This window comes from Triticum urartu, chromosome 7A (assembly GCF_056163025.1).
Source record: "Triticum urartu cultivar PI428250 chromosome 7A, HENAU_Tu73, whole genome shotgun sequence".
NCBI lineage: Eukaryota > Viridiplantae > Streptophyta > Magnoliopsida > Poales > Poaceae > Triticum > Triticum urartu.
Genome location: NC_141879.1, coordinates 616980717 through 617052805, shown reverse-complemented (window position 1 = coordinate 617052805; position 72089 = coordinate 616980717). Strand labels below are relative to the sequence as shown.

At 43.7% G+C, this 72089-nt stretch overlaps 2 protein-coding genes and 1 long non-coding RNA gene across 9 annotated transcripts; all 3 read left to right on the top strand.

Moving 5' to 3' along the window:
* The first annotated feature begins 39452 nt into the window (after positions 1–39452).
* LOC125518772 (uncharacterized) lies at positions 39453–47214 on the top strand. Of its 6 annotated transcripts, XR_007288096.2 has the most exons (11): positions 39459–39874; positions 40008–40147; positions 40772–40855; positions 41203–41320; positions 41785–41990; positions 42708–42797; positions 43179–43345; positions 43517–43878; positions 44620–44877; positions 46145–46332; positions 46421–47214. It is a non-coding gene; the product is annotated as an uncharacterized LOC125518772 (long non-coding RNA). The 6 variants fall into 6 exon arrangements; XR_007288099.2 differs by having other exon boundaries at positions 39453–39874; positions 44651–46332; XR_015612419.1 differs by having other exon boundaries at positions 39453–39874; positions 41782–41990; positions 44620–46332.
* Positions 47215–49965: 2751 nt separating this feature from the next.
* On the top strand, positions 49966–56575 carry LOC125520331 (subtilisin-like protease SBT2.6). 2 transcript variants are annotated; one of them, XM_048685225.2, is made up of 11 exons: positions 49966–50247; positions 51078–51278; positions 51528–51672; positions 51768–52162; positions 52456–52551; positions 52878–52950; positions 53587–53872; positions 54354–54679; positions 54989–55256; positions 55511–55792; positions 55954–56575. In XM_048685225.2, the coding sequence occupies exons 2-11, from the start codon at positions 51103–51105 to the stop codon at positions 56361–56363; spliced, it is 2457 nt and encodes an 818-aa protein (XP_048541182.1). In that variant the 5' UTR covers positions 49966–50247; positions 51078–51102; the 3' UTR covers positions 56364–56575. The 2 variants fall into 2 exon arrangements, with proteins under 2 accessions (XP_048541182.1, XP_048541181.1); XM_048685224.2 differs by having other exon boundaries at positions 51069–51278.
* A 327-nt stretch (positions 56576–56902) lies between these two features.
* LOC147960717 (uncharacterized) lies at positions 56903–57595 on the top strand. Its single transcript, XM_087533511.1, has one exon. The coding sequence runs from the start codon at positions 56903–56905 to the stop codon at positions 57593–57595; it is 693 nt and encodes a 230-aa protein (XP_087389637.1).
* The last annotated feature ends 14494 nt before the right edge of the window (positions 57596–72089 follow it).

The following is a 72089-nucleotide window of genomic DNA, read 5'->3' as shown; positions in this document are numbered from 1 at the left end:
AGACAGCTTTTACCACCAGGTATGGGCTGTATGAGTATACCGTTATGTCATTTGGTCTGACTAACGCACCTGCCTATTTTATGAACATGATGAACAAAGTGTTTATGGAGTTTTTGGATAAGTTCGTCGTAGTGTTCATTGATGATATTCTGGTTTATTCGAAGAATCAAGAGGAACATAAGGAGCATTTGCGTTTGGTACTTGGAAAGCTCAGAGAACATCAATTATATGCCAAGTTCAGCAAATGTGAGTTTTGGTTGAAGGAAGTAGGATTCCTCGGACACGTTATATCTGGAGAAGGTATAGCAGTTGATCCCACTAAAGTTGAAACCGCGACCAAGTGGGAAACCCCAACAACAGTTGGAGAGATCCGGAGTTTTCTTGGACTCGCAGGATACTACCGGAGATTTATTGAGAATTTCTCAAAGATTGTGAAGCCTATGACGGAGTTGTTAAAGAAGGATACCAAGTTCATATGGACAGAGGAATGTGAGGCTAGTTTCCAAGAGTTGAAGAAACGTTTGGTTACCTCACCAGTGTTGATTTTGCCAGACCAGACCAAAGATTATGAGGTGTATTGCGACGCTTCACGTCGAGGACTTGGAGCAGTGCTTATGCAGGAAGGGAGAGTTGTTTCATATGCCTCAAGACAATTGAAGCCCCATGAGTTGTATTATGCCACGCATGATTTGGAGTTAGCAGCCGTAGTGCATGCTTTGAAAACATGGAGACATTTTCTCATCGGTAATCATTGTGAGGTGTACACGGATCATAAGAGTTTGAAGTACATTTTCACACAGAAGGAGTTAAATCTCAGACAAAGGAGATGGTTGGAGCTTATCAAGGATTATGATATGAAATTGCATTATCACCCCAGAAAGGCTAATGTAGTAGCTGACGCATTAAGCCGTAAGAGCCATGTCAATACGTTAATGACGGGAGAAATACCAAGGGAGTTAGCCGAAAATCTTCGTGAACTGTGTTTGGAAATAGTTCCGAGAGGCTATGTAGCAGCATTGGAGATTCAGTCAACCTTGATGGATAAAATCAGGGAAGCTCAGAAGACTGACAAAGAGATTGCCGCTATAAAGGAGAAACTGAGCAAAGGAAAAGCTAAAGGATTTCATGAGGATGAGCACGGCACCCTATGGTTTGAAGACCGTGTTTACGTGCCCAATGACTCGGAGATCAGGAAGTTGATTTTGCAAGAGGCACACGACTCACCGTATTCAATTCACCCAAGAAATACCAAGATGTATTTGGATTTGAAGGATATTTTCTGGTGGACTGGAATGAAGAAGGATATTGCGGAGTATGTAGCAGTTTGTGATGTATGTCAGAGAGTAAAGGCAGAGCATCAGAAGCCAGCAGGATTGTTACAACCATTGCCGATACCCGAATGGAAGTGGGATAAGCTAGGCATGGATTTTATCACGGGATTGCCCAGGACTCGTTCAGGCTATGACTCGATTTGGGTTGTAGTTGATCGATTGACAAAAGTAGCTCATTTCATCCCAGTAAAGACCACTTACACCAGTGCTAAGTTGGCAAAGATATACATGACCAGGATCGTATGTTTGCATGGAGTTCCAAGGAGTATCGTATCAGATAGAGGAACCCAGTTTACCTCAAAGTTCTGGAAACAGTTGCACGAAACTTTGGGTACCAGGCTAGAATTCAGTACCGCTTTTCATCCATAGACAGATGGACAGACCAAGAGAGTAAATCAGATTTTGGAGGATATGCTGAGAGCTTGTGCGCTAGATTATGGATCTAGTTGGGACGATAATTTGCCATATGCAGAGTTCTCTTACAACAACAGTTACCAAACCAGTTTAAAGATGGTCCCTTTCGAAGCCTTGTACAGAAGGAGGTGCAGGACACCGTTATCGTGGGACGAAGTTGGAGACCGCCAGTTGTTTGGACCTGACTTGATTAAAGAGTCTGAACAGAAGGTGAAGTTGATTCGCGATAGGCTCAGGATAGCCCAGTCCAGACAGACAAATTATGCAGATTCTAAACGCAAGGAGACAGTTTACGTAGTCGGAGATAGAGCTTATCTTCGAGGAACAAAGCGTTTTGGAGTTAAAGGGAAGTTAGCGCCGCGATTTGTAGGACCATATCGAGTTTTGGAACATATGGGAGAAGTGGCCTACAAGTTGGAATTGCCCGAAGGATTGTCAGGAGTTCATGATGTGTTCCACGTTTCTCAGTTAAAGAAGTGCCACGCGGAGATGGCTGGCATACCGTTGAGAGACACAGTGCCTTTGGAAACTATTCAGTTGGATAACGATTTGACCTACGAGGAGAAACCAATTAAGATCCTCGAATTTGCCAGCTGAGTTACCCGCAGCAAGGTTATCAAGTTTTGCAAAGTTCAGTGGAGCCACCACACAGAGGATGAAGCCACCTGGGAGCGAGAGGAAGATTTACTCAAGGACCACCCTCACCTATTTTCTAGCCAACCCGAATCTCGAGGGCGAGATTCATCTTAAGGGGGGTAGGTTTGTAACATCCCAAATTTTCAATTTGGAATGTTATACATTAGATCATCATTGCATATCATATTTTATTTTGCTTTTTGGTTGATCCTAGAAATTCTACGCAACTCAATGACCCACGGAGAGAGTTGGGATTTCGTTATTATCATATTTGAGTTTTCTCAAATTTTGAGAATAGGATCATTTGATTTTATTTATTTTATCATCAATTATCTCTATTACAAAAATATGAGAGAGGGAATAAAATGACTTTCCCAAAATAAAGAAATATTGAGGATTTAATAATAAAATCAAATAAGTTTTTATTTCGGAGTTTTTCGGTGTTTTATTTGAATTTAGGAAAAATGTGCGTTTTTCAAAATTGCATTTAGGTCCCAAATAAATGTTCACCTTGTGCGGCTTGATTTTAGAAGCCCGCGAAAATTTATTTCGGAATTTTTGGAGTCCGTTTAGTATTTCTTTTTATGTTTCTTCCGAGCGGAATAATTTTAAAAAAAACGAACCGACCTACGGGCCGTGTCCGACTAGGACTCCGGCCCGAGGGGGCCTTTATAAGCCGAGGCCCAGCCCCGAGGAACCCTAGCCGCCCCAGCCCCCAACCCTAGCCGCCACCCGGTCCCGCCGCCGCCGCCACCGAGGTTCGATGCCGCCTCGACTTCCGTGCCAACGGTTTTCTTTTAGAAAAAAAGATCGGTTTTCGTCGGTTTTTTTTAGATTCAGTTTTTTTAAAATAGATCGGTTTTTTCGTTTTATTTAAATAGCAAGCGTTCGTCCGTTTGTTCGTTCTAGCGAGCGTTCATCGTTTTTCTTTTTCTCGGATTAAATCCGCGATTTTTCTGATCGCGATTCCTGATCCGATTTTCGTTTTAGTATAACTTTTCGCTCGTTTATCGGAATCAGGCGATTCAAGCGCCTAGAGTTTCGTCTCGAAACCCTCTATCCGTTTAACCAACTTAAACAAGATTTTGCTACTATAAAATTTGCCTTAGATCCATATTACTAGAACGAAGTTGTTTTCTTTAGCCGTTTGACTTTCGTTGCTTCGTTCGATTTGATTCTTTTTGCCAACCGGGGTTCTTAAGTTGAACCTTCTGGTTAGATCTCTTATTTGAGTTTTACCTGTGCATTATATGAGTACTTATTGTATGCTTGTTTGTTTGTCTGCGATAGAATACCCGGAGTGCGCCGCTTGTTACTTCGAATCTCTAGGTTTCGCGGATCATCAGCAAGGCAAGTAACACTTTGATCATACCTTTTCTACTACCCAGTTTTATTGCATTAGATCAATTCTCATACATTGCATGATTAGGAACTAAATTAATTGTGGGATGGGAAGTAGATGAGGTAGTACCTATTACCTGTTTATCATCAAACCTTTGGGAGTTACTTCTACGTTTGCTTGGTATGCCATGCTATGCTAGTAGACGTGGATTGGGTGAGTGATATCCATGACAGATGTGAGATTGTTAGTTAATGGTTTGTCTAAGGTGGCAACTTAAACACACATCTGGGTGGATTGAGGCACCTGGGTATTCCAGGACTTGCCTGTTTTCTTTTGGACCGCCACCCAGGCTCAAAGGGATCATGAGACTATTCATAATAGAAACTTCCATGTGCAGCCACAAGCTATTATGGGCTCTAGCATAGTTGACTAAGTTGTGCGAACTCTTACAGTGGTAGACTAGCAGATGTAGGGGATGTAGGTGGTACGGTCTACCCGATCGTAAGGTGCTAGCGCTTCTGAAAGACTATGTCTCGGTCATCCGTCTTCTCAAACACCTTGTAGTGCGAGAAACCAAACGGAGGCGATCGAGTCTTGTGGGGAAAAGTGCGCAAACCTCTGCAGAGTGTAATAAACTAATCATGGTTAGCCGTGTCCCCGGTTATGGACATCTTGAGTATCTAGTACCTGGATTATCATGTGAATCTCAACATGTTACTCTAAACTAATATTGTTGGGTTTTAATGTTGATGCTTAATTGGGATTGAGAATGCTGTCAACCATTCTCAATGTTTAACAACTACCATGTTAGTAATTAAATTTATTCCTTTGAAGTAGGGAAAAATTGGCTTTACATAAAACTGTAACCATAGAGCTTCCCACCAGCCAAATATGCATATAGTATAGCTGTTTCATTCCATTACCTTCTATGTGTTACATTGCCAGCATATTCCATGTGCTGACCCGTTTTCGGGCTGCAACGTTAATGTTGCAGACTTTTCAGACGACGATTAAGGAGTTTTAGGTCGTGGTTCTATACTCAGTGATGCCGTTGGAGTTGATGGACTCACTTATCTTCCAAGCCTTCCGCTATTATCGTTATTAGATGGCCTTAAGCCATATTTATTGTAATAAGTTCTCTTTTGAGACACTCGATGTAATAAGTGTGTGATTGCTACTCTGCTATAAATCCTCCGAGTACTGTGTGGTGTCAGCATTACTGATCCAGGGATGACACCGGAGCACAGAGATCAGACTGTTTGAGGTCTGGTCGCTACAGAACGAGTAAAGAGACTTTCCGGTAACGAGATTGAACTAGGTATTGAGATGCCGACGATCGAATCTCGGGCAAGTAACATACCGATGATAAAGGGAACAACGTATGTTGTTATGTGGTCTGACCGATAAAGATCTTCGTAGAATATGTAGGAGCCAATATGAGCATCCAGGTTCCGCTATTGGTTATTGACCGGAGACGTGTCTCGTTCATGTCTACATAGTTCTCGAACCCGTAGGGTCCGCACGCTTAACGCTACGATAACAGTTATATTATGAGTTTATATGTTTTGATGTCCCGAAGGAGTTCGGAGTCCCGGGTGAGATCGGGGACATGACGAGGAGTCTCGAAATGGTCGAGATGTAAAGATCGATATATTGGACGACTATATTCGGACTTCGGAAAGGTTCCGCGTGATTCGGGTATTTTTCGGAGTACCGGAGAGTTACGGGAATTCGCCGGGGAGTATATGGGCATTATTGGGCCATACGGGAATAGAGGAGATAGGCCAAAAGGAAGGAGGCCTGCGCCCCCCCTCTGGTCCGAATTGGACAAGGGGTGCAGCCCCCTTTTCCTTCTCCGTCTCCTCCTCTTTCCTTCACTCCTACTCCAACAAGGAAAGGAGGAGTCCTACTCCCGGTGGGAGAAGGACTCCCCCATTGGCGCGCCCTCCTCCTAGGTCGGCCGCCTCCCCCCTTGCTCCTTTATATACAGGGGCAGGGGGGCACCTCTAGACACACAAGTTGATCAAGTTGATTGTCTCTTAGCCGTGTGCGGTGCCCCCCTCCACCATAGTCCACCTCGATAATACTATAGCGGTGCTTAGGCGAAGCCCTGCATCGGTAGAACATCAACATCGTCACCACGCCGTCGCGCTGATGAAACTCTCCCTCAACACTCGGCTGGATCGGAGTTCAAGGGACGTCATCGGTCTGAACGTGTGCTGAACTTGGAGGTGCCGTACTTTCGGTACTTGATCGGTCGGATCGTGAAGACGTACGACTACATCAACCGCGTTGTGCTAACGCTTCCGCTTACGGTCTACGAGGGTACGTGGAAAACACTCTCCCCTCTCGTTGCTATGCATAACCATGATCTTGCGTGTGCATAGGAATTTTTTTGAAATTACTACGTTCCCCAATAGTGACATCCGAGCCTGGTTTTATGCGTTGATGTTATATGCACGAGTAGAACACAAGTGAGTTGTGGGCGATATAAGTCGTACTGCTTACCAGCATGTCATACTTTGGTTCGGCGGTATTGTTGGATGAAGTGGCCCGGACCGACATTACGTGTACGCTTACGCGAGACTGGTTCTACCGACGTGCTTTGCACACAGGTGGCTGGCGGGTGTCAGTTTCTCCAACTTTAGTTGAACTGAGTGTGGCTACGCCCGGTCCTTGCGAAGGTTAAAACAGCACCAACTTTACAAACTATCGTTGTGGTTTTGATGCGTAGGTAAGAACGGTTCTTGCTAAGCCCATTAGCAGCCACGTAAAACTTGCAACAACAAAGTAGAGGACGTCTAACTTGTTTTTGCAGGGCATGTTGTGATGTGATATGGTCAAGACATGATGCTAAATTTTATTGTATGAGATGATCATGCTTTGTAACCGAGTTATCGGCAACTGGCAGGAGCCATATGGTTGTCGCTTTATTGTATGCAATGCAATCGCCCTGTAATGCTTTACTTTATCACTAAGCGGTAGCGATAGTCGTGGAAGCACAAGATTGGCGAGATGACAACGATGCTACGATGAAGATCAAGGTGTCGCGGGGGTGACGATGGTGATCATGACGGTGCTTTGGAGATGGAGATCACAAGCACAAGATGATGATGGCCATATCATATCACTTATATTGATTGCATGTGATGTTTATCTTTTATGCATCTTATCTTGCTTTGATTGACGGTAGCATTATAAGATGATCTCTCACTAAATTTCAAGAAAAAGTGTTCTCCCTGAGTATGCACCGTTGCCAAAGTTCGTCGTGCCCAGACACCACGTGATGATCGGGTGTGATAAGCTCTACGTCCATCTACAACGGGTGCAAGCCAGTTTTTGCACACGCAGAATACTCAGGTTAAACTTGACGAGCCTAGCATATGCAGATATGGCCTCGGAACACTGAGACCGAAAGGTCGAGCGTGAATCATATAGTAGATATGATCAACATAGTGATGTTCACCATTGAAAGCTACTCCATTTCACGTGATGATCGGTTATGGTTTAGTTGATTTGGATCACGTGATCACTTAGATGATTAGAGGGATGTCTATCTAAGTGGGAGTTCTTAAGTAATATGATTAATTGAACTTTAATTTATCATGAACTTAGTCCTGGTAGTATTAGCATATCTATGTTGTAGATCAATAGCTCGCGATGTTGCTCCCCGTTTAATTTTTATATGTTCCTAGAGTAAACTAAGTTGAAAGATGTTAGTAGCAATGATGCGGATTGGATCCGTGATTTGAGGTTTATCCTCATTGCTGCACAGAAGAATTATGTCCTTGATGCACCACTAGGTGACAGAACTATTGCAGGAGCAGATACAGACGTTATGAACGTTTGGCTAGCTCAATATGATGACTACTTGATAGTTTAGTGCACCATGCTTAAACAGCTTAGAATCTGGACTTCAAAGACGTTTTGAACATCATGGACCATATGAGATGTTCCAGGAGTTGAGGTTAATATTTCAAGTAAATACCCGAGTTGAGAGATATGAAGTCTCCAACAAGTTCTATAGCTAAAAGATGGAGGAGAATAGCTCAAGCAGTGAGCATGTACTCAGATTGTCTGGGTACTACAATCACTTGAATCAAGTGGGAGTTAATCTTCCAGATAAAATAGTGATTGACAGAATTCTCTAGTCACCATCACCAAGTTAGTAGAACTTCATGATGAACTATAATATGCAAGGGATAATGGAAACGATTCCCAAGCTCTTCGTGATGCAAAAATCGGCGAAGGTAGAAATCAAGAAAAACATCAAGCGTTGATGGTTGACAAGACCACTAGTTTCAAGAGAAAGGGCAAAGGGAAGAAGGGGAACTTCAAGAAGAACAGCAAACAAGTTGCTGCTCAAGTGAAGAAACCCAAGTCTGGACCTAAGCCTGAGACTAAGTGCTTCTACTGCAAAGGGACTGGTCACTAGAAGCGGAACTACCACAAGTATTTGGTGGATAAGAAGGATGGCAAAGTGAACAAAGCTATATTTGATATACATGTTATTGATCTGTACTTTACTAGTGTTTATAGCAACCCCTCGGTATTTGATACTGGTTCAGTTGCTAAGAGTAGTAACTCGAAATGGGAGTTGCAAAATAAACAGAGACTACTTAAGGGTGAAGTGACGATGTGTGTTGGAAGTGGTTCCAAGATTGATATGGTCATCATCGCACACTCCCTATACTTTCGGGATTAGTGTTGAACCTAAATAAATGTTATTTGGTGTTTGCGTTGAGCATAAATATGATTGGATCATGTTTATTGCAATACAGTTATTCATGTAAGTTAGAGAATAATTGTTGTTCTGTTTACATGAATAAAACCTTCTATGGTCATACACCTAATGAAAATGGTTTGTTGGATCTCGATCATGGTGATACACATTTTCATAATATTGAAGCCAAAAGATGCAAAGTTAATAATGATAGTGCAACTTATTTGTGGCACTGCCGTTTAGGTCATATTGGTGTAAAGCGCATGAAGAAAATCCATGCTGATGGGCTTTTGGAATCACTTGATTATGAATCGGTTGATGCTTGTGAACCATGCCTCATGGGCAAGATGATTAAGACTCCGTTCTCCGGAACAATGGAGCGAGCAACAGATTTGTTGGAAATCATACATACTGATGTATGTTGTCTGATGAATATTGAGGCTCGCGGCAGGTATCATTATTTTCTGATCTTCACAGATGATTTGAGCAAATATGAGTATATCTACTTGATGAAACACAAGTCTGAAATATTTGAAAAGTTCAAAGAATTTCAGAGTGAAGTGGGGAATCATCGTAACAAAAAAAAAGTTTCTACGATATGATCGCAGAAGTAAAATATTTGAGTTACGAGTTTGGCCTTCAGTTAAAACAATGTGAAATAGTTTCACTACTCACGCCACTTGGAACACCACAGTGTAATGGTGTGTCCGAACGTCATAACCATACTTTATTAGATATAGTGCGATCTATGATGTCTCTTACCGATCTACCACTATCGTTTTGGGTTTATGCATTAGAGACAGCTACGTTCATGTTAAATAGGGCACCATCTAAATCCGTGGAGATGACACCGTATGAACTGTGGTTTGGCGAGAAACCTAAGCTGTCGTTTCTTAAAGTTTGGGACTGCGATGCTTATGTGAAAAAGTTTCAACATAATAAGCTCGAACCCAAATCGGAGAAATAAATCTTCATAGGATACCCAAAAGAAACTGTTGGGTACACCTTCTATCACAGATCCGAAGGTAAGATATTCGTTGCTGAGAATGGATCCTTTATAGAGAAGGAGTTTCTCTCGAAAGAAGTGAGTGGGAGGAAAGTAGAACTTGATGAGGTAACTGTACCTGCTCCCTTATTGGAAAGTAGTTCATCACAGAAATATGTTCCTGTGACTACTACACCAATTAGTGAGGAAGCTAATGATGATGATCATGTAACTTCAGATCAAGTTGCTACCGAACCTCATAGGTAAACCAGAGTGAGATCCGCACCAGAGTGGTACGGTAATCCTGTTCTGGAGGTCATGTTACTTGACCATGACGAGCCTACGAACTATGAGGAAGCGATGATGAGCCTAGATTCCGCGAAATGGCTTGAGGCCATGAAATCTGAGATGAGATCCATGTATGAGAACAAAGTATGGACTTTGATTGACTTGCCCATTGATCGGCGAGCCATTGAGATTAAATGGATCTTCAAGAGAAAGACGGACGCTGATAGTAGTGTTACTATCTACAAAGCTAGAATTGTCGCAAAAAGGTTTTCGACAAGTTCAAGGTGTTGACTATGATGAGAGTTTCTCACTCGTATCTATGCTTAAGTCTGTCCGAATCATGTTAGCAATTGCCGCATTTTATGAAATCTGGCAAATGGATAAACAAAACTGCATTCCTTAATGGATTTATTAAAGAAGAGTTATATATGATGCAACCAGAAGGTTTTGTCAATCCTAAAGGTACTAACAAAATATGCAAGCTCCAACGATCCATCTATGGACTGGTGCAAGCATCTCGGAGATGGAATATACGCTTTGATAAGTTGATCAAAGCATATAGTTTTATACATACTTGCGGTGAAGTCTGTATTTACAAGAAAGTGAGTGGGAGCACTACAGCATTTCTGATAAGTATATGTGAATGACATATTGTTGATCGGAGATAATGTAGAATTATTCTGCAAAGCATAAAGGAATGTTTGAAAGGATTTTTTCAAAGAAAGACCTCGGTGAAGCTGCTTACATATTGAGCATCAAGATCTATAGAGATAGATCAAGATGCTTGATAAGTTTTTCAATGAGTACATACCTTGACAAGATTTTGAAGTAGCTCAAAATGGAACAGTCAAAAAGGAGTTCTTGCCTATGTTACAAGGTGTGAAGTTGAGTAAGACTCAAAAACCCGACCACGGCAGAAGATAGAGAGAGAATGAAAGTCATTCCCTATGCCTCAGCCATAGGTTCTATAAAGTATGCCATGCTGTGTACCAGACCTATTGTGTACCCTGCCCTGAGATTGGCAAGGGAGTACAATAGTGATCTAGGAGTAGATCACTGGACATTGGTCAAAATTATCCTTAGTGGAATAAGGATATGTTTCTCGATTATGGAGGTGACAAAAGGTTCGTCGTAAAGGGTTACGTCGATGCAAGTTTTGACACTAATCCAGATGACTCTAAGTCTCAATCTGGATACATATTGAAAGTGGGAGCAATTAGCTAGATTAGCTCCGTGCAGAGCATTGTTGACATAGAAATTTGCAAAATACGTATGGATCTGAATGTGGCAGACCCGTTGACTAAACTTCCCTCATAAGCAAAACATTAGCACACCTTAGTACTCTTTGGGTATTAATCACATAGCGATGTGAACTAGATTATTGACTTTAGTAAACCCTTTGGGTGTTGGTCACATGACGATGTGAACTATGGGTGTTAATCACATGGTGATGTGAACTATTGATGTTAAATCACATGGCGATATGAACTAGATTATTGACTCTAGTGCAAGTGGGAGACTGAAGGAAATATGCCCTAGAGGCAATAATAAAGTTATTATTTATTTCCTTATATAATGATAATTGTTTATTATTCATGCTAGAATTGTATTAACCGGAAACATAATACATGTGTGAATACATAGACAAACAGAGTGTCACTAGTATGCCTCTACTTGACTAGCTCGTTGATCAAAGATGGTTATGTTTCCTAACCATAGACATGAGTTGTCGTTTGATTAACGAGATTACATTATTAGGAGAATGATGTGATTGACTTGACCCATTCCGTTAGCTTAGCACTTGATCATTTAGTTTGTTGTTATTGCTTTCTTCATGACTTATACATGTTCCTATGACTATGAGATTATGCAACTCCCGTTTACCGGAGGAACACTTTGTGTGCTACCAAACATCACAACGTAACTGGGTGATTATAAAGGTGCTCTACAGGTGTCTCCGAAGGTACTTGTTGGGTTGGCGTATTTCGAGATTAGGATTTGTCACTCCGATTGTCGGAGAGGTATCTCTGGGCCCTCTCGGTAATGCACATCACCTAAACCTTGCAAGCATTGCAACTAATGAGTTAGTTGCGGGATGATGTATTACGGAACGAGTAAAGAGACTTGCCGGTAACGAGATTGAACTAGGTATTGAGATGCCGACGATCGAATCTCGGGCAAGTAACATACCGATGACAAAGGGAACAACGTATGTTGTTATGCGGTCTGGACGATAAAGATCTTCGTAGAATATGTAGGAGCCAATATGAGCATCCAGGTTCCGCTATTGGTTATAGACCAGAGACGTGTCTCGGTCATGTCTACATAGTTCTCGAACCCGTAGGGTCCGCATGCTTAACGCTATGATGACAGTTATATTATGAGTTTATATGTTTTGATGTACCGAAGGAGTTCGGAGTCCCGGATGAGATCGGGGACATGACGAGGAGTCTCGAAATGGTCGAGAAGTAAAGATCGATATATTGGACGACTATATTCGGACTTCGGAAAGGTTCCGAGTGATTCGGGTATTTTTCGGAGTACCAGAGAGTTACGGGAATTCGCCGGGGAGTATATGGGCCTTATTGGGCCATACGGGAATAGATGAGATAGGCCAAAAGGAAGGAGGCCTGCGCCCCCCCCCCCTCTGGTCTGAATTGGACAAGGGGTGCATCCCCCTTTTCATTCTCCCTCTCCTCCTCTTTCCTTCACTCCTACTCCAACAAGGAAAGGAGGAGTCATACTCCCGGTGGGAGTAGGACTCCCCCCTTGGCGCGCCCTCCTCCTAGGCCGGCCGCCTCCCCCCTTGCTCCTTTATATACAGGGGCAGGGGGCACCTCTAGACACACAAGTTGATCAAGTTGATCATCTCTTAACCGTGTGCGGTGCCCCCCTCCACCATAGTCCACCTCGATAATACTGTAGCGGTGCTTAGGCGAAGCCCTGCGTCGGTAGAATATCAACATCGTCACCACGCCATCGTGCTGACGAAACTCTCCCTCAACACTCGGCTGGATCGGAGTTCGAGGGACGTCATCGGGCTGAACATGTGTTGAACTGAACTCGGAGGAGCCGTACGTTCGGTAATTGATCGGTCGGATCGTGAAGACGTACGACTACATCAACTGCGTTGTGCTAACGCTTCCGCTTACGGTCTACGAGGGTACGTGGACAACACTCTCCCCTCTCGTTGCTATGCATCACCATGATCTTGCGTGTGCGTAGGAATTTTTTTTGAAATTACTACGTTCCCCAACAACAACATAATCACTAGCATCACACATAATTTCAAATGGTAAATTCGAATCAGGAGGTTGAAGAATAGGTGCAGAAACCAAAGCTTTCTTAAGTATTTCAAATGCTTCTACACAATCATCATCGAAGACAAAAGGGACATCTTTTTGTAAGAGATTAGTCAGAGGCCGATAAATTTTAGAGAAGTCCTTAATGAACCTCTGATACGTCTCCGTCATATCTACTTTTCCAAACACTTTTGCCCTTGTTTTGGACTCTAACTTGTATGATTTGAATGGAACTAGCCTGGACTAACACTGTTTTCAGCAGAATTGCCATGATGTTGTTTTATGTGCAGAAAACAAAAGTTCTTGGAATGACCTGAAACTCCACGGAATATCTTACAATAAATAATAAAAAATCATCGCCAAAGATGAAGACCATGGGGCCCACACCCTTGCCACAAGGGTGGGGGCGTCCCCCCCTAGGGCGCTCCCCCTACCTCGTGGGCCCCCTGGAGACCCCCCGACTCCAACTCCAACTCTATATAACTACTTTCGGGGAGAAAAAATAGGAGAGAAGAAATCATCACGTTTTACGATACGGAGCCACCGCCAAGCCCTAAAACCTCTTGGGAGGGCTGACCTGGAGTCCGTTCAAGACTCCGAAGAGGGGGATTCATCGCCGTCGTCATCATCAACCATCCTCCATTACCAATTTCATGATGCTCACCGCCGTGCGTGAGTAATTCCATCGTAGGCTTGCTGGACGGTGATGGGTTGGATGAGATTTATCATGTAATCCAGTTAGTTTTGTTAGGGTTTGATCCCTAGTATCCACTATGTTCTGAGATTAATGTTGATATGACTTTGTTATGCTTAATGCTTGTCACTAGGGCCCGAGTGCCATGATTTCAAATCTGAACCTATTATGTTTTCATCAATATATGAGAGTTCTTGATCCTATCTTGCAAGTCTATAGTCACCTATTATGTGTTATGATCCGTTAACCCCGAAGTGACAATAATCGGGATACTTACCGGTGATGACCGTAGTTTGAGGAGTTCATGTATTCACTATGTGCTAATGCTTTGTTCTGGTTCTCTATTAAAAGGAGGCCTTAATATCCCTTAGTTTCCATTAGGACCCCACTGCCACGGGAGGGTAGGACAAAAGATGTCATGCAAGTTCTTTTCCATAAGCACGTATGACTATATTCGGAATACATGCCTACATTACATTGATGAATTGGAGCTAGTTCTGTGTCACCCTATGTTATGATTGTTACATGATGAACCACATCCGGCATAATTATCCATCATTGATCCGATGCCTACGAGCTTTCCATATACTAGTTTACGCTTATTTACTTTCCCGTTGCTATTGTTACAATCACTACAAAATACCAAAAACATTACTTTGCTTTCGTTACTCTTTTGTTACCATTACCATCACTATCATATTACTTTGCTACTAAACACTTTGCTGCAGATACTAAGTTTCCAGGTGGTTGAATTGACAACTCAGCTGCTAATACTTGAGAATATTCTTTGGCTCCCCTTGTGTCGAATCAATAAATTAGGGTTGAATACTCTACCCTCGAAAGCTGTTGCGATCCCCTATACTTGTGGGTCATCAAGACTAATTTCTGGCGCCGTTGCCGGGGAGCATAGCTCTATTCTTTGAGTCACTTGGGATTTATATCTGCTTATCATTATGAAGAACTTGAGAGATCCAAAAACCAAGATCTATCCCACAACTACGAGGGGAGGTAAGGAACTGCCATCTAGCTCTGCACTTGATTCACCTTCTGATATGAGTAAGCTTGCGACACCTAAACCCGCTTCTGCTATTCGTTCTGATATGTCGCATGTTATTGATGATGCTACTTCTGCTATACATGATACTTATGATGAAACTACTTCTATGCTTGATACTACTGTGCCACTTGGGTGATTTTCTCGAGGAACGACTTGCTAGGGCTAGAGAGATTGAAAATATTGAATCTGATTATGAAGATGAAAGTGATGATGAAGAATCACTTGTTATTCCTGAGGGTTATTTATTTGATCAAGAAGCTTCTTTAGCTATTTTAGCTTGCAAAGATAGATATGAACTCAAAAGGTTATTAGCTAAATGGAAGAAGCAATCTCTAAATGCTAGGATGAGACCTGGCCCTGCTTTTGCTACTTCACCTATCTGTGTTACTAATAAGGATTATGAATTCTCTCTTGATCCTGATATAATTACTTTAGTTGAATCTAATCCTTTTCATGGCTATGAATCTGAAACTGTTGTGGCACATCTTACTAAATTAAATGATATAGCTACCCTGTTCACTAATGATGAGAGATCTCGCTACTTTTATATCCTTAAAATATTTTCGTTCTCATTAAAGGGTGATGCTAAGATATGGTTTAATTCTCTTGATCCTGGTTGTGTGCGTAGTCCCCAGGATATGATTTACTACTTCTCTGCTAAATATTTCCCTGCTCATAAGAAACAAGCTGCTTTAAAGGAAATATACAACTTTGTGCAAATTAAAGAAGAGAGTCTCCCACAAGCTTGGGGGAGGCTTCTCAAGTTACTTAATGCTTTGCCTGATCATCCTCTTAAGAAAATGAAATACTTGATATCTTTTATAATGGACTAACCGATGCTTCCAGAGATTACCTAGATAGTTGTGCTAGTTCTCTTTTCAGGGAAAGAACACTGGATGAAGCTGAAATCTTATTGAATAATATGTTGACAAATGAAAATAATTTGGCACCTCCTGAGCCAGCTCCTGCTCCAATTAATGATCCTATTCTTAAACCAACTCCGAAGAAGAGAGGTGTTCTATTTCTCAGTCCCAAAGATATGGAAGAGGCAAAGAAATCTATGAAAGAAAAAGGTATTAAAGCTGAAGATGTTAAGAATTTACCCCCTATTAAAGAAATACATGGTCTTAATTTACCGCCTGTCGAAGAAACATATGATCTTGATCCTTTATTTATTGAAGAACCTCCAGACCCCGATAACCCGACATAGGTAGTAAAGGTAAATTATCTCTATAGATATGATAAAGCTGAAATCCCTCCTGCTAAAATTGCTAGTCAATGCTTGGATGAGCTTGATAATTTTATGTTTAAGCAAGAAGACTTCAATGCTTATTTTGGTAGACAATTAAAACAAGATGCTGATATGATTAAATACTTGGGTGATTATATGGCTAATATTAGAGGTGAACTTAAACTTGTTAGCAAACATGCTTCTATGGTTACCACTCAAGTAGAACAAGTACTTAAAGCTCAAAAAGAATTGCTCGATGAGATGAATAGTAAGAAAAATGATTATGTTGTTAAAGTGGCTACTAGAACTGGTAGAATGACTCAGGAACCTTTGTATCCTGAAGGCCACCCTAAGAGAATTGAACAAGATTCTCAGAGAAATAATATTGATGCACCTAGTTCTCCTAAAAAGAAGAAAAATAAAAATGATAGAACTATGCAAACTTCTAGTGAACCTATTGCTGAACCACCTGATAATCCAAATGATATCTCTATGTCTGATGTTGAAACACGATCTGGCAATGAACATGAACCTAATGAAAATGTTAATGATGATGTTCATAATAATGCTCAACCAAGTAATGATAATGATGTAGAAATTGAACATGTTGTTGATCTTGATAACCCACAATCAAAGAATCAACGTTATGATAAGAAAGACTTTGTTGCTAGGAAACATGTAAAGACAGAGAGCCTTGGGTTCAGAAACCCATGCCTTTTCCTCCCAAACCATCCAAGAAAAAGGATATGAGGATTTTGAGCGCTTTGCTGAAACGATTAGACCTATCTTTTTGTGTATGCGATTGACTGATATGATCAAAATGAATTCTTATGCTAAGTACATGAAAGATATTGTTACAAATAAAAGAAAGATACCAGAAGCTGAAATTTCCACCATGCTTGCTAATTATACTTTTAAGGGTGGAATACCAAAGAAACTTGGAGATCCAGGAGTACCTACTATACCATGCTCCATTAAAAGAAACTATGTTAAAACTGCTTTATGTGATCTTAGAGACGGTGTTAGTGTTATGCCCCTCTCTTTATATCATAGACTTGACTTAAATAAGTTGACACCTACTGAAATATCTTTGCAAATGGCTGATAAATCAACTGCTATACCTGTCGGTATTTGTGAGGATGTGCCTATTGTAGTTGCAAATGTTACTATTTTAACGGACTTTGTTATTCTTGATATTCCAGAGGACGATAGTATGTCTATTATTCTTGGAAGACATTTTCTTAATACTGCAGGGGATGTTATTGATTGCAACAAAGGCAATGTCACTTTTCATGTTACTGGTAATGAGCATACGGTACACTTTCCGAGGAAACAACCTCAAGTTCATAGTATCAATTCTATCGAAAAAATCCATCGATTATATTTGGAGGTTTTGAATTTCCTCTTCCTACTGTCAAGAAGAAATATGATATACTTATTATTGGGGATGTGCATATCCTCGTTGAGGTAACTTAGTGTTATTCGAAATTTCTCCGGTTTCATGTTAATCGGAATGAGTTTGTTAACAAGACTTGATCAACCTTGTTAGTGGATTCCTTTTGATGAGCATGAGATGGATGAAACTAGAAGCACAACCTTCTGTACCCTCTCTATACTTTCTGTTATTTAGTTGAAATAAAGTAAATATAAATAATTTTCTGTCTGTTATCTGATTATCCGTTCAATATAAAAATACCTCGAAAATAAAAGTTCTCCAAATGCCCTGAAAATTAAATATGATTTTTTATAGAATATTTGAGGATTTATGGAACAAAGAACACACCAGGGGGGCCAACCACCTTGCCACGAGGGTGGAGGGCGCGCCACCCCCCTAGGGCGTGCCCCCTGCCTCGTGAGCCCACGGTGGCCCTCCTCCACTTATTCCTGCACCCATCCTCTTCTTCTTCCTCCCACAAACACGAAAAACCAACTCAAGCACGAGTTCCAGCCCTCTTTGCTGCCATTTTCGATCTCCTTGCTCAAAGCACCTCTCACAAAACTGCTTGGGGAGATTGTTCCTTGGTATGTAACTCCTCCATTGGTCCAATTAGTTTTTGTTCTAGTGCTTTATTCATTGCAATTTTTTGCTGCTTATGTGACCCTGTTCTTGAGCTTGCATGTCAAATTTATATGGTCAAAAGTAGTTTTGATGCATGATATAGGCCCTAGGCACTTGTAGGAGTAGTTGCTATCAATATTATTGAGTTTGGTTTACTTTTATTTTGAAGTTACTAAAAAATTTCAAAAAATTTCAGAGGAAGAAATATGCTTAGGAAAATGTTCCAAGGCGGTTCTTCAAGGAAGCAAGGACCCAGGCTTGCAATGTGTGATGCTGACGAACAGCCACCAAGAGACGCTCCAGTGCGTCCTTGTGAGTGGCCTTCTGAAAATTTTATGGATCGAGCGGGAATTAAAGAAGAATTTAACGCATATTTGTGTAATGCCGGTCTTGAGGACTTTGAGGCAGACAAATGCCCCCAGTATCATGATCTCACAAGCTCTTTTGTGAAGAGGTTTGAGTATTCATCTTCACGTAATTCTCCTTCAGTCATGTTTGATCTTTATGACAAATCTTATACCATGGACTTAGAGGATTTCACTTTTGCTTGCAAACTTCCACAATGGGGTAGTGTTAGGGATCCCCCTAAATCTGAATTTAGAAACTTTCTTGCTAGTATAACTGTAGGGGAATCTAGAGATATAACGCAAGCTACCATAGGGAGCATTCACTTTCCTGCTATACATTATTTTGCTCTCTTCATAGGTAGGTGCATAAATGCTAAGGATGAAGCATTTCACATGTGTGTCCCTGACCTTAGCATTCTCAGGAGTGCTGTGTCAGGAGACCAATCTTATCATATGGGAGCCATTGTAGCTCGTAGGTTGCATCATAATAGATATAATGGAGATTTCTTTGGAGGAATTTATGCAACCCGCTTAGCTAAATTTCTTGAGATAGACGTTCGTGAAGGAGACATGGAGTTGCCTCCTACTTATTTAGATTTTGATTCTATGGTTTTTCACCATTTTGTCGAGAGGAATGGATCGCCTCTCCAGTACCGACTAATCTTTGACAGACGTCGTGCTGTCCGTATTACTCTCCCTGCTCCTTCTTTCTTTGATTATCACGCAAGAGGATGATATACTATTACCAGAGAGGAGGCAGATGAGTATGAGAGGAGAGCGGAGGCCGCTCGTCGCCACACTGCAGCTCAGGAGGCGATAGCCACTGCATCGCAGTACGACCCCAACTATTATTATGGATATCAGCCAGGCCAGCCGTGGCCATAGACCAACTTAGGCCAAAATCCTAAGCTTGGGGGAGTACGTATTTCTCACCGACATTACATTTATGTTCACACACACTCATTGCTAAATGTCGGTGCTCATACTTTTTCATTGTATCATCCATGCTAGTTTATTTCCTTTTATGCTTTCTTCTTGTGTGTTCAATAAACCTTAAGAAAAAACCAAAAAAATTAGTTGTAATTTTAATTAATTTACTTTCCATGCTTGTAGTAGTAATTAAAAAGAAAACCCAAAAAGATTTCTTGTTCTTCTTTTACTTGTTGGGAGCTTTCCCGTGTAAATAGTTTTATTTCTTTTCTTTGGGGGTCAGTAGGAGAAGACCATGATTAAATTATTGAAGTGGCTCTTATATGCTTTATTGTTGATTTAACCAAGATCCCATATTGCTTTGTCTTCTCCTGTTTATTGAATGCTCGCAGATTCCAGCTTAGTCCAATGCACGTGCACTCTTATTATTATTCACATCGTTCGGTCGTGCAAGTGAAAGGCAATTATGATGATATATGATGGACTGACTGAGATGAAAAAAGCTGGTATGAACTCGACCTCTTTTGTTTTTGTAAATATGATGAGTTCATCACTCTTGATTCGGCTTGTTATGAATAAACATGTTTGCAATGACAATTAGAGATCATAGTTTCTTGTGTCATGCTTGATTAGCTGTGAGTTATAATGGTTTATCTTGCGTGCCAACATGCTATTAAAATGGTTATGATGTGGTATGATAGGGTGGTATCCTCCTCTGAATGATTTAAGTGACTTGACTTGGCACATGTTCACGCATGTAGTTGAAACAAATCAACATAGCCTTCACGATATTTATGTGCATGGTGGATTATATCCTACTCATGCTTGCATACAATGTTTATTAATTTTAATGCATGTACATGGCTGTTGTCGCTCTCTAGTTGGTCGCTTCCCAGTCTTTTGCTAGCCTTCACCTGTACTAAGCGGGAATACTGCTTGTGCATCCAAACTCCTTAAACCCCAAAGTTATTCCACATGAGTCCACTATACCTTCCTATATGCGGTATCTACTTGCCGTTTCAAGTAAATTTGTATGTGCCAAACTCTAAACCTTCAAATAATCATCCTGTTTTGTATGCTCGAATAGCTCATGTATCAACTAGGGCTGCCTATATCTTCCATGCTAGGCGGGTTATTCTCAAGAGGAGTGGCTCCGCTCCTCACTCACGAGAAAATGGCTGGTCACCGGGATGCCCAATCACATGCTTTATGCAAACTAAATCAAAATAATTGCAAACATATCTCCCCCTGGGACCTGATATATGTTGGAGGCACTCGTTGTTTCGAGCAAGCCATGGATTGATGTTTGTTGGTGGAGGGGGAGTATAAAGTTTACCATTCTGTTTGGGAACCGCCTATAATGTGTGTAGCATGGAAGATATCGCCATCTCTTGGTTGTTATGTTGACAATGAAAGTATACCGCTCAAAATATTATTCACCTCTATTTCAAAACCCAGCTCTGTCACCTCTACAAATCCTTGCTTCCCTTTGCGAAGGGCCTATCTATTTACTTTTATGTTGAGTCATCACCCTCTTATTAAAAGCACTAGCTGGAGAGCGCAGCTGTCATTTGCATTCATTATTGTTAGTTTACATTGGGTGTGACTATGATTGGATCTCTTTTACCATGAATTACAATGTCTAGTCAGTCCTTGGTCCTTAAAGGTGCTCTGCATTTATGTTTTGCGGTCCCAGAAAGGGCTAGCGAGATACCATCTTGTTATATCATATTATGATTGTTTTGAGAAAGTGTTGTCATCCGAGATTTATTATTATGGCTTGCTAGTTGATTATGCTATTGATATGGGTAATCATGAGACCTGAGAATTATTGCAAATATGGTTAGTTATAATCTTTGCTGAAAACTTGAATGCTAGCTTGACATGTTTATAACAACAAGAGCAAACAGAATTTGTAAAAGTTTTTCTTTATTTCTTTCAGTTTGTCAACTAAATTGCTTGAGGACAAGCAAGGGTTTAAGCTTGGGGGAGTTGATACGTCTCCGTCATATCTACTTTTCCAAACACTTTTGCCCTTGTTTTGGACTCTAACTTGTATGATTTGAATGGAACTAACCCGGATTGACGCTGTTTTCAGCAGAATTGCCATGATGTTGTTTTATGTGCAGAAAACAAAAGTTCTCAGAATGACCTGAAACTCCACGGAATATCTCACAATAAATAATAAAAAATCCTCGCCAAAGATGAAGATCAGGGGGACCACACCCTTGCCACGAGGGTGGGGGGCGTCCCCCCCCTAGGGCGCGCCCCCCTACCTCGTGGGCCCCCTGGAGACCTCCCCGACTCCAACTCCAACTCTATATAACTGCTTTCGGGGAGAAAAAAAGAAGATAAGAAATCATCGCGTTTTACGATATGGAGCCGCCGCCAAGCCCTAAAACCTCTCGGGAGGGCTGATCTGGAGTCCGTTCGGGGCTCCAGAGAGGGCGATTCATCGCCGTCGTCATCATCAACCATCCTCCATCACCATTTTCATGATGCTCACCGCTGTGCGTGAGTAATTCCATCGTAGGCTTGCTGGACGGTGATGGGTTGGATGAGATTTATCATGTAATCGAGTTAGTTTTGTTAGGGTTTGATCCCTAGTATCCACTATGTTCTGAGATTAATGTTGCTATGACTTTGCTATGCTTAATGCTTGTCACTAGGGCCCGAGTGCCATGATTTCAAATCTGAACCTATTATGTTTTCATCAATATATGAGAGTTCTTGATCCTATCTTGCAAGTCTATAGTCACCTATTATGTGTTATGATCTGTTAACCCCGAAGTGACAATAATCGGGATACTTATCGGTGATGACCGTAGTTTGAGGAGTTCATGTATTCACTATGTGCTAATGCTTTATTCCGGTTCTCTATTAAAAGGAGGCCTTAATATCCCTTAGTTTCCATTAGGACCCCACTGCCTCAGGAGGGTAGGACAAAAGATGTCATGCAAGTTCTTTTCCATAAGCATGTATGACTATATTCGGAATACATGCCTACATTACATTGACGAATTGGAGCTAGTTCTGTGTCACCCTATGTTATGATTGTTACATGATGAACCACATCCGGCGTAATTATCCATCATTGATCTGATGCCTACGAGCTTTCCATATACTGGTTTACGCTTATTTACTTTCCCATTGCTATTGTTACAATCACTACAAAATACCAAAAACATTACTTTGCTTTCGTTACTCTTTTGTTACCGTTACCATCACTATCATATTACTTTGCTGCAGATACTAAGTTTCCAGGTGTGGTTGAATTGACAACTCAGCTGCTAATACTTGAGAATATTCTTTGGTTCCCCTTGTGTCGAATCAATAAATTTGGGTTGAATACTCTACCCTCGAAAGCTGTCGCGATCCCCTATACTTGTGTGTCATCAACCTCCTATAAAACCGACATGACCAAGAAAACTTCTTATACCTTTAATGTCCTTGGGACACGGCATCTTTTCAATAGCATCAACTTTAGCTTTATCAACTTCAATACCTCTTTCAGAAATTTTATGCCCCAAGACAATATCTTCATTAACCATAGAGTGGCACTTCTCCCAATTCAAGACAAGATTAGTTTCTTCAGATATTTGCAAAACTCGATCGAGGTTGCTTAAGCAATCATCAAAAGAAGTCACATAAACAGAGAAATCATCCATGAAAACCTCAACGATCTTTTCATAAAAGTCAGATAATATAGCAGTCATACATCTTTGAAAGGTAGCAAGTGCATTACATAAACCAAAAGGCATACATCTATAAGCAAAGGTACCGAAAGGGCAAGTAAAAGTTGTCTTTTCTTGATCCTCTTTTGACACAGGTATTCGAGAGAAACCAGAATAACCATCTAAAAAGCAAAAATGTGTATGTTTGGATAATCTTTCTAGCATTTGATCAATAAAAGGTAAAGGGTAATGATCCTTTTTAGTAGCTTTATTTAATTTGCGGAAATCAATTACCATTCTATAACGTGTAACAATTCTTTGTGGGATCAATTCATCTTTATCATTAGGAACAACAGTAATACCTCCCTTCTTAGGGACACAATGGACAGGACTCACCCACTGACTATCAGCAACGGGATAAATTATACCTGCCTCCAGAAGCTTTAGTATTTCTTTTCTTACCACTTATTTCATCTTAGGATTTAACCGTCGTTGGTGATCAACGACCGATTTAGCATCTTTCTCCAATTTTATTTTGTGCTGGCATAAAGTGGGACTAATGCCCTTAATATCATCGAGAGTATATCCAATAGCAGCACGATGCTTCTTCAGAGTTTTCAATAATTTCTTTTCTTCATGCTCTGAAAGGTTAGCACTAATAATAACAGGATATATCTCTTTCTCATCAAGATAAGCATATTTAAGAGTATCAGGTAAAGGTTTAAGCTCAAACACGGGATCACCCTTAGGTGGAGGAGGATCCCCTAGGATTTCAACAGGCAAGTTGTGTTTCAAAATAGGTCCCTATTTAAAGAATACTTCATCTATTTCCCTTCTTTCATTCATAAACATATCGTTTTCATGGTCTAGCAAATATTGTTCTAAAGGATCGGTAGGAGGCACGACAATAGAAGCAAAGACCAATAATTTCATCTTTACTAGGCAATTCTTTATCATGGGGTTGTCTACGAAATTTAGCAAAATTAAACTCATGAGACATATCCCCTAAACCAACAGAAACAATATCCTTATTGCAGTCTATCTTAGCATTAACAGTATTCGAGAAGGGTCTACCAAATATAATGGGACAAAAGTCATCTTGTGGGGAACTAAGAACAAGAAAAACAGCGGGGTATTTAACTTTCCCACACAAGACTTCAACATCTCTAACAATCCCAACTGGTGAAATAGTATATCTATTGGCAAGCTTAATTGTAACATCGATCTCTTCTATCTCAGCAGGTGCAATATCATGCATAATTTCTTGGTATAAGGAATGAGGTATTGCACTTGCACTAGCACCCATATCACAGAAGCCATGATAGCAATGATCTCCTATTTTAACAGAAATAATAGGCATGCCTACAACATGTCTATGTTTATTTTTAGTATCAGGTTTAGCAATTCTAGCAGATTCATTGCAGATGTAAATAACATGCCCATCAATATTATCGGCCAAGAGATATTTAACCATAGCAACACTAGGTTCAACTTTAATTTGCTCAAGGGGTTTGGGTGTTTTAATATTACTTTTGTTAACCACAGTTGAAGCTTTAGCATGATCCTTTATTCTAATAAGGAAAGGTGGTTTCTCAATATAAGCAGTAGGAACAACAGGATCATTATAAGTGATAGTCTTTTCTTCAACTTGAATAGGTGCAACTACTTTTACTTCAATGGGAGGATTATATTTAAACCACTTCTCCTTAGGGAGATCAACATGAGTAGCAAAGGATTCACAGAAAGAAGTTACTATCTCAGGGTCAAGTCCATATTTAGTGCTAAATTCACGGAAAGCATCGGTATCCATAAAAGATTTAACACAATCAAACTTAGGTGTTATACCTGACTCCTTACCTTCGTCGAGGTCCCAATCTTCAGAGCTGCGTTTAATTCTTTCCAATAAATCCCATTTGAATTCAATAGTCTTCATCATAAAAGATCCAGTCCAAGAAGTATCGAGCATGGAGTGATTACTGAGAGAAAGCCGAACATAAATTTTTTGAATAATCATTTCTTTTGAGAGATCATGATTGAGCCATGAATATAACATTGACTTAAGCCTCCCCCAAGCTTGAGCGATGCTTTCTCCTTCATGAGGCCAAAAATTATATATATAATTACGATCACGATGAACAAGATGCATAGGATAAAACTTCTGATGAAATTCCAATTTCAATCGGTTGTAGTTTCATGATCCCATATCATCACATAGCCTCAACCATGTCAATGCATCTCCCTTCAAAGATAAAGGGAAGACCTTCTTCTTGATAACATCCCCGGGCATGCCTGCAATCTTAAATAATTCACAAACTTTATCCACATAGATTAGGTGCAAATCGGGATGTAATGTTCCATCACCTGTGAAAGGATTAGCTAGCAGTTTCTCTATCATACCCGAAGGAATTTCGAAGTAAACATTTTCAGTAGGTTCAGTAGGTTGAGGAGCAACTCTTTGCTCTACTAGTCGGGGTGAAGATACCCCGAACAAGCCCCTCAAAGGATTATGTTCCATAGTAACAACTAACAGTAAATTTCAGCACACTATATAAAATTTTCCTTACCAAATTCCACCTACCAAAGGCGCTTCACTCCCCGGCAACGGCGCCAGAAAAGAGTCTTGATGACCCACAAGTGTAGGGGATCTATCGTAGCCTTTTCGATAAGTAAGAGTGTCGAACCCAACGAGGAGCAGAAGGAAATGATAAGCAGTTTTCAGTAAGGTATTCTCTGCCAGCACTGAAATTATCGTTAACAGATAGTTTTGTGATAAGGTAATTTGTAACGAATAACAAGTAATGAAAGTAAATAAGGTGCAGCAATATGGCCCAATCCTTTTTGTAGCAAAGGACAAGCCTGGACAAACTCTTATATAAAGTAAAGCGCTCCCGAGGACACATGGGAATTATCATCAAGCTAGTTTTCATCACGTTCATATGATTCACGTTCGGTAATTTGATAATTTGGTATGTGGGTGGACCGGTGCTTGGGTATTGTCCTTACTTGGACAAGCATCCCACTTATGATTAACCCCTATTGCAAGCGTCCGCAACTACAATAGAAGTATTAAGGTAAACCTAACCATAGCATGAAACATATGGATCCAAATCAACCCCTTACGAAGCAACTCATAAAATAGGGTTTAAACTTCTGTCACTCTAGCAACCCATCATCTACTTATTACTTCCCAATGCCTCCCTCTAGGCCCAAACAATGGTGAAGTGTCATGTAGTCGACGTTCACATGACACCACTAGAGGGATGACAACATACATCTCATCAAAATATCGAACGAATACCAAATTCACATGACTACTTATAGAAAGACTTCTCCCATGTCCTCAGGAATAAATGTAACTACTCACAAATAATATTCATGTTCAAAATCAGAGGGTTATTAATATGCATAATGGATCTGAACATATGATCTTCCACCAAGTAAACCAACTAGCATCAACTACAAGGAGTAATCAACACTACTAGCAACCTACAGGTACCAATCTGAGGTTTGGATACAAAGATTGGATACAAGAGATGAACTAGGGTTTGAGATGAGATGGTGCTGGTGAAGATGTTGATGGAGATTGACCCCCTCCCGATGAGAGGATTGTTGGTGATGACGATGGTGATGATTTCCCCCCTCCCGGAGGGAAGTTTCCCCTGCATAACAGCTCCGCCGGAGCCCTAGATTGGTTCCGCCAAGGTTCCGCCTCGTGGCGGCGGAGTTTCTTCCGTGAGCTTGCTTATGATTTTTTCTCGACGAAAGACTCCATATAGCCAAAGATGGGCATCGGAGGGCCACTAGGGGGCCCACGAGGCAGGGGGCGCGCCCCCACCCTCGTGGACGGTGGGTGGCCCCCCTCGGGTACTTCTTTCGCCCAATATTTTTTATATATTCTGAAAATAATTCCCGTGGAGTTTCAGGACTTTTGGAGATGTGCAGAATAGCTCTCTAATATTTGCTCCTTTTTTAGCCCAGAATTCCAGCTGCCGGCATTCCCCCTCTTCATGTAAACCTTGTAAAATAAGAGAGAATAGGCATAAGTATCGTGACATAATGTGTAATAACAGCCCATAATGCAATAAATATCGATATAAAAGCATGATGCAAAATGGACGTATCACAAGTTCTAGTGTTTTTTTGGCAAAATCAAAAAACTTATTACAAATTATATATTTATTTCCGTAGGACTCCATATGGCAACGCCATCTTAACCCTATTTTTTCTATATTCTTGTATTTTTATAGCCCGCAAACCGAGTAGGTCCTAGCATTTTATTTTAGTGCATGAACTAAGTTATGAATTGGTATTATCAACCGTGCTTGCATGATGTTTACCTTTTCTCACACCAATGATGAATGTTATTTCAATGAGAGGCATAATTACTAAAATATGCTATCTTGCTGTTTTGACCTAGAATGGCACATGTAATGTTTTAGTTTCACAAGGTTTCATTTTTTAAATGGAGAGACTCTTTGGTTCAAAGTAAAACAAAGGATTTTAGAGGGTTCTATTCATTAGGAATTCTCACATGGTTCTTGTTAGGCTTGTAGGGTTATAAATTACATAATTTTTTCCTATGATATACTATGTATGAATTTCATAGACAAATCTCCATTGAATCCAATCTCATGATTTTTTTATTTGTTTAGGCAACAACTACGATGTATCTAAATTTTTCAGAAAAACTCATGATCGTCCTTCCTTGTTGCGCAAGCAAACAACATGGAGTCATGTAGCACACACGCATAATTTCTCAAAAAAATGTAGCACACACGTATGTGCGTTCTACTTCTGAAGGGATTTAGTATGGCGTGACACCAAATGCTTTCTTTTCTTTGAAAGATTTAGTATGGAGTCATGTTCCCATGTTTGTAAAATCCTATGAAAGAAATATTCATGTCCCACTAGCCCATTGCTGACATCGGCCCAGACCCCTACCATGACCCGGGGGGGTTGCCTCGGCGAAGATTGTGGCTCATTCAGACAGGGATGTCTCCTTCGAGGCTGAGCTCGTCACACAGTCCGCGCAAGCAGAGCCCGCGGTCACCTATGAGGATGCCACCTGTTGGTTCGGTGGCGGTGGGTATAGTTGGGCACCTGGCAGGTGGCTACACCCCAGCTGGACCTACCACTGTCGACATCATCGCCTTTGGAGGGATCCCGAACCCGATGTTCGAGGACAGACGGGTGAGCCACCGATTCAGGCTCAACCAGATGCCGACGTCCTGCAGTTGGGGCGCGCCATGAGGGCGACCAAGCTTCGTGACATCAAGGCCACTACAGGTATGACAGTTCATACAAGTTACTCAATTTTGCATTTTTTCGATGACGAGATCATTCATAATGCCAATAAATTGGGTGTTTCGTTGGGTAGCAATGGTAAAGAAAAGCCCAACGGTAAAGAAATAGCTAAATCAGTTAATGGCTTGCTAGACTTAGAGGCTGATAGAGTCATGGAGATGATTCGTAAGATTGCAACGGTAAAGCCCATTGTCGGTGTCAAAACCGGCGGATCTCGGGTAGGGGGTCCCGAACTGTGCGTCTAGGCCGTGTGGTAACAGGAGGCAAGGGACACGAAGTTTTACCCAGGTTCGGGCCCTCTTGATGGAGGTAAAACCCTACGTCCTGCTTGATTAATATTGATGATATGGGTGTTACAAGAGTAGATCTACCACGAGATCAGAGAGGCTAAACCCTAGCAGCTAGCCTATGGTATGATTGTATATTGTGATTGTTGTCCTACGGACTAAAACCCTTCGGTTTATATAGAGACCGGAGAGGGTTAGGGTTACACAAGGTCGGTTACAAAGGAGGAGATATCCATATACGTATTGCCTAGCTTACCTTCCACGCCAAGTAGAGTCCCATCCGGACACAAGACGAAGTCTTCAATCTTGTATATTCATAGTCTAACAGTCCGGCCAATGGAGATAGTCCGGCTATGCAGAGACCCCCTAATCTAGGACTCCCACAGTAGCCCCTGAACCAGGCTTCAATGACGACGAGTCCGGCGCGCAGTATTGTCTTCGGCATTGCAAGGCGGGTTCCTTCTCCGAATACATGATAGAAGTTGAATACGAGGATAGTGTCCGACCCTGCAAAATAAATTCCATATTCCACCGCAGAGAGAATAACGTTTTCGCAGATCTAATTTGCTGGCTTGTTTTGGCAGCATGACGTTACGTCACGGCCCGGTGATTATTCGAACCGTTTCTTTTAACCAGCTCCACACATAACGCGAGGCGGTTTTGTGACACGTCTTGCCAAAGCGGAGACCGTGTTCCCCCAATTACGGGATTCTCATTAATGCGGTCGTGGGTAACCCAACCGTGTCTAGGACTCCTAGATTATAGGAAAGTCCTAAACGGCTACGGAGAGGACGCTTGATATTCACCCTCTTTATAAAGGGACGAGGTTTTTGCTTTTTCTCTCTCGTGCTCAATCGAACCCTTCCTCCGCATCGAGTTCTAACACCCAAAGCCCAGGTTAGGTGCTCCGGATCTTCAATCATGTCCGGATCCAGCCTTCAAGGCCGATGGATGCCCTCCTCCATTACGGAAGAGGATATTAAGAAGTTGAGGGAGGCCAGATACCTGACCGCCGAGGTTTCGCATCGGCTGCCTGCTCGAGGGCAGGTCGTCCCTACTCCCGAACCCAACGAGATGTTGTGTTCATCTCCCACTTCCTCCGAGGTCTAGGCCTCACTCTGGATCCTTTCGTCAGGGGTTTGATGTTCTATTACGGGATAGATTTTCACGATCTAGCTCCGGACTCCTTTCTCCACATCTCGACGTGTATTTGTCGTGTGTGAAGCCTTCCTCCGCGTTACCCCTCACTTCGGCTTGTGGCTCAAGACCTTTGAAGTAAAGCCAAAGATGATCGAGGGGCAACAGGCAGCGTGCGAAGGTGCATCAATAGGCAAGATGGCAAGAGCTCCATGGCCGGAAGGTTCCTTTCCAGAGGTGTCCGTATTATGGCAACGGGAGTGGTTTTATGTCACGGCTCCCCGAAGTGCCAAGTGGGCGGCTGCCCCCGCTTTCCGCTCGGGCCCCCACCATAATTGATGTCATGGGTTAGCAGAGGCCTGAGCTCGGGTCCAGCCAAGGACGTGCCTATACTGCAAAGCCGCATTCGAGATCTCTCCGAGGGAGATTTTAATTTGGCTGTGGTAATACAAGTTATGTTGGTTTGTCAAGTCCAGCCTTGCAGACGCCGGCCCCTTCGCTTGTGGGAGTTCAACCCAGAGGGACCGCATGCCATTCAAAGTTTCCTCGGCCTGACACATGAGGAGATGTACAAGTCATTATTCGGATCTCAAGTGGAGTGACCGGATATTACCGAGGACGTGGGCCTGAGCAGTAACCGCGCCACCGAACAAGTAAGAAATCCTCTGGCCGAACACACTGTCTTTTATTCGAAGTTGTTTCTAGGAGTTCGCTTTTTGACCAGGACTGGCTAACAAAGGCGAAGATGATTCGGTGTTTGGCCCCCCTCCCTGAGGGTTTGGAAAATCCGGTATTGGAAAAGATGCTCGAGGTCGCACCTTGCCCGGATCCCTCGAAGGAAGATACCGGGGGGATAATACGGGCGGACACGGGCCCCCGTCACTGCTCGTTCCAACTGAGGGAATGAGCGTCTCCATGAAGGAGGGCAACCGGGGGAGGAAAATGACTGCTTTCGAGGAACCGGAAGCCGAAGCCTCCAAACGGGACAAAAAATCTCCCACAGAAGGTCCCGCCTTGGGGGGTGCTCCTGCCGCACACAGTCCGCGGGGGGATCTGCCCTCCAACGAGTTGTAAGTGATCCCAAAATACTTTAAGGTATGCTATCTTTCTTCTGAGAAAATAACCACCGCATATATCTTGTAGTTCGGGCCTTAACCCCTCTCAGATGAGCTCGTCTTCGGGGGATCTTCTTCCAGAGACGATGGAGAGCAAAACGCCTCCCCCGGACTCCTCCGCTCCAGAAGCGGGCGACCCCGAAGTGTCGTCACGGAGGGCCTCTCCGAATCCGGTGAGGCCAGAAGATAATCCCATAGACCCCCGAAGTCCCCAGCGTCCGGCTCCCGAGGAGAGCAGACAAAAGAGTCCGGCACCGTCTGGTGTGTGGTCGGACGTTCTGAGGGAGTTGGTGGGGCGAGCGGCCATCTCAGAAGAACACCGTGTGCTGATGGGTACGGTGATGGAGAGAATCTCGTCCGCCGAAAGCGGATTACATGAAGCCTTTATGAGTCTACTGACAGGCTTTGAGGTACGTAAGATAATATGTGATAGTACTGCACGTGTTAGGTGTGCCCTGTGTAGATAGTAGCCCCTGAGACTCTGGTTGCCGTCGAGAACGGCGGCGAACAGAGGATCATATTCTCAGGCAATAACCAGACTGCCCTTATGTGCAAGTGGTGGAGGCTCCGGTGGCTAGCCGGACTAGTGAGTTTGCCAAATTAAAATGGCAACTGAATGCGGCAGACGCCGACCTTGAGCTTGTTAACAAGAGGCTTGACGAGGCACAGGGTAAGTGTTATTATCTGGTGAATGCCACATAGTAAGAGCAGTATAATGCCAGTATCTTTAATATGTTGTGACTGCAGATGGAGCTGCCTCCGTGGAAGCCTTGCGGGCAGAACTTTCCCGAGCCAAGGAACAAGTGAGGATTAGTAATACCGCTGCTTTAAAAGCGGCCGAAGAGTTGAAGGCCGAGAAGGCCGCACATTGCGAGAGCCAAGAGAAGATGGCCAAGATGGCCGTGGAATTAAAAGACACCGCCGACCGTTGCCAGGTCCTTGAAAAGGAAAACCGAGCAAAGGCAGCGGACCTTGAGAAGGCCACGGCGGCGGAGAAGGACACCCGTTCTGCTATGAGAGCGAAGAAGGAGGAGCTGCGGGAAGCCGGGGATATTGCGGCTGGGAAACCCTTTATGTTACGGAGGAAGTTCGGAGATCCACGGTATGCCCCTCTGGATCGGCTGTGGAGTTCGGCAGATGCGTATATGGATTTGGCGGCGAGTGTTGCCGATGCTGCCAAGTACTTCCAAGGTCAGACAGATCATGAAGTGGACAAGCTGTTCTGGTCGCAGTTCAACGTTCCAGAGCATCCGCTTTCATTGACTGACTAGCTAGCCAAATGGGCCGAACTGAATAGGTTGTCCGGACTCGCCATGAGGGCTGTTGTGGATCAGCTGTGGCCGGAGAAGCAAAAGCCGGATAGCTATTTCAGCTTAGTGCAGCAGTTCCTTGGTGCGATGCCGCGCATTAATGCGATGAAGAGGTCGGCGTGCATAGAAGGCTCGCGGATGGCCCTTGCCCGTGTTAAAGCATACCGGGCGGAGATGGACGCTTCCGTAGTCGCGGCGCAGGGTTCGGCCATAGGCCGAGTGGCAGCCGAGCATTATTTCGAGGAGGTTCTCGAGGGTGCTCGTTTGATAGAGGCCCAGTGCTCGAAGAATATTATGTTTGAGTGATATGTATTCTCATTGTAAACACAATGCTTTTATGAAGTTTTTATGAGGCTATGTTTATACTTTTGCCTGAAAGTAGTATGATGCCTCCTGGGCGGCCGTTTATGTATACATGTGTATAACCTGAAAGATTGTAGCCGTCGGCTTCAACCCCCACGCATATAATGCGGAGGTGCTCGCAAAAAACGCGTGTTCACACTTAACCCAACGTCTTGGTCCTAATAAGGAGGTGATAGCGCAGCGAGCGAGGCAACCGGACTATAATGCTTTAACACTTTCACTTAGCCATAGGAGTTTGACAGTGGGGCTACTAGATAGCCCCTGGTGGCTCCGCACTCTCCCGATCGCGGGGTGCGTACATGCCTGGCCGGAAAATGGCCCTTCGTTAAGGCGGAGGAATTCTAACATTCTGATAGGTCATCGAGTGGTTGACCAGTCTCACGCTATATCATGACAGTCAGTTTTCGGCTTTCTCTACTGAGGTGCTTGTCCGGATGAAACAGGGACAATCGCAGTAGTTCTCCTGGTGCCACCTTAGCCGGTAAAGCGGAACGTAAGACACCAAAACACAGGAGCCGGGTAAACCCAACATTTGACCAAAGACAATGATTCGGAGCTGATGCATATAAGGCCAAACTCGCGACGCCGAACACTCCCTAAGGTATTCGGTCTTTATGGTATAAACCGGGCCAAAATAGTGCCGCTTGTAAGAAGCCCCTTGTGTCCAAGTACGTGCATTATTCTGACATGGCCACATGCCAAGACATCAGCATCCTTCTCAACTGTGCTGAGAATTCGATGGATATGTATCAACAAGAGACAGTAAAAAAGGTTTACGCAGGGTCTTAATCTAAAAAGAATCCTTGGAGCGGGTCCCTGCTGCATGTCTGCGCCTGTGTCTCCGTTGTGCCGTATCCTGAACGGGTGTAGCACGATGATTATCTGTAAAAGAGAGGAGCTTAGGTGAAAAAGCTGTCGTGCAAAAAGATAGTTTTTAAAGAAACCATGTATAATTCAAGGTGAGTAAGAATTGCCACTTGTCTGTGCACGTTGAGCCCCTTGTATTTGTAATAGGGGTGTGATCATTGATCCGGTATAAATTGCATATAGCTGCGCGGGACTCGTCTAACCGTGTCCGAGGTCGTGACGACCTGCTAAATGCTTTAGTTGGTGAGGCCGTTTTTAGTGTGCGGCTGCCAGGGCAGCCGCACGCTCTTCGGCGTGCAAAGATCGCTTAATACTTCCGTTCACTGTAATGATGCCACGTGGACCAGGCATCTTGAGTGTGAGGGAAGCGTAGTGTGGTATTGCATTAAAGCGAGCGAAAGCTTTGCGTCCGAGTAGTGCTTGATAGCCACTTTGGAACAGAGCAATGTGGAAGGTTAAATGTTCGCTACGGAAGTTATCGGGGAAGCCGAATATAACTTTTAGTAGCAGGGAGCCCGTGCAATGAGCCCCTGGGCCTGGCGTTACTCCTTTAAAGGTAATATTGCTATGGCAAATTTTTGTTGGTTCTATCCCCATTTCGCGGATTGTATCCTGGTATATCAGGTTTAGACTGCTGCCACCGTCCATCAGGACTCGTGTGAAGTGGTATCCGTCAATTATTGGGTCTAATACCATGGCAGCCCATCCTGCACGCCGGATACTTGCTGAGTAATCACGATGGTTGAAAGTGATCGGTTGAGACGACCAGTGGCAGGACTCCGCGGTGATAGGCCTTCGGGCGTATTTTTCTGGGAGTGTCGTTTTGTTTCTTCCATTGATCACGTGCAACACGTTTACTGTTTTGACTTCTGGTGGAAATTTCTTTTGTTCCCCAGTGTCTTCCTTGAGAGGCTCATCCTCATCTTCGCTTGGTGTATCCTCCCCCTTGTGTACGGCGTTGAGCTTGCCGGACTGCTTGAAGACCCAACATTCTCTGTGGGTATGATTGGCTGGTTTGCCAGGGGTGCTATGGACCTGACATATTTGGTCCAGAATTTTGTTTAGGCTGGACAGTTCGTCTCTGGCGCCTTTAGAGGGCGGCTTTTGCTGACCTGGCCGAGAGCTTTTGAATCCGGCGTTTACTGTCGTGCTCTTCATGCTGTCTCCTTTATTCCGGCGTTTGTTATTGCTGTTGCGCCGTGATTTCCCATTTTCATCTCTAACTTCAGATGTACTGGGGTCGCTGGTGCTGCATCGGGCTAGCCAGCTGTCCTCACCCGCGCAAAAGCGGGTCATGAGGCTTGTTAATGCTGCCATTGTTCTCAGTTTTTCTTGGCCGAGGTGTCGGGAAAACCATTCATCACGGACGCTGTGCTTAAAAGCTGCCAAGGCTTCGGCGTCTGGACAGTCGACAATTTGGTTCTTTTTAGTAAGAAAGCTGCTCCAAAGCTTTCGGGCTGACTCTCCAGGCTGTTGAGTTATATGACTCAAATCATCCGCGTCCGGAGGTCGGACATAAGTCCCTTGAAAGTTTGCCTGAAAAGCGTCTTCGAGCTCTGCCCAGCTTCCAATGAAGTTTTCGGGGAGGCCTTTAAGCCAATGACGAGCTGGCCCTTTGAGTTTGAGTGGTAAGTACTTGATGGTGTGGAGATCATCTCCTCGAGCCATATGGATGTGGAGGATATAGTCCTCGATCCAGACCCCAGGGTCTGTTGTTCCGTCGTATGCCTCTATGTTTACAGGTTTGGATCCCTCTGGAAATTCATGATCCAGCACCTCATCGGTGAAACATAGGGGGTGTGCGGCACCCCTGTATCTGGGTGTACCGCGTTGTTCGGATGTTTGTTGTGTTATATCGTATGCTGGGGCACGCTTGCGTGGTCCATAGATGGATCTAGTTGCGCTGTCCTTTTGGTGCAAGCCCTCGTGTGAATCGCGTATTGTCTTGTGAGTGGCATTGTTTGCCGCTCTATGTTGGCCGTGAGGTCGTCTATCCGGCCATGTGGCTGTTTTGATTTTTGGTTGTGAGGGGTCTGAGGCCTCCTCATTGAATTCAGGTAGCAACTTCCGCTTTGGGTAGCTCTTGGTGGGGCGATTGTCGCCGTACTTCGCTGCTGTGTTGAGTACTTTACTCCATCTGATTTGGAGTGTGTCCTGTGCAGCCTTAAGCCTTTGCTTCTGCCTTTTCAGACTCCTCGCGGTGGCAACAAGCCTTTGACGGGCATTCTGCTGCTCCGGGTGCCTGTCCGGCGTTGTATCATCCGGACTATTATCTTTGACAAAATTGGTTTGTTCGGTTTGATTCTCCGTATTGCCGTGGTCCGGCAATGGTTCGCCCTGCTCCAATGCTGGGTCTGCGTGATCGTTATTTCTGGCGAGACGGGATTTGGGGCGGCGCTTGTGCCGCCGCTTTGACTGCTTCTCGAGGGAACAAGCCTTCGGTGCGTCCTTCTGTTCCTCGTCGTCGTCTTCTTTTGGTGTGTCCACCATGTATACGTCATATGATGAAGTGGACATCCAGCGCCCTGTGGGCGGTGGTTCCTCTTCGCCTCCCGCATCGTTGTCCATACCGTCGATGTCTGCGGAGTCGAAGTCGAGCATGTCGGTTGAGTCATCGACAGTGGCTATTAAGTGGGTGGTGGGTGGGCGTCGAATTTCTTCGTCGTCCGCATCCCAATCCTGTTGGCCATAATACGGCTAGGGATCTCCTGACAAAGAGAGAGACCTTAGTGAATTCAGAATGTCGCCGAAGGGCGAGTGCTGAAAGATACTCGCGGCGGTGAATTCCATGATCGGCGCCCAATCGGATTCGATCGGCAGGGGCGCGGATGGTTCGGAGTCCGGGAAAGAGTCCGGCACCTTGGAGTCACGTGCTGCGCAGAGGATTATGCTGGTGTTTGGCTCAATCATCGTCGAGACTGCAGCCCCTGAGGCGGTGTTTAGCACCCGTCCTCAATTGGCGCAGTTGGCTCCGAGCTAAGGGTCGGAGCTGATGTGGGCGTGACCTCTGGGGTACCGTCCGGTGGCAGAGCTAGGTCATACCCATCGCGACAGTGCGGCGCGCCCGACTGTGGCTCGAATCCGTCGAAGATCAAGTCCCCACGGATGTTGGCCGTGTAATTCAAACTTCCAAATCTGACCTGATGGTCAGGGGCGTAGCTTTCAATCTGCTCCAGATGGCCAAGTGAATTAGCCCGCAGTGCAAAGCCGCCGAATACGAAGATCTGTCCGGGGAGAAAAGTCTCACCCTGGACCGCATCGCTATCAATGATAGTAGGAGCCATCAAGCCTAACGGCGACGACACAGAGGAACTCTCAATGAAAGCACCAATGTCGGTGTCAAAACCGGCGGATCTCGAGTAGGGGGTCCCGAACTATGCGTCTAGGCCGGATGGTAACAAGAGGCAAGGGACACGAAGTTTTACCCAGGTTCGGGCCCTCTTGATCGAGGTAAAACCCTACGTCCTGCTTGATTAATATTGATGATATGGGTGTTACAAGAGTAGATCTACCACGAGATCAGAGAGGCTAAACCCTAGAAGCTAGCCTATGGTTTGATTGTATGTTGTGATTGTTGTCCTACGGACTAAAACCCTTCGGTTTATATAGACACCGGAGAGGGTTAGGGTTACACAAGGTCGGTTACAAAGGAGGAGATATCCATATACGTGTTGCCTAGCTTGCTTTCCACGTCAAGTAGAGTCCCATCCGGACACGAGACGAAGTCTTCAATCTTGTATCTTCATAGTCTAACAGTCCGGCCAATGAAGATAGTCCGCCTGTCCGGAGACCCCCTAATCCAGGACTCCCACACCCATGAATGATTCTAACATTAATGCTCTAGGGGTTGGGGCACTAGAATGCCTCTGTGAGGATTTAGTACCCTCGTCTGTGTTACGGGAAGAGGATGCAGATACGGTTTCAGAGGGGTATATGCCCCCCTGCAACCAAATTTGAACACGCAAACTGATCTCGGTTATATGGACCGAGAGGCTACACATGATAAGCCAAAACACACCTGGAAGAGGAAGATATATCCTGCATCCGTTGTGTGCTCATTGGGGGATGGTCAAACACCTCCTTTGCTATATTCGTGGCACTATTTCTCACGGTCTTTGGCTTACTGGCAGCTCCTCCGTTGACATTGCCATTTACTATGACGCTGATTGGGCTAGTTGTTGGGATACTCGCCATTCCACCTTGGGGTCTTGTGTGTATCTTGGTGATTCCCTCGTGTCATAGTCATCCAAACGACAACCCATTGTCTCTTGATCCATCGTCGAGGCAGATTATCGAGTCATGGCCAATATAGTTGATGAATGTTGTTGGCTTGTCAACTTCTTGATGAACTTCATTGTGTCATTGAGAAGCCTACAATGGTATTTTGTGACAATATCTCCACTATCTACCTCTCGGCTAACCCCGTTCATCACTGCCGCACCAAAGTACAAACACAGTTGATGAATGTTGTTGGCTTGTCAACTCGTTGATGAACTTCATTGCGTCATTGAGAAGCCTACAATGGTATTTTGTGACAATATCTCCACTATCTACCTCTCGGCTAACCCCGTTCATCACTGCCGCACCAAAGTACAAACACAGTTGATGAATGTTGTTGGCTTGTCAACTTGTTGATGAACTTCATTGCGTCATTGAGAAGCCTGCGATGGTATTCTGTGACAATATCTCCGCTATCTACCGCTCGGCTAACCACATTCATCACTGCCGCACCAAGGTCCAAACACATTGAGTTGGATATTCATTTTGTCTGTGAGAAGGCGGCCTTCAGATAGTTCCATGTTTTTCATGCTCCAACCGATCATCAGCTGGCTGACATCATGACCAAGGGGCTTCCAACTACTTCATTAGGAGCTTTTCGCAATAGTCTTGCATCCATTCTGGCAACCCTTCGACTGCGTTCGTGGGGGTGGGGGGGGATGCGATCACGTAGGATCTTTACTTCTATACTTAGCCTTAGATTGACGAAAAGTCCATTCTGCACCCGAGCTCATATGCTCCCGCATGAACAGTAAAATCGAAAAAAATTCAAAAAATTCCAATTTTTTTGAGAGAAACATTGACAAAAGTTCTAAGTGCCTGCAAAAATTGTCATGAAATCACATTCCTGTAAGTCGTGACAAAAAAAAACAAATTCAGTGCTTCAAAATGCATTTGAAAGTAGCTTTTTCAGAGTACTATTTTTGTTTTTTTGCCACGCCTTCTAGGAATGTGATTTCATGACGAATTTTTGCAGGCACTTAGAACTTTTGTCAATGTTTCTCTCAAATTTTTTTTGGAATTTTTTTGAATTTTTTTGATTTTTTTTCAATTTTACTGTTCATGCGGGAGCATATGAGCTTGGGTGCAGATTAGTCGCGTCCTCAGATTGATCTCTTCCTTTTATATAGAGATAGAGCCTTGGAGGGTCAAGTCTACTTGTGTATATATATAATTTTCCCATGGATCAATACAATGCGATGCATATTCCCAAACACCCTATCTTACATCTATGTTCTTGTTCTATGTGAAACGTTGATCATGTCGCATGAATTTGAGGCACTGAATTTTAGAGTGACGGCCGCGGACACAGAGAAATGAGGGGTGCTTGATCACTGACTGCGGATGCGTCCACAAACGTATATGGGCAAAGATTTGTGAAGTCCGACTATAGATGCCGTTATGACGACGTTGAAAGTTTATAACACAATCCAAAGCATTGTTCGCAAATACTCTCTCTGTCCCATAGTATAAGAACATTTTTTTTGTGTATGTTGCGTAATCGGGCTAGAGCGACTAACGCATGGGCCATCCTTGCGCACGGGCCAGCCTAGCAGCGACAGGGTGTGTGCGTGCGTTCGTCGGGATGAAAGCATTGGCGATCGATCGTGGGTTGCCAGTGTCGTGGGTTGGCAGGGCGTTTTTTTACCGTCCTCGTTTGCACCCAGCGGCGACGCCTCCGCTTCAGCCGCGGCGGGCCCATCTGTCGGTCTCGTGAGTGCGCGGCTAGCGAGCGAGCGGGCGGCCTCGGCGAGCGGGCACGATAGAAAAGAAAAGGGGAAGCGACAGCGAGAGTAAAGAGAAGAGGCAGCCAGACCTAGCCCGCGCCCCCGCAGCCGCCTCCTCTCCTGCCGCCGCCGCCTCGGCCTCGTCCGCCTCCTCTCCTGCCGCCGCCGTCGCCTCGGCCTCGGCCGGCCCGTGCTCTGCCGACGCCCGTCGGCCTCGATCCGGCCTCGGCAGGAGGGGAGCAGCAGCCTCGCCCCGTGCTCCGTCGGTGCCCGGCGGCCTCGACCCGTCGTCGGCAGGAGAGTGCTTGGGGGAGGAGAGGAAGGCGGCGCTCTAGGCAGGGGTGCTGGGCAGAGAGATATGGCGGCAGCAGCAGGAGCAGCTCGTCTCTCCTCTTCGTCTCATCTCATGGATGAGGGCGTCGGCTCCAGAAGCTCTAGGAGTGGAAGACGTCTTCCTCCAGAATTTGGTCGAGGTGCTCCTCACTCTTTGCTTCTTCTTTTTTCTCTGTACTTTGTTTGGGCAGTATTTGCCCTGTCATGTTTTTATGATGTGTTCATGAGCTAATTTGTTCTTATGGTGGTTCCACCTTTATTTCTATCTGGCAGGATTTTGTTGCAACGTCACTATGCTGACTTTTTGTGTTTTTGGAATTTGTTAATGAAATTCTGGTTAAGCGCTTTGACTTGGCCAGTGATCTTGTCTCAAATTACAGTTTTGGAATTTGTCAATGAAATTCTACAATCAGGTAAACCTTTTGTTTGGTCTATTCGTCGATAGAATATTCTAGACACTTGACTAGATGTTGTATACCAAGCAATTCATCAATTCTCTTGCTGGCCTGTAGTGTTCGCCATCATGTAATTTTAGGAACAAAATTCAGAGAAAACTTACTGCATTTTATGTGTGAGCCATTGAGGATTTCTGATAGTCTTTACATTATAATGTTTTTGGTGCAGACCATCGATTTTACTAAGTCTTCGTCTGTTACTTTTTGCAAATTTCAGCATGAATATGCATTCGAACTTGTTCTCAGTTATGCATATATTCATTTTCTTAGATGTGCAGTATGCAATCATGTTCTTTTCTTGCAATGCTTTTGGCCTGTTAATCTTTCATTTGAAGGAGAATCACCAAGCGGAATTGAGACTATTATCAAAAATCCTCATTTTGTAGAAGGGTTAAGCAATTGGTCCGGACAAAATGTAATATCCGCAGGCATGAGTTAACTGCATATGGGAATGTAAATCACATAAATGGCAGCTACTTTGCATCAGTAACAGGACAGGTTCACAGTTGGAATGGCATACAACAAGATATCACAGGCAGTGTAAAGAAAAGTTTCTTACGAGATTAGTTCTCCTGTTTGCAGATTTGGCAGTGCTAATGATACTGAAGTTCATGCTACTTTGTGGGTATAAGAATATGGCTGTGAACAATATCTATGCATTTCAAAGTAAGTATGTTGATTTTAGTATTTAAACGCTTTCTTGGCAATGTTATCTTATATTCCATTACAATATGTTACAGTATCTTCTAGGGCCACAGATATCTAGGGCTAATTATGTGTCCTGCCCCTCCTTGTGTCACCTTGCCGCAGCACATGGCCTCTGCCCCTTTCTCTCTAACAATAACTAATATTTCTAATATTTTTGTGTGATGATCCTTGTGTGAGATGGATCTTTCTAATATTTCTGTCTGATGAAAGTTGTAATCAATTGCATATTTTCTTGGTCCTTTATTATGTGGTATCTGTTTGGGGCATTACCTTTCTAATATGTGCTAACTTTCTGCTGATTGAAGGGAGAAGCTCGAGCCGCAGCGGGTCCATGGCGCCATCGCCGTCACAGCAGGAGGAGCGTGGGCCGCAGAGACGTCCGGATCTGTCCAGCCCTCACGCCGCCGTCCGACCACCCTAGAGGTTTGTTCCTGCGTCCTCACCTCCATCCTCTGAATTTTTGTGCCCGTGTCCTCCCCTCCGTTTGGCTCTTGTTGAAGTGCCACTGATTTCTTCTGCTACCTAAGAAGTACTAATGCTCATATTTTTACAATTTGGTTTCCATAGCTTTTAGTCATGGGATCTTGAGGAAAGCAGTTAATACATTATGATTGTGTCGACTATACTGAATCTACAAAGCCTTTTTGTGTGCAGAGAAATTCACACTCTGCATTAGTTGCAAAAGATGCTGATTTTGATCTTAATAATTATAGTTGATGTTCAAGCAGTAGCGAGTTTGGCAACCTCACGGTCATCTAATTCGGAATTCACGTCCTACCCTCAAAGCTTAGCTTAATATTATTCATTTTCTGGTTTAAATTATTTCTTGAAGCCTTCTTTCAGCTCGCACTTGTATGCTAATTAAACTTATTTCTGGGTGTAAGAAGAGTTCAGAGCAAAGCAGGCCAACATCTTTGCTGCACTGGACCGGCTCTACATCCGTGGTGGCGGGCACGGCCTCCGCTGCCGGGTGCACGATGAGGCGCTCGAGGGGTAGGGCCGCTTGCGGCGCAGGTGCCCGTCATGTGTCCCAGCGGGGCACCCGAGGCAGCTGCAACTGGCCGGCGAGTTTGGCTGATTTCAACATGTCAAGGTGGGCTTCAACCAATCCTTCTTCCCCTCCCTCTCTCTTTGTGCAACTCTGGAATCTTGTGCAATGTGCTCTGCTTCCATCTCTTTTCTTTTTTTAAATGAATCTCGACTCAGGAGAGCATGGTCTTTAGGCTAGCATTACTGTCAAGGACCTCGCCTTCCTATTGAATTGCTTATGTTTGTACAACATGTACTTTTCAAAATTAGTTGCTTACAGTGTGATGAATTCTATTAACTTTTAGTTCAAAAGAAACGGCGACGATGTTAAGAGTTCTTTTGTGATGTTGCATGGTGTTCTGATTTTTGCGTTCTGGCATTCTTTCTTAATTCTGAGTTCAAAGAATCACTTGATGCTATTGACCAAAAAGCAATTTTGTTACGGTTCCTCTGAGTTAGTAAACCAAAAGGACTAAAACATCATTGGTCGGCAGTTGTTGAATTTGTCAGATTGATATTGCCTTGGTTACCACTTTGTTTGGTGATTACACTATAAATTCTTGAGATATAGTGCAATGGTTGATAGTTTGTCTTATAATCATAGTTGTTGTAGCATCTGAGAATGATTTACTTCACTAGCCAGCTCTGCTTCTGTAATTTCAGAGTATATGTTGTTATAAGTTTGTCATCTTCAACGTTCGGTGCCCATATGGAGTTCAGTAGAAGATTAACACCGGTAATTAGAGGTGACTTTGACCACCATTCTATGTTGTGGTTACAGAAGAAGACCATGGCTACCGGAGGACTATATGAACAAGGCTTGCCAGGTCCTGCATCATCAACTAACAGCCAACTCCAAACGATTACTCAGGTTAGCTCTCCTTCTGTAACTAACCCATTTTACAATTGCTCTCCTTTCCCAGGTAAAGATAGTATAATCAGCTTGGTTAACAAATAGCACATTCCATATGAAAATTACTGGAGTTGATAGTTTACACGATATACCTTGGTACTCTAGCTATTTTGTTTAGTTGGTAAATAAAGAGTAAGTTTGTCTCATCCAAAGTAGATAGATTGTGTACCTGTGATCCTATATAGGCATAGTAGCCACTTGTGTATAAACCAGGTGTGTTCGTATGTATAAGAGACATCCATATTTTCGTGAGTATAGTCCCTTTACCCTACTTACTGTATCTACAATCATTAGTTATTTGAACCCTCAGCTGAAACTGTTGTCTTATATTACTGAAAGTTGCAGAATATCCCAACAAAAGGCAGAATTCCTTGTAGGATAAATAAAACTGCATCTGATGCTGACAAGTCTAGGAATTCCAGAGGCCGAGTATCGTTGCAGGGTATATGCGAACAACAAAATCTATGCCACAACTCTTTTCAGTACATCTATGGTACCACTCAAAGGTAGACCTCTAATTATGAATTTCCTTCCATGCCGCCATCATCTTGTTGTGCACTAACAGTTTGTTTAAAATCCTATGTTATTCAGATAAAATTTGGTGGTTTAGATGAAATTTCATCGAAAGGTTTCCCCGCCATGAATATAGTGGTCCTAATCTGTTCTTATGTCTCTAGGTGTCCTCATTTCGGGATAGTAAGTCCGACGACAAGAGATTCTACATATTTTCTCCCACAAAGGCACTTAAGTTGAAGACACATTCAAAAGATGACCGTGTCTCTGGTCGAGGCCTTGGTCTTGGTCAGGAGTGTTTATTCGCTCAGGTTGCTTAGTGGAAGAATAACTTTGGTGCAGAGTGACATTTCTATTTTGACTGCAAGGAATCAAAATCGGATGCACCAGGAGGCTTTAAACAAGAGTCTTATACAGGATTGAGAATAGATTATGCTTTCGGAGTTTTCATGCTACTGAAAGCAACTGAAGCTACGCTATGAGGATCATCTAAGCTTCTTTGGATCCAGTAGATACCATTTTTGAGGTAAGAATGGCTGTGAATATTAATTACTGCTGCATATTCTTTGAGACCGTGCAAAATTCTAAGATAAAATGCTTATATGAAGTTGATAGGTAGCAGAAACTGCTTATGCCTGAAACTAAATAGTAGAACTACATCATATGCTCATTGGTCATTTTGCTTGGAGACATACTGAGTTCGTTAGGCCTACTAATTAGCTAGAACAAGTTCAGCCAAGAGGTAGATGTTATTTGTTCTTTCTTGCTCTTTCTTTTGTTGATATTCAGTCCTAGCCTCACAAAACCGCGCTACACTTTCACTTATAATGAGCCAAGAGAGAGAATGTTCATTAGTTTTATTTGGATTTAGTGTACAGAAATAATTAGCTAAGTTTGGTTATATTTAGCATTAGATGTTTCCCAGCAATGAAAAATGGTGGCCTGTTTTTTTCCCTTGACAAGTTACATTAGCAATGTGTAAAAGTTTGTCAAAGCTGGCTGTGTAAACCTGCCTCCTAGGAGGATGTAAATTCCCTCTCTTTCCAATGCAATGAAATGCAAAAGCCATTTGCGTTTTCTCGAAAAAAAAACTGAAGGCCAAGGTAGATTCCTCAATGTACATATTGTTTGCACTTTCTAAGTACTGAAGTATGTATATTTTAGATAAAGTAGCATTTGCCAGTAGAGATCATGGTTGGGTCAACATATATTTCCACTGAACATTGGCATATTTAGAGCTTTCTATATATTTTATATTTTCTTTCAGCGAGTTTTTCTGAAGATGTGTCAATGTTCAGCCTGGAGAATGTTCATGTAAAGGCCAGTACACAAGCATGTCTACTTTACCATATGGATGGTGGATTTACAGGACAAATTTATGCACCAGCTTTGAATTCCATGACGTTGCACGGACTATGTGGAACCCACTGATTCATAGTGATGTATTTTCTTCGAGAAAGAGAGGACTGTGCAATCAGAAGTACAATATGTGATCATCAAGTGTAAGAGATGGCAAGAATATGTGGTATGTTAGTATGTATTTCGGTCTGCGTACTAACGAAGTGTATTGACTGTTCATGCTGCTATAATAAGCTCGATGATTTACTATGGAAACAGAAAAACACTTAAGAAGCATCTTAATTTTTGTGTACTGAGATTTTAGAGGCTGTTATTGACATTGATTTCCTTTATGCTAGAGATGTTGGTAAGAAATCTACATCAGAACATACTCTGGTTTAATTCTTGGTTAGCACTTATCTGTTCTTTGCATTCAAAGAACTCATTTGTTTCTTAAAAAAAGATAAGAAATATTGCAATCTTAATTGGCACAGTTTGGCCCTTTCATCACTTGGTATATAGTATTTCTTAGATACACCAACAATGAATTTTGGTTAGCACAAGAAATTGATACAGTACAATAGATTAACTATTGCGGTAGATTTATTGATTTTTGTCGGGCTGTGGTATCTATCTGTAGCATCTGGAAGATGCCAAAAATACAATAAGCCTTTTTTCACAAGGTTTTTTGGTGTTGCTCAATGCTCATTACCTCTGGTATTATTTTCTCTTTTAGTCCTTTACTACTATTATCTCGTGCTTCTAAATATTATGAAAAACGTGCAAGTGAATCAAAGACTGTATATATGAGAATGTATGTGAGTTTGTTGCATTTTAGAGAATAGCCACACCTCCCTTGCGTTTGCATAGAACAAGGATGACAAACTTTGGTTTAATTCTTGGTCAGCACGTAACTCATTTGTTTCATAAAAGAAGATAACAAATATTGCAATCTTAATTGGCGCAATTTGGCCCTTTTATCTCTTGGTATGTAGTGTTTTTTAGATACACCAACAATGAATTTTCTTAGATACACTAAATGATGAACAGGGCATATGTCAGGATGCATAGCATAATGTATATGTTAATTAGAAAATACTCTTTAGCATCTGAAACATCTAAAGGCCATCACTCAACTATGTATTATATACAATATACCCAGCTCAATGATTGGAGCAGTCCCAGCCACTAATTAGTGCTAATTAGTACTCAACATTGAATCACTCATCTAAGTATCAACACGACTTTCCTATTAACATAGTAGTGCTAGGTCCTCGGTGTTCGTTCTTACTCTCTGTTTTCCGAGTCTTTGGTCTCTATTCACATTTCGTTTTCTATTTTCATATCACTCTGTATTCATTCGGTATCTTGGTTTCTCTTTGTTTAGTCTCCCGTACCTCTTTTTTTCATTTGTATGTCTTAAGGTAAGAATGAGAGATTTGATAAACAAACAGGAAAGTGCTTACTTTGTTCAGTGGATGCATTCCGTCACTGTCCATCAACAAGTTCAACTCCGGCGATGGTTCACCGATGTGGGCCGATGCACCACGTCAGGAACGTCAATGGCCTGACAGGCCATTTTCCAACTTGGCCTGTTGTAAATGACGAGACCATGAGGATGCAGACAGTAATGTTGCTCCTGGTATAGTTATTTAGTGAAGTTATAAGCTTCTCCTTTTGGAGTTTACTTCTACGAGTGATCAGTCCCTGCATCTTGTTCTATTTTTCAGAAAATGAAGATGTACTTTGCCGTGCCACTAATCTCAGCAAAATAGTAGATCATGATGCCCCTCGTGCTACAGTGGAATTGAATCACAAAAATTCTACATATTCATAAAACACCGAAGGAGGTTAGTTTTTACCTGGGCGGCAACGGCGACTGCCGTGGGCTTGCTGGAGCCTCCCTTGCCATGGAAAGTCACCAGCTTCAGGGAGTGCCAGGCTGCCAGAACAGACGCCACCTTCGGCAGGGAGCGACAACAGCAACCGTGAGGATTTGGCTTGCCGATACGAGTGACAGCGGCGCCATCTGCAGATTCCGCAGCTCCGAGCTGTAGCGGGAGCTGCCAGGCTGCCCAGATGCAGATGGAGCAGCTGCGGTGCTGCGCCTTTGAGCTGCCGGGCCGCCGAGATGCAGTTGGAGCCGCAATGCCGTGAAGCTGCAGCGTGATCCGCTCCCCCGTGAAGCTGCAGCGTGATCCACCGCGAAGATGGAGCCCAGCGTGAATCGCCTTCACCAGGTGTTTTCTCCAGTACAGTGGGGAGAGGAAGAGGATGAACTGATCGATGGAATCAAGGCTAACAGTCCACCACGTGGTTATCTCTGGCGTTATATGTGCAACCCGTGTGTATAGGTGTCAACCCGTGTGTCTAGGTGTCCAGACTCCAGAGTGTGTGGTTCTTTCTCACAATGTCATGGTTGTATTTTTATCTTTGGTGCTAATTTGTACTTCATGTAACTGGTATAATCTGTATTGTTTCATCAAATTTATTCCCACTTATCTTAATATAAGAGCATCTGCAACCACACGTATCAAAATCCTTATCTAAAGGTCCGCGGACGTGTCTGGATGTGTCTGCAGACAGTGATTGATCAACACATAAAAGTTGTTTCCACAATCGGATATCCCATTTGCAAATCATTAAATTTATACAATTACATGTAACATGAAACTATTCTAAAATTTCGCCGGTGACCGTCATTATTGTTCCGGCAGTGTCCATGTCCAACGGCTGGTTGTGCCCCTTGGAGTGGAAATGCGGTCACCGATGAGGTAGAATAGGACATGAGACACGCATCAGCTCATGGGACTCGAGGTGCTGATGTATCCCATGACCTACTCTTGTCAGAGCCTGGAGCCTGCATGTCGTCGGTGGAAATGAGCTCGATGATGGATCCGCCGTGGTCGAAGGTCGACACGTCCATCACGACGCGATTGTGGCGTCACGGGTCACCGATCACCTGCTGCAGCGTCGAAGAGTGCGACTCCGTCACGCCGATGTCTGTCGCGAGGGCTATCGTCGCCTCCCACGCCCACTGCCTCGCATGGTGGGAACGCAACACCATATTTGCGTCTGACATGAAGCGGATGTGCACCTTCGCCTCGGTGCACTAATGTAGCGGTTGAGCATCCGCCACAGCGTTCGGACACCAGACAGATCACACCGCCTCCAGCGAGGCAGTGGCGACGCGCGTCGCACCGGATCCGTGCGTCATTTGGGTGGACGCAATGGGTTCCCGCTAGATGGAGTCCGAGCGATGTTGGGCAGACTCCTCCCGAGATCGACGGAGCACAATGCGGACAACCGTCTTCTCCTAGAGACTGCGTGGGACGAGTTTCCAGTCAACGGATCAAGATGCGTAGGACTCGGATCCGCTGACCGCCATGCCGGAGATCGCTCGAAAGGAGTTTGGGGGCGGAGGGGAAGTAGAGAGGGTGGGGGTGGAGTGGAATGCAGCTAGCGGTTCATCTAGAGTTCATGCAGGTTTGAAAGGCAAAAAATCCATCTAAAGGCAGGAAAGTACATTCTCCGTGTTAAGGGCTACATTACTCCTCTCATTCCAACAACTCTCACAACAACTGCTAAAAGATATAGCTTTATACAATTTAACATACGTGAGCCTTGCATCCACTACTTAGATGAGTTTAGTCGCCACATTGTGCTACAACCATAATGTTCGTAGAGTGTGAAAGATCATCCGCAGCACCACCACACCTGATCGCTACTATGTGTGCCACATGACAGAAACATTTGCAACAGATGGCAAAAGAATGGTAATCCTTTGCAATTGCTCTGTCCAATTTCATACAATAGCATGGTATAAAATGATATAGTAACTAACCTTTACTGTTATTTTCAGTACTTTGGCGTTCTCTTTTCTACGGGTTCCCTTTTCCCACACATGGATGCTGACCGTGGTGAACTGCCAATCCCTACTGGAGATGGAACTACCGCTGTCACAACTCAGAACCCGCTTTATCAAGGGTGTTAACAAAAAGGGCCACCATCACTAAAGGCTGGAGCAACTTCTTCCATCACGCACACATGAACAAAGGGCAAGCATATGCTTTCGCCTTCAAATGCACTTTCAAGAGACTGCGTCTGATCATCTACTCAATATAACCCAACTGCAAAAGCCCCTTGTTATATAACTTAATATTAGTATAAAGCCTATCAAGAGTTCTGTGTTTATCATCATTTTGGATCTTATGCAATCCACTATGACCATCCTGTGCATTTAGCTATCGATTATTTGCTACTTAGACTGTTGTTCGGTATGCTTTTGAAACAACCATGATAAAATAAATATATGCTTTCGTCTTCAACTACACGTCCAAAGGCCTCTGCATGATTGTCTATCCAATCTAAACAGATCACAATAATCCTTTCCTACATGACTTAGTGCATCATTTTTGATCTTACATAAAACAAACCATGACAATCCTATGCGTATGACTATCGCTTGCTTGCTGCATATAGTATCATGAGCTATGCTTTTCGAACAACAATATGTTAATGCACACTCTTACAATACCTGGCTTATATTCGGCCTTTACGTCATTGGCGCAACGGGTCATCTAGTGATAGGAAATCCTATACGTATTCTGGTCACTGTGTTGGTCCTCTTGGATGCTCCAACCACTTTGGCTGCTTCTGCCTTGCGCCGGATCGCGAGCTGCGGCGGGTCGGCCGACACGCTGGCGCGCACGGCACGTCCTCGTCCGGTCCCTTGTTCCTTCCCGTGGCCGACGGATTCGAAAAACCGCGCGACAATGGCCCTGACATCGCCAACGTCTCCTTCTGCTCCCCCGTACGTAGCCTCCCGGCGTCTCGGCCCAGCCAGGATCTGTGGTCTACTGCGGCAGTTCCACGGAGCCGCGCGCCGCCGCCCTCCTAGCCTCCTAGCTCTCCCTACGTTTCCCTCCGCCCGACACCGACGCCGCTGGCCGGCACGAGGTTGCTGGACCCGGCGTACGAGGCCCGGCCTCGCGCACTGGTTCCCGGGACCCGCGCCGCAGAGAGCCACACGGGTGTGCCCGGCGCGCCACCGCCGGGGACCCACGCCCGCATTCACGCCTCGCCGGGTCAGTCCGTCGGCGGGGCACGGGGAGAGCGCCAGCTGCCCACGCCGCAGCGAGCGGCCCGAATCGGCTCGCCGACGTGCGGGCCCGGGAGGCACGGCCCACGTGAAACGGGCACAGCAGAGGTGGCGAAAGCGAAAGAGGAGGAGAAAAAAACCCTGCTATATTCGAGGCCTCCCTCCGGACTCCATTAAAAGACAAAGACAAAGGCGTCGCCATTAGACCACGCTTTGCTCTGCCTCCTCCACTGCTCCCCCACTCCCGCTCCCGCTCCCCACTGCCCCCCTTCTCCCACCGCGCCGCAAACCCTAGCCACCCCCGTGCTCCGCCGCTGCCGCTGCCGGAGCTCCCCCACCTCCTCCTCATCCTCCTCCGGCCTGGGCGCGCCGCCATTCCCCGAGGCGGCCGGCGCGGGCTGTGCGACCGACGCCGGGTGGCGGCCGAGCTGCGCCGGGGAATGCTTGGGCTCCCAGGTGATTTGCTTGTCTCCCGACTCGCATTATTTGTCCCCCCCTGCGAAGCGAGATATTTTCTAACTTATTTCTGCTTTCGATTTACTTCTGCATATTGGGTTTTAATAGGGTGTTAGCAGCACAGCTTAGAACCGGCCAGTATAACTGTATCATAATAAGATGGCCGCATTATCGGGAACAGTATAAACTGTAGCATAAGATTTAACAGTTTCCTTCACGCGTTTTTGTTTGAAAAACAGGATTTTTTTTTCAGTTCCCACGGCTGCGCCTTGGATCAAATGACTGGCCGTGTAGCTTCAGATTAACCTCTCACTGCTTTTCGGCTGTGATTCACTCTTCAGTGTTCGCACTGCACTCCATAATTTTTTATTCAATCCGTAATCCAGAGATCTTTACTGATGTACCATTCTCAGTGGAGCAGTATACTGTTAAGTTTCAACTGAGTGAGTGCCCACCTGTTCTCCACTGAGGGGAATGGAGTGATACGAAATGCATACACTGTGCATGCCATGTAGCCGCTCGCTCTGAAGGGCCATTAATATCACCGGGCAGCCTAATTTAAGAGGTCCCATGAATGCATACTCATGGGAGACCTATGAGATCGGAAACTCCGGCATCACAGAACAATGGTGGGCACCATGGGGACCATTCCTGTTGTGGCTGGGGCGGTGTGTGATTTACTGTGGCATCAGTGCAGTACAGGCATATAGTCGTTGCACATTTGCCGTCATGCTTACCACCTAATGCCCAATAGCTGCCACTATTATGAATTATGATTCTCATGTTAAGTGCTTGTCTCTGATGGTCTCTCTTCTTGAAAGGTTCTGCAGTGTTGCTGTTCTGACATAGGTGAAGATGAAGGGGCTCGGCCTTGCCTGTTTGCTTCTTGCACTTGTGCCGCAAGTGGTACTTGGGACGCATGATGTGTACATTGTTACCATGGAAGGCGACCCGGTTGTGAGCTACGCAGGTGGAGTGGAAGGATTTCCAGCTACCGCGGCGGATTTGGATCAAGAGATGGATGTTACCAGGTACTGTACTCTGCTAGATATTCTTGGCCATGTCTCTTAACATTTGCTTTGTGTTGCCTGGCATTCATGATTTTTCAAGTCTATTTTGGGAGATTTCACACTGTTGTAAATAGGACATGTTATTGATGAATTGCAATTTTCAACTTGAGTACTTCAGTTACACTTGGAACTACCCTCTCTAATTGAAGCATTAATACTATGATGCAAAGATAATAGTCTGTGCTCACTCCAAATTTTCCTGATTTGCAGTGAGGCTGTCACATCATACTCTCTTCACCTCCGAAGGCACCATGAGAAGCTTCTGGACTCGCTTTTTGTAGCGGGAACTTACGAGAAGCTTTATAGCTACCATCATCTTATTAATGGGTTTGCAGTTCACATGTCATCTCTGCAGGTATTTGGCATCATAAATTTTCTGCAGTTCATATGTTTTCCTTTCTAGTTTGCATTATTATCGTGGCTAAATGCAGTAATGTTCCACTGTGTTAGGCTGATTTCTTAAGGAAAGCCCCAGGTGTTAAGTACGTGGAGAGAGATACAAAGATACAGAAATTGACAACACACACTCCACAGTTTCTTGGATTGACAACAGCGGTATGGCCAACAGGAGGTGGATTTGATAGAGCAGGCGAAGATGTGGTGATTGGTTTTGTGGATTCAGGAATTTATCCTGAACATCCAAGCTTCTCTACCCACAGAACTGATCCTTATGGACCTGTTCCTCGTTACAAGGGGAAATGTGAGATAGATCCAGTAACACAAAGAAGCTTCTGCAATGGGAAGATAGTTGGGGCCCAACATTTTGCAAAAGCTGCAATTGCTGCTGGAGCGTTTAATCCTGATGTTGAGTTTGCATCTCCATTAGACGGCGATGGTCATGGAAGGTAATGCTCCTGATGATACACTTCACTCTTATTAAGTAATTTGTTGTGCTTTGTTGCACTAAAAATGCCACACATGAAAAAAAAATCTGCTTATAACTTCCAAACCTGTGAGCATCTTGTTTCAAATGATGATGGTTGGCCTGTAAAGTAAACCTTTCCGTTCCAAGCACCATCTTCATATTTAATCAATGTGATTGTTTGCAACGTTGGTTTTGACAGAAAGTCATTCTGGTCATGTGAAAAGTGGCACGGATTATCTGATATATGTTTACCTTTTACCCCTCCCTCAACAGTCATATAGCTGCAATTGCTGCTGGAAACAATGGAATTGCGGTGCGAATGCATGGCTACGAATTTGGCAAAGCAAGTGGCATGGCTCCACGAGCTAGGTAAGTTTTGATTTCCTTGGAATTTCTGAACAAAGTTAAACCTTGTACAGCCAACAGCAATGCTAAATTACCTACCTCAAAGATAGGCTTTTGCTTTGTTCTATCTTTGTATGACTAGCATTATCCTGTTAGGGCAAGTACAGTGCCTGTTTCCTTCCAAAAAAAAAGAAAGAAACATATCTGTTTGGCAGAAGAACATAAGCACTCATCACTCATCAGTAGTCAGTACTCAGTATCATCATAGCTGGATTCACTGAGAGAGCCATTTTGATCTTGCTTCCTCACAATGACTTACCTTTTTGAGTTTGTGCTTGTCACTTTGTCAGGATAGCTGTGTACAAGGTTCTTTACAGGCTTTTTGGTGGTTATGTATCTGACGTCGTGGCAGCGATTGATCAGGTACACTATTAATTTCGCCAAACTTCTCACCAAAGTATACATTTGATTTTTATCATTCTTCCCACCAACAGTTTACCGTACTTGATATTGAGTAGATACCAGGGACAACTTTATGACTGTTATGGCCTTGGGGGTTGAAAGATGTGATTTATGATGTTACATTATCTAACAGTTCAACAACATTGTTCATTTGCGTGAGAGGTTGACTGAAAAATAAAGGGATGGTTGGTAAACTATTAACTATATCATTTGGTACTTGGTAGGATTGATCATCTAAGTGACACAGATTTGGCCTTTGGGGTGTATAAACCCCAAAACAGAGCCGCCTGCTTACTTCTAAATCAAGTGGGAGCTATTAACTTTCAGTTATCGAAAAACTCTGGGTTCAAATTCTGGTTTGCATTCACTAGTATGGCTTTGAATTTTAGAGTTCCATTTCATGCAAGATATACAACGAAATACTTGCAATGGTAACTTTAGAAACTCATCTCTAGAATGTAATAACTTGCTACTGTATTATCCATAGACTGTATTGTGCGATGAATGAAAAGAATACCTGCTGGATAACTGTAATGCATGTTAGTACTGTAAGCCTCCAACATATAGGAGCTAATGTATGTGGATGGCTACCTGCAGGCTGTTCAAGATGGTGTTGACATTCTCAACCTTTCTGTTGGACCAAATAGCCCACCAACAGCTACACGGACTACTTTTCTCAATCCTTTTGATGCAGCTCTTCTTTCTGCCGTAAAAGCTGGCGTGTTTGTTGCCCAAGCTGCAGGAAATGGAGGACCATTTCCTAAAACGCTGGTGTCATTCAGCCCATGGATTACCACTGTTGCCGCTGGAGTTGATGACCGCAGATACAAGAATCATTTGATACTAGGAAATGGAAAGCGTATTGCTGGACTTGGAGTATCACGTAAGTTCATATGGATATTTGGTGCATACTGCATAACAAGAAATATCCTGCATTTGTAACATGTAAACAGTATTCTTGGCTCTCTTTTTTTTTCCCAAAAAGATGTAGTCCCACTGATCTCTGCATCGATTGATGCATGCTGTCATAAAAGTATCCTTGGCGAGCCCCACACTTATTTATAGTGCTAGTGTCCACACATGGACTCTACCTCGAGTTCCCATTGTACTATGTACCCAGACTCTTATTAGATCCTAATATACTACTTATCCAGCATCTTTTCATCTGATTGTGAAAATGCTTTGGTTGGAAAATGTGTTTTGTTCTCTTTGTAGGCTCTTGATTGTAGAGTTGAAGTCCTTCTGTGTAATCTTGTAATAACTGTCAACAAATGTCCATTTTATAGTACTGTGACTGGTGCTGGTATTCTGGCAATTAACATTTCTACCTGTGGTTAGTTGACAATTATCTTATCTGACTACAGCTGCAACACATGGAAATAAATCGTTTGGCCTGATTTCTGCTACTGATGCTCTGCTGGGTTCATCTTCAACCAAGTACAGTGCACTAGATTGTCAAAGGCCAGAACTCTTAAATAAGAGGAAAGTTCAGGGGAAAATTCTATTGTGCGGCTATTCTTTTAATTATATTTCTGGGACGGCTTCAATCAAGAAAGTGTCCCAAACAGCCAAGAGTCTAGGTGCAGCTGGCTTTGTTGTTGCTGTAGAAGATAGTTATCCAGGGACAAAGTTTGATCCTGTGCCTGTCAATATTCCTGGGATTCTCATCACAGATGTCAGCAAAACAAAGGTATTTAGCTTCGATGGAGCCTATTGTGCAGATATGTATAGACAAACACCATTTGTAAAAGTAGATGTGACCTGTACTGTAAATCAGCCTGTTTATTTGTTTTCTGTCAATAAGCTGCTTAGAAGCCAGAATTTAAGTTCACATGCATTAGAATTGTTCTCAAATCTCAAGGAACCAACTTGCAAATACTTCCAGAGCAGTGATGTGGATTGTATGCATTGCTGCTGTTGTAGAATTAGTTAAAAAAACCATGTCAGTTCTATAATGATTTTTCTGATATAGCACATTGACATCAATTTGGCCATGTAGGATCTTATAGACTACTACAACTCCTCTACAACAAGAGACTGGGCTGGACGGGCAACAGCGTTCCAAGCAACAGTCGGTATTGCAGATGGTTTGGCACCAACACTGTTCAATTCAGCTCCCCAGGTTGCGTTGTTCTCTTCCCGAGGGCCTGATGTAAAAGATTTTAGCTTCCAAGATGCTGATGTTCTTAAACCTGATATACTCGCTCCTGGCAATCTTATATGGTCCGCATGGGCACCTAATGGAACAGATGAAGCAAACTACGCCGGTAAGTTTGTCAGAGTTTATCCCTCAGTAATGGCACACAAGCTTGTTTCAGGATGATCTTATAATTTGTTAATCTATTTTAAATAAGAAATGCTGCTTTGATTCCTCTTATGCCCACATGCTGAATGCTTTAGGACCTGATCTAGTTTAAATAATCTTGTCCCTTGTAATGGTAGTAATCAATAAAGTTGAAAGACAGCCATTCTGTCTGAGGCTCTGAGCTGACCCAAATTCTCTGCATGCCAAAAAAAATAGGGGAAGGATTTGCAATGATGTCTGGAACTAGCATGGCTGCACCACATATTACTGGCATTGCAGCACTAATAAAACAGAAGTATCCCAAGTGGAGCCCGTCAGCAATAAAGTCCGCCTTGATGACTACTGCCAATACGATCGACAAAGGGAGCCATCCTCTCAGAGCGCAGCAATACTCCACATCAGAAATGATGACGCTTGCACGGGCCACACCATTTGATTATGGCAGTGGCGCGGTTAACCCAAAAGCTGCCCTGGATCCTGGGCTAGTTCTAGATGCAAGTAAGTTGATTTTCTTTATGCAAGTCTATTGTGAATTTCTCTTCTGCCCTACTGTGCATTTGTGTTGCAAGTCTGTTGTTAAATAAGCATGTCCCTTCCATGTTATTATTACCATAGTGATGCCATATTCAAATCTAACATTGCAATGCTTGTGTTGGCAGCTCACCAAGATTACATCACATTTCTGTGCTCCATCCCTGACGTTGATCCAAGCGAAGTATCAAACATAACCGGCTCACGCTGCGGCTCCGGCCCAAAGGGGCAGCAGCCCTGTGACCTCAACATCCCCTCGATCACGGTGTCACAGCTCAAAGGCACACAGACCGTGAAGCGGACAGTCACGAACGTGGCCGACGAGGCGGAGACCTACACCATCATGACCAGGATGTCGCCGGAGATCGCGCTGGATGTCTCGCCTCCCGCGCTGACGGTGCTCCCCGGGTCATCTAGAGAGATCACCGTGACCCTCACGACGAGGTCGGTGACGGGCACCTACAGTTTCGGCGAGATCACGATGAAGGGCGACCGGCGCCACCTAGTCAGGATCCCAGTGGTTGCTATGGGGTTCTAATAGGGCTATGGTTCCCTGACAATGACTGCTCGAGCTGAGGAGTGTTGTAATATTTTGTAGTTTGGTAGGAAAAATAAGAGCCGACGTAATTCGGTAATGATGTAGTATGTCTGTTAATGTGTTATGATGGTGCTCCAGGTTGTAAAAATACGTTCGACAACTACACAGGAGGTTGGAAAGTGGAAGTTGTAAGGCAGAATTTTCTTCACCCAGATGCAGAGGCTACATTGAACATCCCCTTGAATTATGCGGGAGGCGAAGATACAATTGCTTGGGCCCTAGAAAAATCCGGCATCTACTCTGTTAAATCAGCGTATCGTTCTCTTGTGACTCACAACGAGCTTAGAACTCTAGAGGAAGGGACAATTACAAAAACTTCAAGGACAGATAAACATATGTGGGATGCTCTTTGGAAACTTCATGTGGTACCCAAAGTACGAGTCTTCTGGTGGCATGTCTTGAGAGGTATTCTCCCGGACTCTGTCACTCTTCAGTATCGACACATCAAAACTCATGGCTTATGCAACATCTGCAAAGCCATGAATGAGGATCTGATGCACGCACTCATATATTGTGTGCACGCCAAAGCTTTCTGGATAGCAGCGAGGGATCGGTTTGAATTTTCACTTCTGAGACTTCATCCAGTTTCTTGGGCTAGAGATATCTTGCTCGATGACATGTTTTCTGACGACATAAGGTGCAAGATTATTACCATTATGCACTCCATATGGACCTCACGGAACCACTGGACACATGACAGGGATGGTTATGACCCTGTTCAGGCGATCAAATGGGTGCATGAATCGTTGACAATATTGGAATTGCCAGCAAGTAAATCTAAGCTTTCTCCCATGCAGTGTTGGCGGCCACCGGACGTGGGGTGGGTGACAATCAACACAGATGGTGCGATCAATTCTGACGCTATGAAAGGTGGAGCAGGTGGTGTTGCTCGCTCGCACCTAGCGTTCCTAGCAGCATGGAGCAAGTCACTGCCCGGCGTGACAGACCCCTTCATCGCCGAGCTGAAAGCATTCCGGGAGGGAGTGATCTTCGCCAACCTCCGTGGATACTCACATGTGGTCATGCAGGTCGACTGCCTTGAGTTAGTCAACCTATGGCACTCGCGAGACAATACGCGATCTATTGCCTCGCCCATTCTTTCAGAACTAGGTGATTTGATAACCAGTTTTGCTTCCTTCTCTGTCATTCATGTCGGAAGGACTATCAATTAACCGGCTCATCTATGTGCCCAGCGAGCTGGTGCCCAAGATGGAACGAAGAGCTGGCTCGATGTGAGCCCTAGTTTCCTTATTAGTAGCCTACGGGCGGATTGTAATCGACTTCTAGTTCATTAATAAAGCTCCCTAGTTCGATGCAAAAAAAAAAAGGTTGCAAAAATACGTGGGGTTTTGTAGCCTATTTATATGACATGATAGGTACGTAGATCTATCCATCGAATCCAATCTTCTGCGGTTGCTTTTTGTCCGTTCGGGTCGGCAGGCGGACACGGACGTCCGCTTCCGTGTTTGGGTTGGCGTATGCGCCCAACACTACGCTCGCCCGACCCATTTTGACGGCGCCGACAAAAAACTAACTAAGCATGCATATTTAAAATAAAAACAACTTAATTAAACATGAAAGCCGGCCATGAAGGCCGGCGAGAGTCCACGCGTCCACATTAGCATTAAATAAAACTAAAAAAACTAAACTACAAGGTGGTGCGCTGCCCTAGACGTCGTCGTCGTCCTCGGGGTCAATGAGCGTTGGCACAGTGCCAGCCCAGGGGAACGGCGTGTTCCAGGCAGTGGCGATGTAGGCCGCGGGCAGCTGTTCCGGTGCGGGGGGCTGTGCGGCCGCCTGTGCAGCCGCGGCCTGGCGCGCCTCCTCCTCAGCCTCGCGTGCCTCCTCCTCGAGGTCGCGCTCGAGCATCTCCTCGTACTCACCGCGACGACGCTCCTCAGCCAGCCGGTGCTGACGCCACATCTCGAGGTATGGCTGCTCTTGCGCCAGGGACGCCCCCATCCAAACCGGTGGCGCGGACACCCACTCGCGTAGCACTCCCGTTCAGGAGTAGCGCTTGATGGGCTCGGGCTCGGGCTCCGGCTCGGCCTTGACGCTGCGTCGGGGAGGGGACGGCGGGGCCACCGGCGGCACCACGCAATCCTCGGTCGCGGAGAGGGCAAGGGCCTGCGCCATGGCCGCCTCGTACCGAGCCTCCTCTTCCTCCACCGCCTCCACCCTGCGCCGCTCGTCCTCCTCGCTCTTGCGGTAGACCGCCGCAAGGGTCGCCTGGTAGGCGTCCTCCGCCGCCTGGTCCTCCTCGCGGACAACGAGCGGGGGCGGCGGCATGCTGCGGTCGACCTCGCGCACGCCGCGTCGCCTCGTCTCCTCGTGCTCGAAGGCGAACCACCTCTTCCAGTTCGGCGAGTCAGATGCGTAGGCGGCGTCTTGGCGCTGCCCCGGCGTCAGCAGCGCCCGCCGGCGCCACACCTCCTCCGCGTGCGCCCTAGCCGTCCGCGGCGCCGCCGGCACTGGGATCCTATCTGGATCCAGATGCCAGTCGTGCGGCAGGATCACGTCGGGGTATGGCAGAGGCACGCGGTGCTGCCAGTGCCACTCCGCCTGGTGCATGCTACGTCTCGAGCTAGCGTTGGTTTTCCCCGAAGAGGAGGGGGTGATGCAGCACAGTAGCGTAAGTATTTCCCTCAATTTTTGAGAACCAAGGTATCAATCCAGTAGGAGGTCACGCGCAAGTCCCTCGTACCTGCACAAAACGATAGCAACTCGCAACCAACGCTTAGGGGTTGTCAATCCCTTCATGGTCACTTACGAAAGTGAGATCTGATAGAGATAATATTTTTGGTATTTTTGGTATAAATATGCAAAGTGAAAAGTAAAAGCAAAACAAGTAAAATAAAGTAATGGAGATTGATATGATGAGAATAGACCCGGGGGCCATAGGTTTCACTAGTGGCTTCTCTCAAGAGTATAGATATTGTACGGTGGGTGAACAAATTACTGTTGAGCAATTAATAGAATTGAGCATAGTTATGAGGTTATCTAGGTATGATCATGTATATATGCATCACGTCCGTGACAAGTAGACCAACTCCTGCCTGCATCTACTACTATTACTCCACTCATCGACCGCTATCCAGCATGCATCTAGAGTATTAAGTTAAAAACAAAGTAATGCCTTAAGCAAGATGACATGATGTAGAGGAATAAATTCATGCAATATGATAAATACCCCATCTTGTTATCCTCGATGGCAACAATACAATACGTTCCTTGCAACTCTTTCTGTCACTGAGTAAGGACACCGCAAGATTGAACCCAAAGCTAAGCACTTCTCCCATTGCAAGAACTACCAATCTAGTTGGCCAAACCAAACGGATAATTCGAAGAGACTTGCAAAGATAACTCAATCATACATAAAAGAATTCAGAGAAGATTCAAATATTATTCATAGATAAGTTGGATCATAAACCCACAATTCATCGGTCTCAACAAACACACCGCAAAAAGAAGATTACATCGAATAGATCTCCACGAGAGAGGGGGAGAACATTGTATTGAGATCCAAAAAGAGAGAAGAAGCCATCTAGCTACTAGCTATGGATCCGAAGGTCTGAAGTAAACTACTCACACTTCATCGGAAGGGCTATGGTGTTGATGTAGAAGCCCTCCGTGATGGATGCCCTCTCCGGCGGAGCTCCGGAACAGGCCCCAAGATGGGATCTCGTGGATACAGGAAGTTGCGGCGGTGGAATTAGGTTTTTGGCTCCGTCTTTGGTCTAATGGGGGTACGTAGGTATATATAGGAGGAAGGAGCACGTCGGTGGAGCTCCGAGGGGCCCACGAGGCAGGGGGCGCGCCCAGGGGGGGGGGGCGCCCTCCACCCTCGTGACCTCCCCGGAAACTTCTTGGAGTAGGGTCCAAGTCTCCTGGATCACGTTCGGTGAGAAGATCACGTTCCCGAAGGTTTCATTCCGTTTGGACTCCGTTTGATATTCTGTTTCCTCGAAATACTGAAATAGGCAAAAAACAGCAATTCTGGGCTGGGCCTCCGGTTAATAGGTTAGTCCTAAAAATAATATAAAAGTGGAAAATAAAGCCCAATATAGTCCAAAACAGTACATAAAGTAGCATGGAGCAATCAAAAATTATAGATACGTTGGAGACGTATCAGGCATCCCCAAGCTTAATTCCTGCTCGTCCTCGAGTAGGTAAATGATAAAAAGAGAATTTTTGATGCGGAGTGATACTTTGGCATAATTTCAATGTAAATCTTCTGAATCATGGTATGAATATTCAAATCCGAAAGGTTCAAGACAAAAGTTCATATTGACATAAAAATGATAATACTTCAAGCATACTAATTAAACAATTATGTCATCTCAAAATAACATGGCCAAAGGAAGTTCATCCCTACAAAATCATATAGTTAGGCTATGCTTCATTTTCGTCACACAAAGATGTTCCCAACTTCTATACCCCCGATGACAAGCCAAGCAATTGTTTCATACTCAAATAATCTCAAACTTTTTCAACCTTCACGCAATACATGAGCGCGAGCCATGGACATAGCACTATGGGTGATATAGAATATGATGATGGGGATTGTGTGGAGAAGACAAAAAAGGAGAAAGTCTCACATCAACGAGGCTAATCAATGAGCTATGGAGATGCCCATCAATTGATGTTTATGCAAGGAGTAGGGATTGCCATGCAACGGGTGCACTAGAGCTAAGAATGCTCAACAAAAGAAAACTAGTGGGTGTGCATCCAACTTGCTTGCTCATGAAGACCTAGGGCATTTTGAGGAAGCCCATCGTTGGAATATACAAGCCAAGTTCTATAATGAAAAATTCCCACTAGTATGAACAAGACAACTTATGAGACTCACTATATGAAATCATGGTGCTACTTTGAAGCACAATATATGAGACTCACTACATGAAGAACAAGGTGCTACTTTGAAGCACAAGTGTGGAAAAAGAGATAGTAGCATTGCCCTTTTTATTTTCTCCTTTTTTTGGGCCTTTCTTTTTCTTTTTGGCCTTTCTCTCTTCTTTTTTTTTGATTGGGCAATGCTCTAATAATGATGATCATCACACTTCTATTGATTACAACATAATGATTACAACTCGATACTAGAACAAGATATGACTATATGAATGCCTTCGGCGGTGTACCGGGATGGTGCAATGAATCAAGAGTGAGATGTATGAAAAATAATGCATGGTGGCTTTGCCACAAATACGATGTCAACTACAAGATCATGCAATGGCAATATGACAAAAGTAAAGCATGTCATGATGATGATGATGATGATGATGATGGTGGTGGTGGAAGTTGCATGGCAATATATCTCGGAATGGCTATGGAAATGCCATGATAGGTAGGTATGATGGCTGTTTTGAGGAAGATATAGAGAGGTTTATGTGTGAAAGAGCGTATCACATCACGGGGTTTGGATGCACCGGCGAAGTTTGCACCAACTCTCAATGTGAGAAAGGGCAATGCACAGTACCGAAGAGGCTAGCAAATGGCGGAAAGGTAAAAGTGCGTATAATCCATGGACTCAACATTAGTCAAAAGAACTCATATACTTATTGCAAAAATTTAGAAGTCATCAAAAATCAAGTACTACGTGCATGCTCCTAGGGGGATAGATTGGTAGGAAAAGACCATCGCTCGTCCCCGATCGCCACTCATAAGGATGCACAAGCCAGGTACACTTCATGCTTCAAATTTGTTACACAACTTTAACCATATGTGCATGCTACGGGACTTGCTAACTTCAACACAAGTATTTCTCAAATTCACAACTACTCAACTAACACGACTATGATATTATCACCTCCATATCTCAAAACAATTATCAATCATCAAACTTATCTTAGTATTCAACCCACTAAAAAGAAAGTTTCACATATCTTGAATACCAAGTATATTAACATTAAGCAAATTACCATGCTATTAACGACTCTCAAAATAATCTAAGTGAAGCATGAGAGATCAAGTTTCTTTAAAACAAACCACCACCGTGCTCTAAAAGATCTAAGTGAAGCACTAGAGCAAAAATTATCACGCTCAAAAAGATATAAGTGAAGCACATAGAGTATTCTAACAAATTTCAATTCATACATGGCTCTCTCAAAAGGTGTGTACAGCAAGGATGATTGTGGTAGACTAACAAGAAAAGACACAAATAATACAAGACGCTCCAAGCAAAACACATATCATGTGGTGAATAAAAATATAGCTCCAAGTAAATTACTGATGGAAGTGGACAAAAGAGGGGATGTCTTCCGGGGCATCCCCAAGCTTTGACTTTTTGGTGTCCTTGGATTATCTTGGGGGTGCCATGGGCATCCCCAAGCTTAGGCTCTTGCCACTCCTTGTTCCATAATCCATCAAAAGAATTCACCCAAAACTTGAAAACTTCACAACACAAAACTCAATAGAAATCTCGTGAGCTCCGTTAGAGAAAGAAAACAAAAAACTACTTTAAGGTACTGTAGTGAACTTGTTCTTTATTTGTATTGGTGTTAAACCTACTGTATTACAACTTTTCTATGGTTTATAAACTATTTTACTAGCCATAGATTCATCAAAATAAGCAAACAACACACGCAAAACAGAATCTGTCAAAAACAGAACAGTTTGTAGTAATCTGTTACTAACGCAAACTTCTGGAACCCAAAAACTTCTACCAAAATTAGACGACCTGGGAAATTTGTTTATTGATCAGCAGCAATTGGAATCACTATTTTATCACGTTCTGGTGATTTTTGATAATTCGGGCACTGAGCGCAAAGATTCTGGAAATTACAGCAAGATCAAATAACTATCTTTCAAGAAGATCTAATAGGTTTAACTTGGCACAAACATTAATTAAAAGATAAAACCACATCTAAACAGAATCTAGATGGATTATTTATTCCTAAACAGAACCAAAAACAAAAACACAAAATAAAATTGGGTTGCCTCCCAACAAGCGCTATCGTTTAACGCCCCTAGCTAGGCATAAAAGCAAGGATAGATCTAGGTATTGCCATCTTTGGTAGGCAATCCATAAGTGGCTCTCATGATAGATTCATATGGTAATTTTATTTTCTTTCTAGGAAAGTGTTCCATGCCCTTCTTTAAGGGAAATTGGAATTTAATATTCCCTTCCTTCATATCAATAATTGCATCAATCATTCTAAGGAAAGGTCTACCAAGAATAATAGGACATGAAGGATTGAAATATATATCAAGAACGATAAAATCTACGGGCACATAATTCCTATTTTCAACAATAAGAACATCATTAATTCTTCCCATAGGCTTTTTAATAGTGGAATCCGCAAGATGCAAGTTTAGAGAGCAATCATCAAAGTCACGAAAATCTAGCAAATCACACAAAGCTTTGGGGATAGTAGAGACACTAGCACCCAAATCACACAAAGCATAAAACTCGTAATTTTTAATTTTAATCTTAATTGTAGGTTCCCACTCATCATGGAGTTTTCTAGGGATAGAAACTTTCAACTCAAGCTTTTCTTCATAAGATTGCATTAAGGCGTCAACAATGTGTTCGGTAAAGGCCTTATTTCGACTATAAGCATGAGGAGAATTTAACACGGATTGCAACAAGGAAATACAATCAATTAAAGAGCAATTTTCATAGTTAAATTCCTTGAGATCCAAAATAGTGGGTTTAGCAATATCTAGATTTTTATTTCTTTCATTCCCTTTTTTATCAATTTCATCATCAGGATCTAAAAACTCAGAATTCTTAGAACGCCTTCTAGGTAAGGGAAGATCATAATCAGATTCATCAAGATTCACATTGCAAAACAACGATTTAATAGGGGACACATCAATAACTTTCAGATCTTCATCTTGATTTTCATAGGATTTAGAAGAACACGCTTTAATAAAGGCATCTTTGTAAGCACGCATCCTAGCGGTTCTTTCTTTGCACTCATCAATGGAAATTCTCATGGCTTTGAGAGACTCGTTGATATCATGCTTAGGAGGAATAGATCTAAGCTTTAAAGAATCAACCTCAAGAGAAATTCTATCAACGTTCCTAGCCAAATCATCAACTTTAAGCAATTTCTCTTCAAGCAAAGCATTGAAATTCTTTTGCGAATTCATAAACTCTTTAACACTACTCTCAAATTCAGAGGGCATCTTATTAAAATTTCCATAAGAGTTGTTGTAGGAATTTCCATAATTATTAGAAGGATTACTAGGATAAGGCCTAGAATTAAAATTCCCTCTATACGCGTTGTTACCAAAACTATTCCTACCACAAAATTCACATCCATAGATTCATTATTATTCTCAAGCAAAGTAGATAAAGGCATATTATTGGGATCAGAAAAAACACTCTTAACAAATAAATTCCTAAGTTCTTCCATCTTTTCACTCAAAACATTGATTTCTTCTATAGCATGCACTTTTTTATTAGTAGATCTTTCAGTATGCCATTGAGAATAATTGACCATAATATTATCTAGGAGTTTGGTAGCATCTCCTAAAGTGATTTCCATAAAAGTGCCTCCCGCGGCCGAATCTAAAAGATTTCTAGAAGCAAAATTCAATCCAGCATAAATTTTTTGTATAATCATCCATAAGTTCAAACCATGAGTAGGACAATTACGTAGCATTAATTTCATTCTCTCCCAAGCTTGTGCAACATGTTCATGATCAAGTTGCTTAAAATTCATAATATCGTTCCTAAGAGAGATAATCTTAGCGGGAGGAAAATACTTAGAGATAAAAGCATCTTTGCACTTCTTCCAAGAATCAATACTATTTTTAGGCAAAGATGAAAACCACGCTTTAGCACGATCTCTAAGCGAAAAAGGAAATAGCTTCAATTTAACGACATCATTATCGACATCCTTTTTCTTTTGCATATCACATAAATCAACAAAGCCATTTAGATGAGTAGCGGCATCTTCACTAGGAAGGCCGGCGAATTGATCTTTCATAACAAGATTCAGCAAAGCAGTATTGATTTCACAAGATTCAGTATTGGCAAGAGGAGCAATCGGAGTGCTAAGGAAATTATTGTTATTGGTATTGGTGAAGTTTGGTAGCATCTTGGGCCATCACGACAAGCAAGCAAACTAACACACGAGCAAACAAAAGGCAAAGGGAAAGAGAGGGCGAATAAAACGGCAAGGGTGAAGTGGGGGAGAGGAAAACGAGAGGCAAATGGCAAATAATGTAATGCGAGAGATAGAGATTGTGATGGGTACTTGGTATGTTGACTTTTGCGTAGGCTTCCCCGGCAACGGCGCCAGAAATGGCTCGTTGACGGGAGAGTAAATCTTGACTTGACTTGGCGTAGGCCTCCCCGGCAACGGCGCCAGAAATGGCTCATTGACGGGAGAGTAAATCTTGACTTGACTTGGCGTAGGCCTCCCCGGCAACGGCGCCAGAAATCCTTCTTGCTACGTCTCGAGCTAGCGTTGGTTTTCCCCGAAGAGGAGGGGGTGATGCAGCACAGTAGCGTAAGTATTTCCCTCAGTTTTTGAGAACCAAGGTATCAATCCAGTAGGAGGTCACGCGCAAGTCCCTCGTACCTGCACAAAACGGTAGCAACTCGTAACCAACGCTTAGGGGTTGTCAATCCCTTCACGGTCACTTACGAGAGTGAGATCTGATAGAGATAATATTTTTGGTATTTTTGGTATAAAGATGCAAAGTAAAAAGTAAAAGCAAAACAAGTAAAATAAAGTAATGGAGATTGATATGATGAGAATAGACCCGGGGGCCATAGGTTTCACTAGTGGCTTCTCTCAAGAGCATAGATATTCTACGGTGGGTGAACAAATTACTGTTGAGCAATTGATAGAATTGAGCATAGTTATGAGGTTATCTAGGTATGATCATGTATATAGGCATCACGTCCGTGACAAGTAGACCGACTCCTGCCTGCATCTACTGCTATTACTCCACTCATCGACCGCTATCCAGCGTGCATCTAGAGTATTAAGTTAAAAACAGAGTAACGCCTTAAGCAAGATGACATGATGTAGAGGAATAAATTCATGCAACATGATAAATACCCCATCTTGTTATCCTCGATGGCAACAATACAATACGTGCCTTGCAACTCTTTCTGTCACTGAGTAAGGACACCGCAAGATTGAACCCAAAGCTAAGCACTTCTCCCATTGCAAGAACTACCAATCTAGTTGGCCAAACCAAACGGATAATTCGAAGAGACTTGCAAAGATAACTCAATCATACATAAAATAATTCAGAGAAGATTCAAATATTATTCATAGATAAGTTGGATCATAAACCCACAATTCATTGGTCTCAACAAACACACCGCAAAAAGAAGATTACATCGAATAGATCTCCACGAGAGAGGGGGAGAACATTGTATTGAGATCCAAAAAGAGAGAAGAAGCCATCTAGCTACTAGCTATGGATCCGAAGGTCTGAAGTAAACTACTCACACTTCATCGGAAGGGCTATGGTGTTGATGTAGAAGCCCTCCGTGATGGATGCCCTCTCCGGCGGAGCTCCGGAACAGGCCCCAAGATGGGATCTCGTGGATACAGGAAGTTGCGGCGGTGGAATTAGGTTTTTGGCTCCGTCTTTGGTCTAATGGGGGTACGTAGGTATATATAGGAGGAAGGAGCACGTCGGTGGAGCTCCGAGGGGCCCACGAGGCAGGGGGCGCGCCCAGGGGGGGTGGCGCCCTCCACCCTCGTGACCTCCCCGAAAACTTCTTGGAGTAGGGTCCAAGTCTCCTGGATCACGTTCGGTGAGAAGATCACGTTCCCGAAGGTTTCATTCCGTTTGGACTCCGTTTGATATTCTGTTTCCTCGAAATACTGAAATAGGCAAAAAATAGCAATTCTGGGCTGGGCCTCCGGTTAATAGGTTAGTCCCAAAAATAATATAAAAGTGGAAAATAAAGCCCAATATAGTCCAAAACAGTAGATAAAGTAGCATGGAGCAATCAAAAATTATAGATACGTTGGAGACGTATCAGTGCACTGGCACGTTCACACTCACCCTCTACCGGCGAGTCGGCGCCGGCGGAGGCGGTAGGTGATACGTCTCCAACGTATCTATAATTTTTGATTGTTCCATGCTATTATATTATCAACCTTGGATGTTTTATATGCATTTATATGCTATTTTTATATGATTTTTGGGACTAACCTATTAACCTAGAGCCCAGTGCCAGTTTCTGTTTTGTCTTGTTTTTGAGTTTTACAGAAAAAATACCAAACGGAGTCCAATTGACGTGCCAATTTTTGATGATTTTTTATGGACCAAAAGAAGCTCCCGGAGTAAAATAGTTGGGCCAGAAGTGTTCCGAGCCATCCACGAGATAGGAGGGCGAGCCCAGGGGGTAGGGCGTGCCCTACCCCCCTCGTGGACGACTCGGAGACCCCCATGACGTGAGACCGACGCCAAAAATTCCTATAAATACGGAAACCTCCAGAAAATAATCTAGATCCGGAGTTCCGCCGCCGCAAGCCTCTGTAGCCACCGAAAACCAATCTAGACCCGTTCCGGCACCTTGTCGGAGGGGGGGAATCCCTCTCCGGTGGCCATCTTCATCATCCCGGCGCTCTCCATGATGAGGAGGGACTAGTTCACCCTCGGGGCTGGGGGTATTTACCAGTAGCTATGTGTTTGACCTCTCTCTCTCGTGTTCTTGATTTGACACGATCTTGATGTATCGCGAGCTTTGCTATTATAGTTGGATCTTATGATGTTTCTCCCCCTCTACTCTCTTGTGATGAATTGAGTTTTACCTTTGAAGTTATCTTATCATATTGAGCCTTTAAGGATTTGAGAACACTTGATGTATGCCTTGCATGTGCTTATCTATGGTGACAATGGGATATCACGTGATCCACTTGATGTATGTTTTGGTGATCAACTTGCGAGTTCCGTGACCTCGTGAACTTATGCATAGGGTTTGGCACACGTTTTCGTCCAACTCTCCGGTAGAAACTTTGGGGCACTCTTTGAAGTTCTTTTTGTTGGTTGAATAGATGAATCTGAGATTGTGTGATGCATATCGTATAATCATACCCACGAATACTTGAGGTGACATTGGAGTATCTAGGTGACATTAGGGTTTTGGTCGATTTGTGTCTTAAGGTGTTATTCTAGTATGAACTCTAGGATAGATTGAACGGAAAGAATAGCTTCATGTTATTCTTACCTACGCATCAAAACCACAACAATTTTTCGTCAAGTGTGTTGTTTTAACCTTCAACAAGGACCATGCGTAGTCACACTCAATTCAACTAAAGTTGGAGAAATAGACACCCACTAGCCACCTGTGTGCAAAGCACGGCGGTAGAACCAGTCTCATGAACGCGGTCATGCAATGTCGGTCTAGGCCGCTTCATCCAACAATACCGCCAAATCAAAGTATGACATGCTGGTAAACAGTATGACTATTATCGCCCACAACTCTTTGTGTTCTACTCGTGCATATAACATCTACTCATATACCTGGCTCGGATGCCACTGATGGGGAACGCAGTAATTTCAAAAAATTCCTACGATCACGCAAGATCTATCTAGGTGATGCATAGCAACGAGCGGGAGAGTGTGTCCATGTACCATCATAGACCGAAAGCGGAAGCATTTTATCAACGCGATTGATGTAGTCATACGTCTTCACGATCCAATCAATCCTAGCACCTAATGTACAGCACCTCCGTGTTCAGCACACGTTTAGCTCGATGACGTCCCTCATACTCTTGATCCAGTTGGGGCCGAGGGAGAGTTCCGTCAGCATGACGGCGTGCCGACGGTGATGATTAAGTTACCGGCGCAGGGCTTCGCCTAAGCACTACGACGGTATGACCGATGTGTGTTTCTATGGAGGGGGGCACCGCACACGGCTAAAAGATCAACTTCTGTCTTCTAGGGTGCCCCCCTCCCCACGTATATAAAGGATGGAGGGGGAGATCGGCCGGACCTCCTAGGGCACGCCAGGAGAGGAGAATCCTACTAGGACTCCAAGTTCTAGTAGGTTTCCACCTAAGGAAGAGGGGGAACAAGGAAGGAAGAGGGGAAATGGAAGGAAAGGGGGGCGCTGATACGTCCATTTTTCATCATGCTTTTATATCGATATTTATTACATTATGGGCTGTTATTACATATTATGTCATAATACTTATGCCTATTCTCTCTTATTTTACAAGGTTTACATAAAGAGGGAGAATGCCGGCAGCTGGGATTCTGGGTTGGAAAAGGAGCAAATATTAGAGACCTATTCTGCACAGCTCCAAAAGTCCTAAAACTTCACGGAAGCTATTTTCAGAATATATAAAAAATACTGAGCGCAAGAAGTTCCAGAGGGGGCCCACACCCTGGCCACGAGGGTGGGGGGCACGCCCTACCCCCTGGGCGTGCCCCTGCCTCGTGGGCCCCTGGTGGCCCTCTGATGCCCATCTTCTGCTACATGGAGTCTTTCGTTGAGGAAAAAAATAATAAGCAAGCTTTTGGGAACCTTGGCCGCCACGAGGCGAAACCTTGGCGGAACCAATCTAGGGCTCCGACGGAGCTGTTCTGCCGGGGACACTTCCCTTCGGGAGGGGGAAATCATCGCCATCGTCATCACCAACACTCCTCTCATCGGGAGGGGGTCAATCTTCATCAACATCTTCACCAGCACCATCTCCTCTCAAACCCTAGTTCATCTCTTGTATCCAATTCTTGTCTCTAAGTCTGGGATTGGTACCTGTGGGTTGCTAGTAGTGTTGATTACTCCTTGTAGTTGATGCTAGTTGGTTTACTTGGTGGAAGATCATATGTTCAGATACTATATGCACATTAATACCCCTCTGATTATGAACATGAATATGCTTTGTGAGTAGTTACGTTTGTTCCTGAGAACATGGGAGAAGTCTTGCTATTAGTAGTCATGTGAATTTGGTATTCGTTCGATATTTTGATGAGATGTATGTTGTCTCTCCTCTAGTGGTGTTATGTGAACGTCGACTACATGACACTTCACCATTATTTGGGCCTAGAGGAAGGCATTGGGAAGTAATAAGTAGATGATGGGTTGCTAGAGTGACGGAAGCTTAAACCCTAGTTTATGCGTTGCTTCGTAAGGGGCTGATTTGGATCCATATGTTTCATGCTATGGTTAGGTTTACCTTAATACTTTTGTTGTAGTTGCGGATGCTTGCAATAGAGGTTAATCATAAGTGGGATGTTTGTCCAAGTAAGGGCAGCACCCAAGCACCGGTCCACCCACATATCAAATTATCAAAGTACCAAACGCGAATCATATGAACGTGATGAAAACTAGCTTGATGATAATTCCCATGTGTCCTCGGGAGCGCTTTCTTCTATATAAGAGTTTGTCCAGGCTTGTCCTTTGCTACAAAATGGATTGGGCCACCTTGCTGCACTTCATTTACTTTTGTTACTTGTTGCTCGTTACAAATTATCTTATCACAAAACTATCTATTACTTATAATTTTAGTGCTTGCAGAGAATACCTTGCTGAAAACTGCTTATCATTTCCTTCTGCTCCTCGTTAGGTTCGACACTCTTACTTATCGAAAGGAGTACGATAGATCCCCTATACTTGTGGGTCATCGAGACTCTTTTCTGGCGCCGTTGACGGGGAGTGAAGCACCTTTGGTAGGTGGAATTTGGTAAGTAAAAAATTTATATAGTGTGCTGAAATTTACTGTCACTTGTTACTATGGAAAGTAATCCTTTGAGGGGCTTGTTCGGGGTATCTTCACCTCGACCAGTAGAGCAAAGAGTTGCTCCTCAACCTACTGAACCTACTGAACCTACTGAAAATGAAAATGTCTACTTTGAAATTCCTTTGGGTATGATAGAAAAACTGCTAGCTAATCCTTTTGCAGGAGATGGAACATTACATCCTGATGAGCACCTAATATATGTGGATGAAGTTTGTGGATTATTTAAGCTTGCAGGTATGCCCGATGATGTTATCAAGAAGAAGGTCTTCCCTTTATCTTTGGAGGGAGATGCATTGACATCGTATAGGCTATGTGATGATATGGGATCATGGAACTACAAACGATTGAAATTGGAATTTTATCAGAAGTTTTATCCTATGCATCTTGTTCATCGTGATCGTAATTATATATAATTTTTGGCCTCACGAAGGAGAAAGCATCGCTCAAGCTTGGGGGAGGCTTAAATCAATGTTATATTCATGCCCCAATCATGAGCTCTCAAGAGAAATGATTATCCAAATTTTTTATGCTCGGCTTTCTGATAACAATCGCACCATGCTCGATACTTCTTGTGATGGCTCTTTTATGATGAAGACTATTGAGTTCAAATGAGATTTATTGGAAAGAATTAAACGCAACTCTGAAGATTGGGATCTCGACGAAGGTAAGGAGTCAGGTATGACACCTAAGTTTGATTGTGTTAAATCTTTTATGGGTACCGATGTTTTCCATAAATTTAGCACTAAATATGGACTTGACTCTGAGATAGTAGCTTCTTTCTGTGAATCTTTTGCTACTCATGTTGATCTCCCTAAGGAGAAGTGGTTTAAATATAATCCTCCCATTGAAGTAAAAGTAGTTGCACCTATTAAAGTTGAAGAAAAGACTATTACTTATAATGATCCTATTGTTCCTACTACTTATGTTGAGAAACCACCTTTTCCTGTTAGGATAAAAGATCATGCTAAAGCTTCAACTGTGGTTCGTAAAAGCAATA

Coding starts and splice junctions, on each gene's coding strand:
- LOC125520331 (XM_048685225.2), top strand. CDS start 51,103: ATGAAGGGGCTCGGCCTTGCCTGTTTGCTTCTTGCACTTGTGCCGCAA. Junction 51,279..51,527: donor CAAGAGATGGATGTTACCAG/GTACTGTACTCT, acceptor CCTGATTTGCAG/TGAGGCTGTCACATCATACT. Junction 51,673..51,767: donor TTCACATGTCATCTCTGCAG/GTATTTGGCATC, acceptor CCACTGTGTTAG/GCTGATTTCTTAAGGAAAGC.
- LOC147960717 (XM_087533511.1), top strand. CDS start 56,903: ATGAATGAGGATCTGATGCACGCACTCATATATTGTGTGCACGCCAAA.